Below are 72,089 nucleotides of genomic sequence, written 5' to 3' on the forward strand. Positions count from 1 at the left end.
ATGGATTGGTGAACTATTTCTATGCAGAAGAGAAATGAAAGATAAAAAATTTAACTGCATGGATAGCGGTGTATAAAGTGAACAGTGCCTCCTTTTGCCACCAGAGGTCTGCAAAGGACCTGGAATAGCTACTTGTGTCTAGCAACTGAGGAGGAAAAACCTAACAAAGAGGCTGACAAATTCTTTTCTTGTTTGTTTTTTGACTAAGAGAGAGGGACAGATAGGGACAGACAGACAGGAAGGGAGAGATGAGAAGCATCAATTTTTTTGTTGCAGGACCTTAGTTGTTCAGTGATTGCTTTCTCATATGTGCCTTGACTGGCGGCTTCCAGCAGAGTGAGTGACCCCTCACTCAAGCCAGTGACCTTGGGCTCAAGCCAGCAACCTTGGGCTTCAAGCCAGAGACCTTTGGGCTCAAGCCAGCGACCATGGTTTCATATCTATAATCCCATGCTCAAGACAGTGACCCTGCACTCAAGCTGGTGAGCCCGCACTCAAGCCAGATGAGCCCGCACTCAGGCCAGCGACTGTGGGGTTTCGGACTTGGGTCCTCTGTGTCCCAATCCAACACTCTATCCACTGCGCCACCACCTGGTCAGGTGACAAATTCTTAGCAGGTAATTTACTCCAGAACTTAAATAATTATTTGTGGTCTGTAGTGTTAAGGCTAAACATTTCTGCTAGATAGAATTCAGACCAAGGAAACAACAACAATAACCAAATCCACAAAGGCAAAACAGTTAAAATGTTATTGTTTTATATTTTAGAAAAGTTCATTGCCTAGTCATTTTACCTTCTGTTGAAGAGCTTCTGATAATAATTGCAATGATTAAAAATTTCTTATTAATATTACATAAAAGTTAAAATCCACTATCATTTATTTACATTTATTTGCATGTATTTATAAATATACTATGTGCATAGATTATATGTCAAAAGCCCAGTTTGCATTATAATTTAAAAATCAAGAGACAATGTGGGCTAATTGCTTGGACTTACTCTAAACATAGGGAAGCAGAAACAGGCACAGGTTTTATGTCAACTTAGAAAAACAACTTCCTGTTTGAATTTTTAAAAGAAAGAACATGAGTTTATACAAGCTAATGAATCCCACAATCTGCATAATAATTTAAGTAAGAATTGTCTGATTTTATTGATATTTTGTACTTTTATGTGAATCACTTATTCAATATTTATCTGGACCACTATACGCCTGCCGTTTCACTAAGTGGTGGCGCACATAAAAATTGCAGTCACCCATGATCACTGTTTTCAAGAAATTCCAGTTTAGGTACAGGAAAAAAGACAAAGAATTGCAATTCAACTTGACAAATTTTTTCATGTGAAAGATGGTGCTAACAATACGGGCAATGAGAACTCAGAGAGAGGTACCTAACTTAGGGAGAATCAGAGATGTCACCAACAAAGCATACACAGGAGTGTGGTGATGACAGACAAAAGGCACTCACATAGTGAATGGGGGGTGGGGGGTGGGAGAGGGGGAACAGTACTTCCAGGAGGAAAAGGAAGTAAACATGCAGAGCACAGCCCTGGGTCAGAGTGAACTCTAACGTAGTAGGAATGATGGGAAGTAGAAGGAGAAACACGCCAGGATGTACCCCAAGCTAAGACTTCTGTTTGCTATATGTGAAACAAAATTGAAAAATACACCTTTGATTGTTTTATACTGAGGGTGAGGGAAAGGCTAAGGTTGAAACAGTCTTGATTCTTATTTGTTATTTTAATCATTAACCATATGAAAATAGAATTTCCCAAATCAGGACTTCAACAAAGCTTAAAAAATAAACCCACACAATGGTCTGAAAATAATTTACAATTTTTTTATCCAGTCTCCCATTTTGTTTTCCCAATGAACTTTTCTGTCCCCCCCTTCCTACTTGCTTTAGGTTAGCATGTTTCATCTTTTGAATCTAATGAGAAGGGGGCAGTGGAGAACAGTGGTTAATAAGGGTATGTTCAATGGAATGTTTGTGTGTTTAATGGTTTGGAAGGTGGGAAACAAATGCATAAAACCATTCAAAATAGACAACAATACACTACATATGAATTATATTTTGTGGTTATAACAGAAATGCCCTGAGGGACTCATGGTTCTACCATATGTCCATAGACATTTTTAAAAATTGATTTTTAGAGAGAGAGAGGAAGGGAAAGAAACATCAATTTGTCATTCCACTCATTTATGCATTCACTGGTTGACTCTTGTATGTGTCCTGGTTGAGGATCGAACCCCCAACTTTGACGTATCAGGACAATGCTCTAACAAACTGAGCTACCCGGACAGGGCTGTTCATAGACATTTGTTGGTCTTCTATTAACACAGCTGCTCTTGACTTTGGTCTTGATGGTGTGCAAGTGCTGCAGAAAGAAAATTTTGGATGCTAGAGTTTGAAGCTTTATGTTCTTACACTTTGCAGGATTCAGTTTGAGGCTCTCTATGTAAGTTTGAATCGGAAATCAAAGTGGCTGGGAATGCCTCCCAGTCTCCTTCCTTCTCACCGAATTTCCTCCTCCTGAGGACCGGTGTTCTGCCACCTCCACCTCCCCATGGTCTAACTCCTGTGCAGGTTCTTGATGAGACCACCTGGTGTTCCTCTACCCACCTGGTGGTCCTCCACCCACCTGTTGGCCCTCCACCACCTGATGGTCCTCCACCCATCTCCCAGGCCCTTTTCTTTCCTTGCTCCTAAGCACTCTGTTCAGTTCTATCAGACTTCTGTCATTTTTCATAACTTAACATTTTAGAGAAATCTCCAGGCCTTTGTATATAAATTGTTCCCTAAGCATGGAGACCATATTTATTTTCCCATTACTTCCCTTGTCTGTCTGTACAGTAAGACAGTTATCACATCAAGAAATTACAGTTTTGTTAGGTTTTTTTGTATTTTTCCGAAGCTGGAAACGGGGAGGCAGTCAGACAGACTCCCGCATGCGCCCGACCGGGATCCACCTGGCATGCCCACCAGGGGGCGATGCTCTGCCCCTCTGGGGCATTGCTCTGTTGTAACCAGAGCCACTCTAGCACCTGAGGCAGAGGCCATGGAGCCATCCTCAGCGCCCGGGCAAACTTTGCTCCAATGGAGTCTTGGCTGCGGGAGGGGAAGAGAGAGACAGAGAGGAAGGAGAGGGGGAAGGGTGGAGAAGCAGATGAGTACTTCTCCTGTGTGCCCTGGCCAGGAATCAAACCCAGGACTCCTGCATGCCAGGCCGACGCCCTACCACTGAGCCAACCAGCCAGGGCCAAGAAATTACAGTTTAATTGGCCCATGTAATGTCATTATTTATCATTTGTGCTTTTGGATAATGCTATGACAAGTTATATGTTGCACATTAAACCTTTAAAATACATAAAAAAGCAAATAAAAATGGAGATAAAAATTTAAATGTGCATTGAATTTTAAAAATTAAGGTATATAAGAATTTTTTATAAGATCAAGTCAGAACTGATTTAAGATAAATGGAATAAAGACAATAATGAGCAAAATGAATATAAAATATCATTATAAATAACTCAATATGTCAAATAACTTGTTTTTAAGCTTTCTTTTTATGACATTATGTACTATCCCTTTCTCAGGGGAAAAAATCTTCTAATTAGAACTGTCAATACTACCTGTACAAACTGAATTACTTCTATTTTAAGACAGAGAAAATTCTACCAAGGTCAATTAAGGTAATTCCCCCCTTTTTCAGTGCTAACATTGTTATTGTGTCATTTGTAAGGCAGTTCCCAGTAATTAAAACAGCAGGTTACAGATGGATTATTTCAGCATGGACACACTCATTTTCTTGCCCTCAAGTTAGATGGGCATTGTCTCCTGTAGGCACTGCCCACTGTCCTTGGGCAAACTAGATTAGATTGCCCTTGGAAGAGGAAATTAGCCTAAATAGATATTTTACTTGCCTTGTAAGTTGTTGAAACCAACTGTGTTAGTGACTGCCTGCTGAGTAGTTGCTCCAAACAGAGAAAAGATACTCAATCATTTTACTCTTTGATGTCAGCCTGACATAGACTTAAAAAGAGAGATTCTGTTATTCAAGAGAAGATTTTAACAGTGCCTCTAAAGGGCATATTTATTTGTGAAGTAAACACTTTTTTTTAGGTTGACTGAAAGAAACCATATTCCTCAGAAAATCCTCTAGGTAATGTACTCCATAGCACTACCAGCCTAAAGAATACAAATTTGGACAAATTTAGGGGAGAAAGAGAAATGATGAGTAAGTTTCAAAACATTATGCTCATTTGTGTTTAGAACTGGAAAGCATGGTTTTGAAAGACTGTCGAATGCTTGTGTATCCACTTATTTAGGATTATATGGAATTTGTGAAAAGATCTTAACTCATATTGCACATGTCCCTTATATGATCCAATGTGTCTGCTCCTTCGCATAACCAGACAACCATTTCTTTTTCCCCAAAACAGCAGATAAAATTCTCAGATAAGAGTTCTCAGTGCAGGCCCTGGCTGGTTTGCTCAGTGGTAGAGCATCGGCCTGGTGTGTGGAAATCCCAGGTTCGATTCCCTGCCAGAGCACACAGGACAAGTGTCCATCTGCTTCTCCATCCTTCCCGCTCTTCTTTCTCTCTATCTCTCTCTCTTCCCCTCTGGCAGCCAAGGCTCCATTGGAGCAAAGTTGCCCTGGGCGCTGAGGATGGCTTCATGGCCTCTGCCTCAGGTGCTAGAATGGCTCCAGTTGCAATGGAGCAATGCCCCTGATGGGCAGAGCATCGCCCCCTGGTGGGCATGCTGGGTGGATCCCAGCCAGGCACATGCGGGAGTCTGTCTCTGCCTCCCTGCTTCTCACTTCAGAAAAATACACACAGACAAAAAGAGTTCTCAGTGCATGATGAAATTTTGTATTTTGGATGGAAAATTGTCTTACAATTCCAGGGTCAAAAATATGTTAAGTTTCAATTATATATCAGAACATTTGAATCATCACAAGTGGTTGGCACTGTCTAAAGTGTCTTTAGACAGGTCTCGATGTTGAAAACTCCAGATTTAAACTGCTGCCTAGGTTTTAGATGTCATTTTCCTTCATAATTGACTGTGCTCCGCACAGGCAGGAAATTCTTGTACCTATAAGGCTTGCTGCTTCCCCTCCTCGCTGTCTGTCAAAATTCTACCCATCATTTCAGATCAAGTTCAAGCCCCATCACATTCATGAAGACTGTTTTGATCCGACAGCTCGACAGGATCTCCTCTCATTTTTCAGAACACTCACCACTTACACTCTCAGCCTTCTATCAGACTGTCCTGTAGTAAATGTCTTGTGTGTCCTCTGTGATTATAAGCTCCCCAGACAGGGCCTGAGCTGTATGCATTTGTGCTCCCCTTCATGTCTTGAACATCCTGGCTACTCAGAAATGTCTGGAAGGACATTCTCTAAGATTAGATATTTTCAGTAAGTCACTTTTTAAGATTCAAGTTATACATGCATGTTTCTCTTTAATAACAGTTCGGATAGCTAGGAGTTGACCAACGTGTTTCCACATGTGAAACTAGAAGAATAATCACTTCCAAATCATGACTGGTTGCTCATGAGTTCAGTGCTCTATAGGTTTATACAATATCAAATCTAAGAGCAATTCTGTCTTTGTCTAAGACCTTTATGGGGCCATGCCACAGCCTTATCGGCCTGAAGCCACAATATTTAACTTAAAAAAATTAAATGTAGGGCCCTGGCTGGTGGTTCAGTGGACAGAGCATCAGCCCAGCGTATGGACATCCTGGGCTCAATCCCCAGTCAGGGCACACAGGAGAAGTGACCATCTGCTTCTCCACCCGTTCCCCTCCCCCTTCTCTCCCTCTTCCTCTTCAGCTCCGGGCACGTGCAGGAGCCTGTCTCACTATCTTCCTTACTCTCACTTAAAAATAAATAATATTTTTTAAAATATAATACTTTTTAAAATATTTTTTAAAATACAATACCTTTTTTAAAGTATTGGAATATACTCTTTCTTTGAAATAAACATCCAACTATGAGAAAAATCCTATTTGCGTCTAGAAAAGATGGGGAAATATCCGGATTAACCTACACGTATCTCCTACCAGCAGAAGCTTAATATCAGTGTGGTTATTAATATCTGGACATTCTAGGGCACTGTTTTAAGTAAAAAAAAAAGGGGGGGAGGGAAGGCAGTAGAACAGTCTTTATTGGCTTGTCGCTAAACTCATCAGTGTTTTGAAATTTTAACTTTTAAGATTATTTTTGAAGAACTTAAACTAGGCCTCATCTAAAGAAGAGTTATCACTGATTGAGAATGGAGCCTAACCCAGAATAGTAGCAAGCATGTTGGGCAGACATCACTGTGAATTAGTATTTATTGAGGGTCCACCCCTTTGACCGGTGTACGCTAGTGTATGATGTAGACCAGGGGTCCCCAAACTTTTTTCACAGGGGGCCAGTTCACTGTCCCTCAGACCGTTGGAGGGCCAAACTATAAAAAAACTATGAACAAATCCCTATGCACACTGCACATATCATATTTTAAAGTAAAAAAACAAAACGGGAACAAATACAATATTTAAAATAAAGAACAAGTAAATTTAAATCAACAAACTGACCAGTATTTCAATGGGAACTATGCTCCTCTCGCTGACCACCAATGAAAGAGGTGCCCCTTCTGGAAGTGCGGCGGGGGCCGGATAAATGGCCTCAGGGGGCCGCATGCAGCCCGCGGGCCGTAGTTTGGGGACCCCTGATGTAGACTGTCCCTTCACTACAGCTCCATGAATGGGTTTTAACATTTTCATTCCATTGTCACCTGTGAAGAAACTGAGTCCTGGAAGAGGGCTGTGGTGTTTGCCCAAGGCCAGGCACTTGCAAAGCCCTGAAGCCAGGATTCCAAGGCTAATGCCTTTTCTGATACCCCACATCGCCTTGCACAAGAATGTGTTATCAGCATTGAGCAATTTTGTTTATCAAAACCCCCCAGGGATTAGATGCTATATACTTATTGATAGCTCAATGAAAAGGGAAATGTGCAAATATACTTCAGATTACCTTCAAAGAACTCTCTATATGCAGCCTTAGGGAAAGTCAGGACTTGCCATTTAACAGAAATTGGTAACTTTTGATGGAGTATGGTGTTTCTTTCCAACTCACATTCACTGTGTTCTCTGTTTGATCTCAGAATCTTTGCCTGTTGTATTTTCACTTAACTCACCTTTCTCTTCTTTAGAAAAAACAATTTCCTTTTAATGGATTTTCTTTTCGTGTTGAAATTCAGTTCCATAGCAATCAGACTCTAGGATCTGCAAGAGAACTTAAGGCAAAATTGAACCTCAAACCAGCATTCTACTGATGATTAAAAAGCTGACATTCAATGAACCGACATGACTTATATAGTCTATGGGGAGAACCGAGGTCTGCTAATGCTCAACTCAGTGGAATTCTGTGATATGCTGAGTTTTAAGGAGACATTCAGAGATCGAGCAATTGTGAAGTTAATAAACACCCTTTTTTTTTTTTTTTGCAATTTAGTGACTTGTTTGATTGGAGCTGTCATTACTAATTAATTGTTTGATGCTATTTTTAATATAAACTCCAAGGAAAATTGAAAGATGTCATGTAATGTAGGAGAATGGATAGTAGATATTTCTAAATTTCACTACAGGCTTCAGGCTACCTTCCCAGCCTGACCTTTCTACCCCTGTCCCCTGGTTCATTCTAGAATTTTCCATATCCTTGACATCTCCATGGTTTAGTCCCTTGTCCTCCTTTTTCCGGAATTCCCTTCCACATCTTGCCTGTCTGGAAAGTGTCCTTATTCTCCCTTTCACACGACTTAACCTTCTCCGCACCCTCCCTTGACCTTGGTCGAATTAATTTCCCACTTCTCAGTGGTATCATGGCAATCTGTGCCTTTATTATAGTATTTCTTCTTATTTTATTGCCATTATTTCTTGACTTATCTCTCCTCCTCCAGACAAAACTTGGGGGCAAGTTTGGTCATAATCACCTTCATACCCCCCATGAGAGCATAACGCTAGGCGCATACCGGAAGCTGCAGATGCAGCCCTCTTGAACGAATTACTTACAAATCCTGATCTTTCTAAGACAATGCCCTAATAAATAAATAAATAAATAAATAAATAAAATTAAAGTCTGAAAATCAGGGCTATGAGTGAAATCAGATGACCTGACAATTCTGCTGTCATTTTTACTAAATGAATTTTGTCTAGTCACAAAGTTTGATGTTTAGTGGTCTGTGTTTTATGTTCCTTTTTCAGTAATATATTAATAAATTTATATGTCTGCAATCATAGTTTCTTGCCTAGATGTCATTATGGCTAACAACATTAATTTAGCCATCTGTTGTCTTAAGAATAATTCTCTGATTGCTCCCTCTAATTTGATATAGGCAATAAAGTCAATGACAAATTATAGGCCTTTATATCAATTTTGGTAGATCTGAGGGTACTACACACATACCTAGAACAGATGTATTAGAAATGTAACTGCCATAATTTTAGAACTGATTTACATGCAAATGCTTTTTATAAAGGTATATATATATATATATATCTTTTTTTTAATGCTCCCAATAAGAATGAAAGTAAGGCAAACTTTAGCTGTGGGATGTTAATTCAATATATTATTTATTGTTAGAACAATATATTATATATTATATTATATTTGTATATATTCATCAGTATACACCCAGACCTTAAGCATAATTAATAAGACACTGGGCTTCTAGAGATGATGTCTTCCAGCCCACAGATAGAGTTGCATCACGCACAGCTGTTGATGATTAATCACAGTTTTTAATGACTAGTGAGTTTGTTCTGTACTCCTTAGAAGAGCAAAGTGCAATGATTTTGTGTGTGTGTGTGTGAGATCTGAGAAAACAAGGTTTGAACACATGTAATGCTGATTTATCAGTTTCTAATTTATTAATGAGGAGCTTTTGCTTTCCCACTGACAAAAGTCAGCGAAACATCTGTAGCTGTGTTTATCCTGGCCTTGATAATGGACCTCACTTATGTAACAAACTGTAGTGGTACAGTCTGTGAGTGAAGCACTGCTGAGCTGGTGTAAATGAGCCATCCCCTCAGGGATTCCCAAACTGCACAAGGGCAGGTGCTCCAGTGTCCCAGAATCCAGGACTCTTTAAGTGGAGCTTCTAATAAATCTGCTACTTTTCTTTGTCACTACAGCAAGTACCAAAATGATCTATCCTTTCAGCAGCCTTAGTGGAGACCAGATTGTCATGAAGTGAACTTAGATTTAGTTTCACTCTTTATTTTTGCCTCTCTCCACTGCCCAAGCCCCAGGCTTATGTATCTGTGCATTTCCATACACCCAAGTTAGTTATCCCGCCATAAGTGTTTTCATTAATGTTCTATGTAGCGTATTTCTTCCCTCCCTCCCTTTCTCTAAGTGATGAGGTGTCTCTTTGACAAATTATCATCATTCACAGGAAAAGCATGTAGGGAATTAAATGCTACTACAAAATATTCACTGCCCTTATTTTCAGTTCTTCTAAGGTATTGCTACATTCCTTTAGTAGAAATGCCATCCTCTGTTTGGAGAAAACAAGTATCTGTGAATGCTTTTAAAACAAATCCCTGCTGACAGCTGCAAATGTGGCCAAATGGCCCCAGTGCACCAGATTATGGTGCCTGGATCATTCCGTTCTTTTCTTCTGGCTACTTCTGTTACCTGTGTAGCCCCTTCCATGGAGATCATGAGATGTGTATTGCTTCCACCAAAACATCACTTAAGTCAAGGGAAACTAGTGCCAAAGGACAGGTTCCTCAAGGAGCAGCCTCCAAGCCTATGAGATCTCCACATGCAAGAGGTTTGTTGGTGATGGTTCTTGGTGACAATTAGGAAAGGTGGTGGAAGCCATGTTGGACACACAAGAGGATGAGTTATGAGCAGCTGCGGCAGTTTCCTGAGACAGTCCTACAGGAAGCTCTCTATGTGGGGTGGCCCTTCAAATTTTTGTGTTTTGAGACAAGGAGTCAGGCTTTTGTGCTCCTGTGTCACCGGTCATTGAATACAAGCCGCCTTTGGGGAGGGGCTTAACCTTGGGCCAGTCTACTGTCTTTGGCTGAGGTTCTGGAAAGGGATAATCAGAGAGCTGTTGACCATCAGCATTCATAGCAACATAAGAAATGAGTGCTTCAGTCCAGAGGTGGTGTGAACAGCGCACCACAGTATCCACTGTGACAAGATGCCTGTTAGGACATTTTTAATGCCAGCTGTGAATGGTGATTAACTTGTGTGTCATATAGAGCCTTAAAACCACTGAGGTAAATCATCGCTTGTAAGGGGTGGCTAGCATCCAAATTATTCTAGAGCATGGCTATCTCTGTCTTTGGAGAACTTTAGAAATGTCTGCCTTTAATCCCACTGAGACCCTAGGGTAAATTGTAGTCAAGATTATCAGTAGCTCTAATGAGAGTAATTTGTACAAAATCCCATGTTTTAGTAAAAGAATAAAAACATTTTTTCATGTAAAGCTTTGAACAACCTTTTATTTCAGCCTTAGAGCTTTTATGGAAATAACATTAAAGAGTTTTCATAGTTTTGGTGTTTTATTCCTAAGAGATTTTCAACTGTATGAGTATCGAATTTGGGTATTTAAAAAATATTTCTATTATACTGTGTTAAGTGTATAAGTAAGAAAGAGTTACTCTGACTATTAAATATTATAATATGGCTAAGTTCTAAGGGTCAAATGGATCTATTTTGAAGGTGTGTTTAGAGTGAACAGGAAGACAGTAATTGAATGATGTAAAATGTGATGTTTATTCACATAATTACGGCAATGGTAAAAATAAATCGAGATGTGGTGAATATAAGAGAGAGGCAAAGTGGCAAAATTAACTCAAACACATGAAATTTACTAGTTGAATGAACAGGTCAATTTGCATTTAACAGGAGGAACAGCAGGCATTAGGAATGAGGGCTGGTGACAGATGGCATAGTATTGTGGTTGCAACTCATTAAATTAACAAGAAATTGACAGCCAAACTCATGGTACCGAGCAATTATTTGAATAAAAATGTTTAGCGTTGATTTTTAATTTTCAAGGTTTACCAAATATTGATGATAGTTAGTTATTTACATAAAATGCACTAAGTAAATATGGTTATTTCACTAATTTAAAATTCTAGTAATGTTTTAACTGTATAATTATTTATCATTATGGTTTATTTGCTTATTTAAAACAATCCATCTGATCTTAGTATATACTGAGGAGCCATGAGGAGCCACTGCGCCACCTCACCTGCAGGTGTTGTAAAGTACCAAATGCTACAGAATCGATATTAATATTTTAAGAGGCTTAAAGAACATTTTATTAATTTGGGTTAAGGTGTGCAGAGAGATTTTGTGAATAATTTCTGTACTGTGTGATTGGCATAAAATCAGGATGGCCCTTGGCATTGTATTGTAAATGCAAAGGGAAGGAAAACATGGATTCCCTGACATTCCACCACACCTGTGGGGAAGGGGGTGAATGGCTAGCCAGGTGCAGGAAGAGAAAAGCCAAAATAAACCTTTTCTTATAGTAATGAGCCACTTGCGGGCATTTGTCCCCATGGAAACTACCTCTCCCATATGAATACATATAGTTAATATGCGTGACTCTGGACAAAGAGATGGCAGATAAACATTAGAAAATATAGGAATGTCTCTTAATATGTAAAGAGACATTTTTCTATCATTGTGTTGACTTATAAATTTTGTTTTCTCCAAAATGATGTATGGCTTGCAAATTGAACATGGTCCTATCATGTTAAAGGACATATGACTATAACCAATAGTGGTAAAGGGCACCTAATTGCAATTTTTGCTTCTATACTTCCTGCTTGCAAAACTATTGATATAAAAACTAAGTAGAACAAAGGGCCTACACGCTCTCCCTCAGATTTCTTTCAGAGTTGCCACCACTTGGCCAAGCTAGACAATAAAGCTTGGGTGTGTAATCAATGGATTTTGTTCGTGTCTTCAATGTTTTGAGTCCTTCCGCATTAAGCTTAACATATACTAATATTGTTTTTTAGTACATCAAAATGGTGACTCTAAGAAAGTAAGGACTTCTATATGCCCTGGCTGGGTAGCTAAGGTTGACTCCTGGCCAGGACACATGTAAGAATCAACCAATGGCCTGACCAGGCGGTGGCGCAGTGGATAGAGCATGGGACTGGGATGTGGAAGGACCCAGGTTCGAGACCCCGAGCTCGCCAGCTTGAGCGCCGGTTCATCCAGTTTGAGCAAAAGCTCACCAGCTTGGACCCAAGGTCACTGGCTCGAGCAAGGGGTTACTCGGTCTGCTGAAGGCCCGTGGTCAAGGCACATATGAGAAAGCAGTCAATGAACAACTAAGGTGTTGCAACAAAAAACTAATGATTGATGCTTCTCATCTCTCTCCATTCCTGTCTGTCTGTCCCTATCTATCCCTCTCTCTGACTCTCTCTCTGTCTCTGAAAAAAACAAAACAAAACAAAACAAAAAAAGAATCAACCAATGAATGCATAAATAGGTAGAACAACAGGTCAACCTCTCTCTCTCTCTCTGTGTGTGTGTATGTGCATGTATCTATCTCCTTTTCTCTTTCTAATATCTATGCATAAGAATTAAAAAAATTTTAAATAGTTTAAAAATGTTGTTGATCATAGAATTTCTCATATTTTGGATTTAGGCCAAATAAATGGTTTTATGTAGAAAAAAATGCGTATTTTTGTTTCTTGAAAATAAACTCAAACTTATTTTTGATAAAAGTGAAAAGAGCCTGACCTGGTAGTGGAGTAATGGATAAAGCAGTGACCTGGGCCACTGAGGACCCAGGTTCGTAACCCTGAGGTTGCTGGCTTGAGTGAAGGCTTATCCGGCATGAACATGGGTTCACCAGCTTGAGCACAGGATCATAGACATGACCCCAGGGTAGGTGGCTTAAGCCCAAAGGTTGCTGGTTAGAAGCCCATGGTCACTGGCTTGAGCAAGGGGACACTGGCTCAGCTGGAGCCCCCTGGTCAAGGCACATATGAGTAAGCAATCAATGAACAACTAAAGTGCTGCAACTACAAGTTGATGCTTCTCATCTTTCTCCCTTCCTGTCTGCCTGTCCCTGACTCTCTCTCTCGCTTAAAAAAAAAGCAAAAAGACTTCTGTAAAGTTAGCATCAATTCTGTATAGTATAAGATATCCACCTAAATAACTTATTGGATAAGTAGAAATGACACAATAATTATACTCATCTTTAACCTTTGAGTGTAAGTGGACACTACCCTTCTGGGATTTTGCACTATCTTGGATAATTAATTTATTATTTAAGCTCAGGTTATTAAATTTTATTTGCTTAATTTTGTCTTAGATAAAAATGGATTCCAAGCCATATATTACATCCCTATACTCAGGTTAGGAGTCATGTAGCTGTATATATTGATAATGATATGTCCTTATGAGAAAATAAGGATGACTGACTGAGAAATAAAAATATATTAAAACCTTTATGTGGTAATTTTTGTGAAATTTAGCTGATGAAGACATCAGATTATGTCTCCATTGTTCCACTAACAAAATACATAAGAAAGTTAAATAAAATATAAGAACGTTAAGACAAACTCAAAAGAACCAAGTGGCAGAAATGTTGAGGGTACTTACACCTGAAGAACTAAGCTTTAGACAAACTGTTCCAGCCCACGGGGATCTTTAAAGTATTTATTCTTAAGTGATGGTTGGTATTTTAATGTGAATGAGCATTGATTGTTGTCAGGAGCACGAGTTGAAACTCTGAATTCTGTATAAAGAAAAGTGTGCAAAAAATAAAAGACAATTCTAGAAATCATATATGTTCCTACAACAAAATAAAAACTTCCTGTGGCTTAAACAGGATACAACTGAAGAAAACACTAGTAAGACAGATTTGAGGAAGTCACCTAGAAGAAAGGAATTATATACTGTATTATTCATTATTCATCAATTCAAACTCAGATAAGAGAATTGAGATGAGACACTCTAGTGATGAAAAATGTTACAGATTTGAAGAGATGTGAATTTTCGGATTAGAAGAAAACATATCAAGTCCCTGTAACTAGACACAGTGTTCTGAAATGATAGGATGTCAAAGATAAAAAAGATGTGAAGACTCTGGAAAGAAATGACAGATTATTGACAAAGAGACATAATTGGGTGGATATAACATTTCTCATTAGAAACAACAGGTGCATGAAGACAATGAGATAATCTTTCAAATAACTGAGGAATAAAATTTATGCCTAGATAAAGTATTGTTCTAAAGTAAAGATTAAAGACATAGATATTCATAAACATAAAAAAAATAATGTGTTTCTCGTAGACCATCACTGAAAGACACTAGAGTGAAAAGACACTTTAGCAAGAAAGAAACTGAGTTGATGAGAAAAGTTTGGAAACTGAGAAGAAATAGTGAATAAAGCAATTGACCTAACAAACTTATAAATATTAAAATTACTAAGATTCCTAATAAGAACTAATGTTGGATGGTTTTAAAATAAGGTGAAACTTAAACACTGAATTGTAATTAAAATAACTAAAGAGGACTAGCTGAAGGATATATTATTTGTTACATATCTTTGAATCTTTGAAAGAAGACAGTGATATTAATTAACTTTAGATTATTATGTAGAAATAAAGCTAAGTGTGTATGTTAAAAATGTAAACAGTAGCATTGCAACAATACAAATATTAATACAATGTGTTTCCAAACCAAGATGAAAATTTCCATTAAGTCAACAAGAGGCAGAAAGAGAAATAAACATAAGACATTAAGAAAAGGATAGTAAACTTTACAAAAATTCAGAATAAATGGTGGAAATAATTATAAATATATTATTAATCAGAATAAATGTAACAAATTAATCATCCTATTAGAAGACTGAGACTATCAGATTTGATTTAAAATAAATAAACACGTAGCTATGTACTGTTTGTAATTGATAATGCCTTACAAAAGAAAGTATGGAAATTAAGAAATAATAGAAGTTATTTTATGCAAATACTAACCAAGGGAAGCAAAAAATAGTTTTATCAGAAATATACAGAATGAATTCTACTTCCTTTCAACATGGATACTTTTTATTTCTTTTTTTGCTGAATTTTCTGTGACACTAGAATATACATAAATGTTATAGTTACATCTTGTATTTATTTAACATTGTCCAATTAGGAAACATTGTCCCATTAGTCATTGTGATATTCACTGGACATCTTCTACATGGCAGACCTTATGATAGTTTCTGGGAAGAGCAAAATTTGGCAGTCCCTGTTTTAAAAAGATCTATCTATCCAGTAGTACAGACACATAAATTAAAAAAAGAAAATCTACAGGTTGGAAGAACAATAGAAAGGAATAAAGTATTTTATCTAAGCTATTGTTATTTGTGGGCTCTTCTTTTATTAGCAACTGAAACTTAATCCTCTCATTTAATGTTCTTTTTATCATTTTTTAATCATCACAACTTGACAGGTTTAGAGGTCAGGAGTAAAAGGTTTACAGTTAGTAAGAGGAAGCTATAGAAACATGGAAGTAGTTGTGAAGAAATATTAATAAAACAAATCTCAGAAAGCAAAAGGACATAAAGATGATGTATCAGGATTGAAGTATTTTCAAGTATTTCCTGATCATTTCTTCTCGTAATTCTTATGTTGCCTAATGGTTCTACCCCATTCAGACTCTTTGTCCTTAAGAGTCATTGCCCTGAGGAAGTAGGAACCAGAGAACAAATATCTAACATTCTCAACTCTTAAGTTCAAAATCTCAGATGCAAATTTCAGATATGAAAATGCCCTTTTCTCTCTTCTCCCAGAAGATGGTCTGAGTCAGAGAAGAGAGGGGAGTACAAGGAAGAGGTTTCCCGGAAGAGGCTGTCTGCCTGGCGGAGCTCCATGGGAGGAGGGGCAAAGGAGGTTATAGAAGTCTCCAGATGAGTGGGTGATTCAGGAGTCAATGGAACTTGTGCTGTTTCTGATCTGGAACCCTGAAAGTTCAATGGCATTTACAACCATATTGTAAGAGCAAAAATTAAGTCTGGGAGAACTATATTCAATTTCAAGTATAACAATATTTAACAAGCATAAAATACACCAAAGAACAGAAGATGTCAGTTGTGTTTCCTCCTTAAGTTTCAATAGGGTTCATTTTGATGTTTTTGTTTCCTTCTGAAAGTCAGTGTAACCCAATTGTTTCTTTTCTCAGGATCATCACAAATATGAGGGTTTTTTTTTTCTTTTCAATTGCTTAAGTTTAGTTGCTTTGTTTTTTTCTATCTTGAGGCATCTGTTCAGATGTATTCTAAGAAAAAAAATATGTTCTGACATATTTTTATCTAGAGCAGAAGTAGTCTACTATATTTTGATAAATAAATATTTTTCCCTATAATATACTTACATGAAGAAAAAAGTTTCCTCAATCTAAACACCCATCTTAAGCAGATTGGAAATCTTCAAATTAAAAAGCCTCTCTTTTCTCAGAAGTTATTAAGAGAGATGATCCTACATTAATTAAAACTTACAGGACTGATATAATTTTTAACATAAACATTTTCTTTAACTTGGTAATACCGAAGGAGATCTCAAATTGAGTGTAAAGATTCATACGTGTTTCTGGATATTTGGTGGCATGGGGTGTGCCAGTCTAATGACATCCCAGTAAAACCATAAATCCTTGTCCCACACTGAGACCCCATCACATTGTGCCTGGCTTGTAGACATTGGTTTCTCCATGGCTATGAGTCGAATCAATAGGCTAATGGGAGGATGGATGGGTGGGTGGATTAGAGATACGGAGAGAACGTGTCATGAATGCCAGAAGAGAACAGAGATGACTGAAGAGTCCATTCCTGCGTGATCAGTAGTGGCACCACGCTAATGAGAAGGGGCTCTGTCCCAGGTGTCTGTTTCATGTTCCGACAGATTGTGTGGCCTTCACGGCCACATCCAGAGGATACTGGCAGAGCTGTGAGTGATGACCACCATAGCAGTTTCCTTAAACATCAGCAAGGCCTGAAACACAAGTGGCAGTTATTGGAGACGCTGCGGACAAAGTCCCTCTCGCCCACTTTACCATGGAGCACAGTGAAATGTTGAGGTTGTCCGTGCAGCTGTGACTTTCTTCTTTACCACTGGTAATACTTCTCCTGGGACGTGCAGCAGGGATTGAGGGACATTTGACATGTGCCTACAGCCTGCACTGACAGGTGTTGCAGATAATCACTGATCTCATTTGAAGTCTTCTGCTAATGTGCTTAATTATGGAGCCAGGCCAGGGCCCTGCACTGGAAGTAAGTGCCTCCTTACCTTCTGCACCCCACGCCCTTTCTTGCTCACCTGTGTCCAGGCCTTGCTTAACTCATACCCATCAGCAGATGATAACTGCAGAATCCCAGGTGCAGAAATTGTCACTGTTTTCCATTTCCATGGATGAAGCTTCTTAAGAAACGTGTGCAAAATGATGAAGCTGACAAAACTGACACTGACCGCAGGGAGTTGCAAAATGACTTAATGTATGTGAATGAACTCTACCTCCCTGGGCAAATGTAGATATTACTTTTTTTTTTTTTTACATTTTTTACATTTTTATCCAAATGAATGTTATCATGCATTGATTGAGGTCCTTCCCTGGGAGTAACTAGACAGACGAAGAACACTGATATTGCCCTTGGGAGCCTGACATTGTGCATTATAGTAAGATTCCTTCCCCCTAGCAATGGTAATAAATACACAACGATCAGTCTCAATTCTCTTTCCTTATTATCGCTAAACAGAAAAAAAATGTAAAAGTTTTAAAACCTTTTGAGAATTATAAAAGCCCTCAAGTGGTATGTGATGTGTTGTATACAGTCCCAACAGGCAAACGTGTGTGCTGTGAGTGTCTTTGGAAATGCTATCGTTTTATTTTTTCAGAGAAGGGTGTCAAATAGGTAGGACCAATTTTGGTAAATGCAGGCTGGTGTGAGACATAATTTTAAAAGTAGAAGTGTCCCGATGAATCGGTGATGTTGGCAGCATATCTAAACATGATAGACTGACCCTTGTGAGGAGCTAGAATGTGAAGACAAGCAAAGACAGCTTTGCCTTCACAGCGGTTAATATGAGGACTTTATTCAGGCAGCATTGCAAAGACGTGTAGGTTTTCACTTTTTCATATATAATTCACAAAGAGACTTGTCTCACTTCAAAAATAACCCTTCAGATATCAAAGAACAGAATAAATGTTTTCTACACTAGGAAAACAGTTGACATCTTTCAGCCCTCTGTGCTGAAAAAAAAAAAAAAGCAAAAATAAACTTCTCTAGAGTTTTCTTAACAGAATTCTTGCATTTGTTTCCGTGGAAACCGTCAAATGGTCCTGGACAGTTCTGCCAACCGTATGTTGTCAGAATGTAACTTTTTTTTTCTGGTTAGATTATATAGTTATTATTGATAGCTAATGATAGCTAGTTTCTTACAAAAATTGTTTTAATTGTTGGTGAGTTCACCGATCTGTTATAAAAACTGATGTCCTAAATAAAAGAAAGACCGTTGCCGGTAGTGATCCCAGTGATCTGACGCGCAGTGTGGGCGGGGTGTTACTAAGCAAGCAAAGGTGGACTCGTGCCGCTTCCACACAGTGCACGGGAAAGGGCATTTACATGGTCTGAGCAAGTTCAAGGTCACGTCTCTAAGGAGGAGAAGATCCCACTAGACAGAGAGCAGGAAGAAGAAGAGGAAGGGAGAGGGAATAAGAATGGAGAGGGCAGGAAGGGATGAGGGAAAAGAAGACACCTCCGTGAGTGCTTGCGTTTGGTATCTGGGCTTAGGTTTGAATCAGTCAATACAGCTGAGTGCTCCAGCTGGCTGATACCAGAGCAGAGCGTGTGTGTGGGTTTTCCCAGCTGTGTGCTCAACGATATCATAGAGGCAGCTTCCAAGAGAGCACAACGAAAGTATTTACATTGCACAAATAAGCAAATGCTGCATTCACACTGCCCCCTTCCCCCATCCCCGACACCACCCCTGCCCAACAGGAACAGAGCTGGTGGTTAAACATATACCAGTGTCCTCTGGTTGACTTAGAAACTGATGTAGAAACATTCATGGGCTGGGATGAGAGGATCAAGGGAGAAGGAAGGAGAGAGGATTGAGATGGTCAAAAGAATAAGTTAATATCCTAGGGTGATCATGCCTACTGGTATCACTTTCTCTCTCTCTCTCTCTCTCTCTCTCTCTCTCTCTGTGTGTGTGTGTGTGTGTGTGTGTGTGTGTGTGTGTATTTTTGAAGTTGGAAACTGGAAGGCAGTCAGACAGACTCCCGAATGCGCCAGACCGGGATCCACCCGGCATGCCCACCAGGGGGCGATGCTCTGCGCATCTGGGGCGTGGCTCTGCCGCAATCAGAGCCATTCTAGTGCCTGAGGCAGAGGCTACAGAGCCATCCTCAAACTTGAAGAAGTTGGGTATTATGAGCAGCACTGATAACAGATTAGGCCAAACTGATTTGAATCAAGAGATTACAAAGTTTGTTTCACTCGTAATAATCTTCCTCAATTTTTCATAGAAAATGGCCATATTTATTTCATGCTGTTCCCCATGTATATCACATTTTAATTATGTTAAATTGAACACACACCAGGTAGTGGAGCTCAGTTCCCACGATGCTGGGGAGAGAACAGGGCTGTGGGTCTGATGTACTATCACTAATGTGTGAACCAGGGAGACGCTAGAAAGAAATCAAGTAGTGTTTTCTGGGATTTCTTGGATTGCTGGGAAGCAGTTCATTTCTAGGGTGTTAATTAAGATTTGACAGTAAAACATAATTAAAATGTGATATACATGAGGAACAGAATGAAATAAATATGGCCATTTTCTATGAAAAATTGAGGAAGATTATTACAAGTGAAACAAACTTTGTAATCTCTTGATTCAAATCAGTTTGGCCTAATCTGTTATCAGTGCTGCTCATAATACCCAACTTCTTCAAGTTTCCTAAATGAGCCAGGAACGGATTACTGTATTTTTCGCTCCATAGGACTCACATTCCTCCCCCCCAAAAGTGGAGGGGGAAATGCTCATGCATCTTATGGAGCAAATGCTCACTTTTTTTGGCTGCTGTGGGGCGCTGCACGGGTAAACATATGTAGAATGAGCGCCAGCAGGAGCATAATCAGACCTGCCACTGCAGCGTGTGGAACCCGGCATCTGCTGAGTGATCTCCTGGTTCTGGTTTCCACAGTTGCATGCAGCACAGGAAGGAAGGCGAGCAATGTTGTGTGCATGCATTCATCTGGCATCATTGAGGGCAGACGTGAGAGGCGTGCTGCTGGAGCTCTGTGTGAAGTGCTGATGTCACTTGTTGCCAGCCTAATAGCATTTCATTGGCTGGCTGGCTGGCAGACAGGAGAGGGGCCAAGGGTGTGAGGCATGTGCAGTGAACCGAGAAGCCAGCGTGAGCACAGGCAAAGCCACGGCAGACGGAACAGGCTATACTGCTCATCTCTATCAGTTTATTCTAGCTGTAATCCAAGTAGTTTACCTATGGTAGTGACATTAGAGTAAAAAATAACTGGACTTTCCCTAGTGCAGCAGCAGGGGGATATACTGAATTAAAGAAGAACAACACCTGAATGGTTGGTCCTGGAGTCTAAAAGAAAGTGTTACGGCCCTGGCTGGTTGGCTCAGTAGTAGAGTGTTGGCCTGGCGTGCGGGAGTCCTGGGTTCGATTCCTGGCCAGGGCACACAGGAGAGCCGCCTGCCTGCTTTTCCACCCCTCCCCCTCTCCTTCCTCCCTGTCTCTCTCTTCCCCTCCTGCAGCCAAGGCTCCATTGGAGCAAAGCTGGCCCAGGCGCTGAGGATGGCTCTGTGGCCTCTGCCTCAGGCACTAGAATGGCTCTGATTGCGGCAAAGCAACGCCCCAGATGGGCAGAGCATCACCCCCTGTTGGGCATGCCTGGTGGATCCTGATCTGGCGCATGCGGGAGTCTGTCTGACTGTCTCTCAGTTTCCAACTTCAGAAAAATACACACACACACACACACACACACACACCAAAAAAAAAAAAAGTGATACCAGTGGTTGTGAGCAACTGAGCTTCTTAAATTCTGACACTAGTGATGATGAGTTCCTGGGGTTCCCAGACAACTGGAAGAGTATTTGAACATTAAAGTCTCTTCTCATTTGTTAATAACAGTGCTAATGGTTATTAATACTGCTGTTGAGTTTACATTGTTTAAATATTGTGGTATATTTTATTAAATATTTTAACACACCATTTGGTTAAGAATATATTTTTTTTCTTATTTTTCTCCTTAAAACCCTAGATGCATCTTATGGTCAGGTGTGTTTTATAAAGTGAAGAATATGGTAATTACTTTCTACTCATGGTGATCATATTAAATGCTATTATTATCCTCATTTTAAAAATAAATGAAATTAAGAGGTATGAGATCCCTTGTACTAAGTTTGGTCTAGATTCTTAACTACGTTAGTATATTTTACTGTGTCATTCCAGGGGTTGCTAATTCTATGTGAAGTAAAGAATTCTAGATTAAATGTATTAACTGAAGAATGATTCTCAAGTAACAGAAGGTTCCAGAGAGCTTGATTTTTCTGTTTTTATAATTGTGGTCTAAAATGATGCCTTTTTACAGTACCCCAAGCAGAGAATATATACTTACCATAAACATAGTTTACATATGAAACATTATTTTATTAATACAAAATTTGAAAAGGCCCAGTTAACTTTAAGCAGATCTAGAAACTTCAACAAGCTAAAGAAATACTTCTTCAATTTTTAATGAAAAATTTTGAAATATACTAATACATCAAAATGGTGTATGTCAAAGTGTAAATCTCAATGGATTTTCACAAAGTGCATAGAATAGTGTAAAATCTGCCTGAAGAAATAGGTCATATCCAGTAAACCAGGAGACCCTCCTATGGCCCCTTTGGTCACTCCCCCCTCCCCCGCCCACCCCATACACCACATGACTACTACTGTCCTGACTTGTATCACTCGAGATTAATTCTGCTTATTTCTGAATTTACAGAAATGGAACAAATATACAAGCTATATGGAATAAGCATACAGTATTATATTTATGAGGTCCATTCAGGTATTGTGTGTAGCTGTAGACCATTCTCATTGCTGCCAGAGGAGATTATTTATTTATTTATCCTGCTACTAATGGAAATTGAATTGAGACGCTATTAAAGCATATGCATTTCCTTCCTTTGCACTTCTATCTGATACTATGTTGTCTGCACTGCAGGCAAAAGACTTCAGAAACCTTGGCCTGCAGCTCAGAAGGAATCTTGGGATTCCTTAGAAGAACTTGCCTGGGAGTACACTAATATAAGTTTATCTTCCTCTTTGTTTAGCTTTAACTTTATCTAAGTTGTCTTATTTACCAAATTTCTATGTTTTATTCCTAAAGTACTTCAGATTCAGAAGACTTTCTTACTACCTATACCACTAGGAGATTTCAAAGGCTTTTGTAAATGTACACATTTGATCCAAAGTTTCCCACATACAACTGGTATGAGTATATAGGTCCTAGCGATCTTGCTAGTAACTTTGAGACTAAAACTCTGGCGAACAGTGCAAACCATCTGACAAACACTCTCGTCCTGAGATACCTCTTTAAGGCAGTGTTGTTTTCTTAAACACACTGTAGCCATTTTCAGTGTCAAAGCTCAGCAAAAGTTTAATGATTTGAATTGAATTTGGTTATTTAAAAAAAATAAAACTATTATGTAGAATACATTAATTCAGTTAATGGCTTTAAAACAAACCCAGTTTCATAGAAAATAAATAATTCTCTCCAGTATACAAATGCCCTTTTCCTATTGGTCTAAAACCAGTACTTCTTAATTTCTTTCTTGAGAATAGACTGAAAGCTATGGACCTTCTTTTTAGAATAAATCTTTAAGGAACCAAGGTTTTCTGTATCAGTTCAGCAGGGCCCACCGAGGATTCGAGGAGCTTTTTGTGGACATCCCATTAAGAAACTGTCTTCTAAACTTGTTTGACTTCAAACGTTTATTGTGTGACTATATGTCAGACAATGTGCTACTTGTCCCTCTGTAGCGGGCATTCCTAGTGGGGGCAATATCACCCAAGGAGGGAAAAATCTGTTCTTGGGAGGTTAAAAATCTTTGACTATTTTTATGTCTGATGCAAGATATACATTTAGTACATTAACTGATATATAGTGTACCTGTGGTATTAAACTTTTGTGGGGAGAGGCAATTAGAAAAATATGTGTCTAAAGCTTCTCCTTAGGAAGGTGATGGAATTCCACTGGAAATGGGAGGGACTGTGGGAGAAATAATGGGCAAGAGAGCTTTGACTTTTAGCCTTTTAAGTAATGCATACATTGTAACCCCGCCCCCCGGTTTCAATTAAACTTCTCCTTTTGAGCACCTCTGAATATATGTTATAAAGCCAAAATAAGATAGTAAGAACACATAATTCTGGAAGGCATAACTATGGATGTTTTCTATAGTAAGTAATAAAATAATATTTTATGATGACATACTGGCTACAAAAATATAAATGGTGACAGTCATTTGCCATTCAAAGGTCAATTTTAGTAACTGTTTCCATGTATTTAAAAACCATCTGAAGATAGTCTTACGTGTTTTAATGGTTCTGACACATGTAGATGTAATGGCCTCTAATTCCTTTAATGATAGATCTTGGAAAGTTACAAATTATATATAATCTTTTAGTTTTATAACTTGCCAATAATGTCATTTGAGGAGAATTGCTTATTCTTTCAAATAAAAATTATCATAGTATACTTTTTTGAGTAAATTTATGCTTTTAAAGTTTATAGGAAGACTCATTCAGAGTTGAAATTTCAGGACCCATTTAAAAAATATTCAGTAAATGATCTTATAGAAAAGATGAATGAATTGTTTTGTTCCCACAGAGCATTCCTGGAGGGCTGACTGTTCTTTAGGTGAGAAGAATATCTCACTGGTCAGTGGTGTATTTTCTTTAGCATTCTTTTGTCACTTGGGTTCTTCACCTACCCCTTCAATACACTCATAGTGAGTTTCATCATCTCTAAAGAGGCAAACATCAACTCCCTGGGAAAATACAGTGACTAGCCTTTGCATTTTAAAAGTGAATTGTAGATGTGATCAAGAAAATAAACATATCGCCTCTCTCTTTTCTTTTGAATCTGATGTAGAAAATGATTCATCCAAATAATAACTTTGCTCCCACGAAGGGAAAAATCAAAACAAACAACAGAGCCCAACAAAGCAACAAAAACCATAAATATGAGAGCCAACCCCTGTGTGTGTGTCACTCACAGATTTTATCAGTGTGGATCAACTTTGTCAGACGATCGTAGGATTTTGTTATGGACAGGAGGACCTGCGTCTAAGCATATGAAATTAAAGAGCCCAGTAAGCTTGATAGATTGGCTTTAGGCATGTTTGTTAAATACATTCATTCTGCTGTTTTTTAGTTAGGAAGCTGGAGGTAACATGAAGAAAATGTAATAACAATTTCTACTACAGAATTCTCAGTCTTTTTTATGTATGTTTTGCTGGGTGTTATGGGCTGAATTGCCCCTACTCTGCCCAAGTATTGAAGTCCTAACCCCAGTACCTTAGAATGTGACAGCATTTGGAGACAGGTTCTTTAAAGTAGTGATGAAGTCAGAGGGAAGTCATTAGTTTGGGCTCTAATCCAATATGACTAAGTGTCCTTATAATAGGAATTTTAGACGCCAACACGTAGAGAGGGAAAATGATGTGGAGATACAGAGAGAAGATGGCCATCAGTAAGTCACGCACAGAGACTTCAGGAAAGACTACTGATATCTGTATCTCAGTTCTACCCTCCAGAACTGAGGAAATGAGCTTCTGCTGTTTAAGCCACTCAGTATGGGATACTTTGCAATAGCAGCCCTGTAGACAACTAATACACTGGGTTAATATCTATGTAAAAAAAAAAGCCTTGATGGATTTTTGATATATTATTATCTGTGCTTTACATTATTTTCTATCCTTTTCCACCTGTATGGCATATGGTTGTCTCTTAGCTAGAATGGATATGAAGCAATAGGTAGAATTCTCCTATGGGATAAAAGAGGTTTCTTTTAAGAAGAGAAAAATAATACAATTAGAAAGATAAGAGGCTCCTACCTACCTGCATCTTTCATTGTACCATCTATGTAGTCATTTTTTCACTTTAAGAAGGTTAATTCTGCTTCTTTCAGCTTCATAATGATACTTACTGTCACATTGAGTATAGAGCTATGGGATTAAATATTCTATAAAACTGAAATAATACATGTAAAGCATCCAGCAAAGTGCTTGGGTAGAAAAGTGATAATAAGTGTTGGTCTTCCTCCCATCTTTGTTCCTGTTTTTCTAAACAGATGGCATACAAATAGGAAGGAATCAATGGCTTGAATTTGATAGATCAATTGCTATAACTAATATTAATAGTAATACATCATTTGTTTATTTAAAATTGATTATATCTACTAGATGCAGGGACTCTACTAATAAACATTCTTTGTGTGCCAGGGGGAGCATCCATATGGGGCTCATGTTAGGTTACAATAAAGTTAGAATAGTGAGGGTCACTGTTTGGTTTTATATTACATGAAATTAAGATAAACAATAGTTCAGTTATAATGTATATAGTTACTCCATGCTAAAAACTTCCTTATTTCATTCTAGCTGCCTGCCAACCCTGTCTATGATGGTCATGTAGGATATACTCATCCTAGCTGTTGATATATAGTAATGTTGGGGGGAGCCTTTTCCTCGGATTTTATGAAGATGTTGAAAATATCTGTTGAATGGTTGAGCTGAAAAAGACTTTTCTTCACCAAGAGTTATACTTATCTCTTGGTGAAGAAGAGTTTTTTTCTTCTTGAAATGCTGTATTGAAAGTAACCTCTGCCTGGGCACCACCAGTGGATGCCCTGGGTAACACCGGTGATCACTTGTCTAGCAGGAGCTCTCACAGGTATTTCTGTTTTAATCATTTCATGCCCACTGTTGTGCAGGCTACATCCTTTTCTTCACATTTAAATTCATTGGTGGAATTGAGGGGACATGGTTGGATTTATGTTTATTATCTCTCCACAGAGCAATCTTTAATTGGAGTGATAGATGCTATTTTGGAATGGATTTGGAGTAAACTAAAACCTAAGGTTAACTAACATTGAAAGTTATTTCTTATTTGAGTATTTAGAGTTTTTAAACTCCCAATGCAGTGTCCACTAAACTGCAGAGAGAATAGCCAAGAAACCTGGAAACATAGTAGATTATCAGTGTGTCTTATTCCCAGCTGTTAAACAGGCAGTTGCTCGTTCTGAAATAGTATTTTTGTGATTGCAGTCATAACTTTTCCTAGCTGAATTGTAGCTGCCTTTCCTGATGAACAAAATAATGGAAACAGTTGGAAATTGTTTTGTAGTTTAATTATAGTGATATTGAACTTCTCCTCACAACCGTAAATTCTACCTATTTGATTAACTAGTTGTCTTAAATTATCCACAGTGTGCTAATATAAATTACAACTTGCACTTTTTCCTTTATTTTTCTCTTTATACCCTGTCTCAATTCAGAACAGATTTGAAATAGCATAAAATAGTCTACAAAAATCAATGCTGTAAAGAATGAATTGTAGTCAAGTGCCTGTGAAAATGTAAATTAGAAGGGAAAATCAGGAATTCAGATGGACATACCCCAGAATTTCAGAAGTTTACTCAACTTGAGTAATGTATTTAGCTCTGAGATTTGTAGTCATTAAAGTTAAAGGGACAACATAACCACTTAATACAAACTTCACTGTTCAGGAGAAAACATACCATATTCTCAAAGAAAGCAATTTTTTCCAAGCATTTATTTTTTACATGGATTTTTTAAAATAGAATTCATCAAATGCTATTACAGTCAAATAGGAACAAACACCATAGCATATTTTATTAGAATGAATAGTTAGCTTCAGATAAAATAACTACTCTGAGTGATCTCTGTTTTCCTTTTCATGGCCAAAAAGGGGCATTTTGAGGGCCATTTTGGAACGTGTATTCCAAAGTCTAAAATTGTCAAATGTTTAGAAGTGCTAAAACGTTTTACACAATTCATTGATTATTCTTCATTATTAACCCACAACTACTCTTTGTTATTGTCATTCAGGGTGATGTATTCACCCTAATGAAATCTGAATTCTCTGTCTAAAATAAATTAAACCATCCATTGTTGGGACATTTGAGAACATTTTACCTAACAGAGGAAATTATGTATGTCATAAACTACATAGCTTTTTATTTGTCCAGCTGTCCCTGATACCTGGAATAAAATATGGTTTTATAAAATAAATTCCTAGTCTTTTTAGTCTTTTTATTCTACATCAAGCCACTCCATGATTCATCCTGCAAATCTGGAAGTGTTATCGTCCTGTCAGCCTGCCCGCCAAACACAGTGCGGTGAAGCGCTCTCTTTCTTGTGTCCTCTGTAGAAACCGTGGTCACATCCCACTGCTGCCTCTGTTCCTGCTCTCAGTGTGTGCTTCCTGCTCTCAGCCCTTCAAAAGCTTTGTGCAAATAGTGAGTTTGAGGCTGGACAATGGCCACATCTTTCATGGGGACTTTCAATCTTCAGGCACTGTCTTCCAGATTAACCCAGCTTCAGGGATGGATAGAGCAGTGCATCACTGCTGAGTGACGATGACATGAAACCCAGTGGCAAGGTGCTGAAGGAGAGATGCAAGCGAGCTCCTGAGGATAAACATAATCACCTCCTGGGGGGGGGGCAGTCCTTTGACAAATGTTTAATGAGCACCCACTACATACCAGGCACCACCCTAGGTCATATGTATTCAATGAGGCTCTCAAGCTTCAAAATCATAGACTCATTAGTGAAGATAAACACCACTTTACACTATGAAAATATGCACTGTACAGAGAAATCTATAGACCTTACTATGCATGGAGGTTGGGCAGTGTTATTTAAGTGAGATAAAGAGAAAAAAAATAAGAAAGGTAATTTGAGTATGGCAAAAATTTGTGACTATCAGTCATAAAGGAATTAATTGGGCCTGACCAGGTGGTGGCACAGTGGATAGAGCATAGACTTGAAATGCCAAGACCCAGTTTTGAAACCAGGAGGTCACTGGCTTGAGCGCAGGCTCAGCTGACTTGAGCGCAGGCTCACCAGCTTGAGCACCAGGTCACCAGCTTGTGTGTAGGATCATTGACATGACACCATGGTCACTGGCTTGAGCCCAAAGGTCTCTGGCTTGACAAGGGGGTCACTGGCTTGGCTGGAGCCCCTTGGTCAAGGTACATATGAGAAAGAAATCAATGAACAACTAAGGTGCTGGAATAAAGAATTGATGCTTCTCCTCTCTCTCCTTTCTTGTCTGTCTCTCTCTCAAAAAAAATAAATAAATAAAAGAAAAATTAGTTTGTGATTATACAATCACAAAACTGTTATAAACTATAGAAGTGACACAGAAACTTCAACAATCTGTGAATCTTTTGGAAGTTTATTCTGCATAAGCAAAACAACTGAAAAATTCTTGTCTGCTCTCACTGACTTTTTCATGCTCTGAAAGGTAAAGGAAGCGACTACAGGGACTAATATTTTTTCCCTAACTTGACCAGCAAGGAGAATTTGGTTCATGAGCTGCCAGTGACAGGGACTTTGGAAGAACTGACCATGCCGCTTTAGAATTTGGAGTACGTTAGGGATGATATTCCTTGGACAGGTATGTTCGACTTTCAGAAGAAAGAGTGCAAAAATTTCAGATGTAAAAAATGCAGAAGAAAGTTCAGAAAGGCTTTAAAGAGTGCTAACTGACAATGCAAATCTCAAATTATTTTCCTGAGGAGGAAAAGAAGGCTTCTAATGGAAGAAAATGACATAACTGTTCGGAAAACTTGAGTATGTGTTCAGATTGTAAAAATCCATGCACAGAGGATGGAAAGGAAGAAAGACAACCAAAAGGAAGACAAATATCTCCAAATATAGGCGTGGAGCACGGGTCGGTTGGAACAGTGCAGGAAGGTCAACACTTATAACGAGCTCAGCTCTGCGAAACTTGCTGGGAGTGAGGAGGTCTATTTTAGGTGTCAAGTCAGAACTGCTCCGGTTGATACATTTTCCCCATTGCTCTCTTCTCTTCTGCTCTTTCTCAATTAAACAGAGGTGTAAACAAATATTAAAATAGAATTCCTTTACCTTCCAATACTTTCAGTATTTTTCTTAAGCTTTTTTAGTCCACATGTAGAAATCATAGACTAAAAAAGTGATTTTCCAAACTACCAATGCTGGGACTGGAAGGGCCCGTGTCAAAGAGATCAAGCTGACCCTGGCTGGTTGGCTCAGCAGTAGAGCATCTGCCTGGCCTGTGGAGGTCCTAGGTTTGATTTCTGGCCAGCGCACACAGGAGAGGCACCCATTTGCTTCTCCACCCTTCCCCTCTCCTTTCTCTCTATCTATCTCTTCCCCTCCCGCAGCTAAGGCTCCATTGGAGCAAAGTTGGCCCAGGTGCTGAGGATGGCTCCATGGCCTTCACCTCAGGCACTAGAATGGCTCCAGTTGCAATGGAACAACGCCCCAGATGGGCAGAACATCACCCCCTGGGCATGCTGGGTGGACCCCAGTTGGGCGCATGTAGGAGTCTGTCTCTGTGCCTCCCTGCTCTCACTTCAGAAAAATACAAAAAAACAACAACAAAAAAAGTCAAGCTGAGTGTTAAGAAGCTGCACACTCACAAGGAGAGAGACTGACCCCAGGATACACACATCTTTCAGTGAAGGGCAAAGGGGAGTATTCACAAGAGGATGGTCCCACTTCTCATGGTGTTCCTCCAACAAGCTGTGATAGGTTATTATTAAGGTATCAGTGAGAGTGACAACTGGGGACAGAAATGGGAGATGAACTTTCTTGGGTTTGGTTCTAGAATGATGACCTGGGAATCGCGCGCCTCCCGGCGCGCTCTCCAGACACGCGGGAAGCCAGAGCTGGGTGCGACCAGGTTCCTGCGGGACCCCAGGGACTCCAAAGGTCAGTGGAAGATGCTATGGTATCACAGAAAAATAACAGAAAGAATTTAAAATTTATATTGCAGTTGGAAAAATATAGAATAGTTTAGGGAAAGTTGAAAATGATGATTTGTTAGATAGCTATTAGGATTTTTGTTTTATTTATTTATTTGTTTGTTTGTTTATTTATTTGGTTTTGGTCAGGGAAAATAACCTTCAGGAATATTACAAGATAAAATGATAATGGGCAGGAGAATAATTATGAGACCAGACGAGATTGGGTGAGTTCAGGGTGATATGACTATAGACAGGAGAAATCCAAGATATTTTATAAAAATAGTCACTCTCCTGCTGATAAAAACTTTATGGTATCTCATTGTACTGAGGGTAATTTTCTCTCTGACCAGCTCCTTCATCAAATTTTCTTTATTTTCTCTTGACAAAATTTATTATTTTCAAACTTCGTTTTGAGTTTGCTGTAGACCCACATGCAGATGGAAGAAATAATCCAAAAGGTCTCACATACAGATCAGCCAGTTTCCCCCAGTGCAGACATAATGCATAATTATATTCTAATATTACAACCAGGCACTTGACATTGATGTCATCCATAGACCTTCAGATATCACAGACAAGATGAAGGACAGGGTCTTCATAAAGGGCTTACTATGACGTTTGGTGAGCTGGCCCCTCCTACCACCTCATTATATTACCACCACCATCTCCTTTCCTTTTGTATTAATTTTCTATGGTTGCCTAACAACGGACCACAGACTTAGTAGTTTACAGCTGCCCATGTGGCTCCTCAGCTTTTGTGGGTTAGGAGAGCACAGTGTAGCTGGGTCCTCTGCTCAGGGTCTCACAGGCTGCATGCAGCCAGGGGGTCAGCCGGCCTCATTCTCTTCTGGGGGCGTGTCTGGGGGAAACCCGCTTCCCCATTCCCTTGTGTTAATGGCAGAGCTCACCTCTGTGTGGTTATAGAACTGAGTTTCCTGTTTTCTTGCTGGCTCTTGCCTGGGGCCACACTCAGCTCCCAGAGGGCTGCCCACCTGCCTTTTCCAGGTGGTCCTCCCACAACCTGGTACCCTACTTCTCCCTCTTCAGAAGGAGGGAGTCTCACTCTGGTCTACTCAGATGGACTCACACAATGCCGCTTAGTCAGGGGAAAGCTATCCCATCATCTTTGTCATATAATGTAACCTAATCAAGGAACGAATGTTCCTTGCCTTTGCTATATTTATGATAGAAGCAATCACAGGTTCTACCCGTACTCAATGGATGGGACAGTACCAGGTGTAACAGCTGGGGGCTGGTATTCTGGGAGCACTCTTAGAATTCTGCATTCCGTACTCCTAATACCCCCACCACTGACTGCTCCAGCCTCCGGACCTTCTTGTCCGCCAAGTGTGCCTCCATCTGAACGCCACCACATGTGTTGTGTCCGCTGATGGGACAGTCTTCCCCAGAAGGTCACAACACTCAATTTCTTCCTTCTTTCTGCCTCTTCTCAAAGGTAGCTGTTAGGAGGACATCCTTCCTTAAAGTAGCATTTCCTTATCATTTGGGTAGTTCTGTGGTATGTTTTTTTTCTTGGCATAATAACTTATTCAAATTTCTCCCTACACATCTGAAATTTTGTCTCTTTCTTTTACTCAAAATGTTGTGATTCAGAAGGGAATTCCCCTAATATTCATGAAGGAGAGATGATCTCTATTACAATTTAAGTTACAATAACACTTATGTAAACATACATTTAATCCAACTAGTTGACAATTAATTCAATCCTAATCATTTATAGTCTGCGTTCCACATCATGTGTCTGCATCTCCCAGTTTACGCATGATGGTAGGGCCTAACGTGGGGGGGGGGGTGACTTTCTCTGCATAGCCCAGCTACCTCTTGTTATAAAGGTAAGTTTATTTATTTATTTATTTATTCATTCATTCATTCATTCATTTTAGAGAGAAGGAGAGGGAGAGACAGAGAGAGAGAGAGAGAGGAGAGACAGAGAGAGAGAGAGAAGGGGGGAGGAGCTGGAAACATCAACACCCATATGTGCCTTAACCAGGCAAGCCCAGGGTTTCGAACTGGCGACCTCAGCATTTCCAGGTCAACGCTTTATCCACTGCGCCACCACAGGTCAGGCTTTTTTTTTTTTTAAGGTGAAGACATTTTTTTTAAATTTTTATTTATTCATTTTAGAGAGGAGGGAGGGGGAAAGAGAGAGAGAGAGAGAGAAAAGGGGGAGGAGCAAGAAGCATCAACTTCCATATATGCCTTGACCAGACAAGTACAGGGTTTTGAACCGGCAACCTCAGTGTTCCCAGGTCAGTGCTTTATTCTCTGCGCCACCAGAGGTCAATAAAGGTAAGTTTATTTTTTGTTGGATACAGCTGATCAGCTAACACAGATGGTCACCTCAATTACTAGGTGACTTTCGGGTGGAGTGGCAAATTGTTTACCTTGAGAACATGTGTAGCGAGCTGTATCTGCTGGTTATATATATAAAGGGTGAGATTTCTATTTGTCTTGTAGTCTCTGAGCAAATGCTTGTGATGAGCTTGCATTCTGGTTTAGTATTTATTTAATAACAAAACTGTTTTCTTTTTATTCTACCTTTGTAGATAGTTTTCCTGGGTTGGGAGGAGATTTTGGTTTTAATTATATTTTCTTAACAAAATATATATAGTTCATGAAAAACTGAGATTGATAATAAGAAGAAAACAATGTGTTAGAATATTTTTAAGTTACTTTTGCTTAATGAGGAATGTGATTGGATCATTCCCATGACAACTACAATAATGTCAGAGAGAGGCAGAGATTTAAAGAGCTGCACAGGCTTAACGTAGGATTCAGGAACGTAGGATTCTTCTTCTGGTTACTTTAATGTTTGTGTTTTCAAAGACCCCCTTCTTGCCTGACCAGGTGGTGGCGCAGTAGATAGAGTATCGGACTGGGATGCAGAAGACCCAGGTTCGAGACCCCGAGGTCGCCAGATTGAGCACGGGCTCATCTGGTTTGAGCAAAGCTCACCAGCTTGGACCCAAGGTCGCTGGCTCAAGCAAGGGGTTACTCGGTCTGCTGTATCCCCATGGTCAAGGCACATATGAGAAAGCAATCAATGAACAACTAAGGTGTTGCAACATGCAACGAAAAACTAATGATTGATGCTTCTCACCTCTCTCTGTTCCTGTTTGTCTGTCCCTATCTATCCCTCTCTCTGACTCTCTCTCTCTGTCTCTGTAAAAACAAACAAACAAACAAACAAAAAAAAACCCTTCTCTGTCATTTGTAAAATGAGGGTAAATGGAACTGGTGGCCTTTTGGCAGTATTCACCTTTGTTTATTATACATTTTTGCCTAAGGTACTTTCAAAATGAGATTTCACATAAAAGTTGAACTTTTGGATAATAACAAAAAGAAAAGCAAGGGGAAAGCGGTGAGGAAGAAGGAGAAAAATGATCAGGATGCTCTTACTATACTGGGCTCCTAATAGCGAGGGCTGAGAAGTGACAGACTCTTTCACAGGGACACATGTTCTTGAATTGCCTACAGTCTACACCATTCCTGCTGCATTTTAGTTGGCTTATCCACTCACTTTTATTTCCTGTATACATGTATACATGTATGCAAGGTGTAAGGTATTGAACAAATCACTTAGATTTGCATGATAAGAACAAGAAAGGAAAGACTATCTAAATAGTACTTTTCTTCTATCCTTTAGTAGTAAAGTAACACTCACATTCATGTATGTGCAAGGCAAACCATGAAAGGTTTTCAAGGTGTGCTCAAGAGGAGGATGTTGCTTTGTATCTTAACAAGAAGTCATTGGTAATGAAATCAAAGTCTGTCTTTACCACTGGTGCCTAAACTGGCCAGGGGCTTTCTACATAGAAGAGAAATACATATGAAAAATTAGCTAACAACTGATTCAAGATCTTACTAGAAGTGAATTTAAAATTGCCCCAAAGCTATTGGGTTAAGTGTATCCTTATGGATTAGATGACAATTTTTAATCCTTGTTATATATTTTATATGCAGATTTGAAACTTCTATCCCTTTAAACATCTCATTCACCATTTTTTTAAAAAAACAGAATTGTCCTTTTTCTTTTGTTCAAATCTAAGTGTATCTCCTTCCAATGACAGGCAGATGATCACTAATCAAGACATTGTCCTTCTTTGACCTTCTAGTGGACATTAGTTTTATATCTACTGCACCAAACTATGGCACCTCTGTGGGCTTCCACACTATAGTTTGAACAAATATCTCATTTACTTGTTTAACCTTTCACATAGTGCATGAACTATAAATATATCACATTTTTTAAAAATCAGAAAATTACATTTTATTTTAAAAAATAACTTCTCGCCTGAACAGGAGGTAGAACAATGGCAATGACTAGAGCATCAGCCTGGGACACTGAGGACCCAGGTTTTTTTGTTTTGTTTTGTTTTTTTTACAGAGACAGAGAGAGAATCAGAGAGAGGGATAGATAGGGACAGACAGACAGGAACAAAGAGAGATGAGAAGCATCAATTATTAGTTTTTCGTTGTGACACCTTAGTTGTTCATTGATTGCTTTCTCATGTTTTAGCCTTGACTGTGGGGCTACAGCAGACTGAGTGACCCCTTGCTCAAGCCAGTGACCTTGGGTCCAAGCTGGTGAGCTTTGCTCAAACCAGATGAGCCTGCACTCGAACTGGTGACCTTGGTGTCTTGAACCTGGGTCCTCCGCATACCAGTCCGACACTATCCACTGTGCCACTGCCTGGTCAGGCAGGACCCAGGTTTGAAACTCCAAGGTTGCCGGCTTGAGCATGGGGTTGCTGGCTTGAGCTTGGGATCATTAACATAACCCCATGGTCACTGGCTTGAGACCAAAAGTCTCTGGCTTGAGCCCAATGTAGCTGGCTTGAGCAAGGGGTCACTGGCTGGTCTGGAGGCCCCTGTCCAGGCACATATGAGAAAGCAGTCAACGAACAACTAAGGTACTGCAATGAAGAATTGATGCTTCTCATCTCTTTTCCTTCCTGTCTGTCTGCCCTCACCTTGCTAAAAAAAAAAATTAAAAAAAATTTAAAAATCTTCTTGACTTAAAATACTGTTTAATGATGTTATAATTAGTTTTCAAGTGCTTTATAATTAGCTTTTATTTCCAAGAATAATAAATGAAACATAATAATTATAAGCTACTTTTTTTTTGGTATTTTTCTTAAGTGAGAAGTGGGGAGGCAGAGAGACAGACTCCCTCATGCCCGTGACTGGATCCACCTGGCATGCTCTGCCCATCCGTTGCAACCAGAGCCATTCTAGTGCCTGAGGCAGAGGCCTTGGAGCCATCCTCAGTGCCTGGGCCAACTTTGCTCCAATTGAGCCTTGGCTGCAGGAGAGGAAGAGAGAGATAGAGAGAAAGGAGAGGGGGAAGGGTGGAGAAACAGATGGGTGCTTGTCCTGTGTGCCCTGGCCGGGAATCGAACCCGCAACTTCCACACACTGGGGCCGATGTTCTAAAGCTGAACTAGCTGGCCAGGGCTCAATACTTATTTTTAAAAGTTCCTATAATCAAACAAGTTGATATTTTTAATAATAAAAAATATCACAAATGTCAGCTAAAAATAAATCTGTCTAAAAAGAAAAGAGATTCAGAGAATGGTAAAATAATCTAACTTTGATATGTGTTAGAGGACTAATTGCTCATATAGTGAATGTCCTGTTCAGGCAAATTAAAATGGGAATGAAATTATCATGCTTGGAAATTGCCCGTTTCCCACATTCAGCCATTTGGATTTCAGAAATAATGATCTCAGCAATTCTCTTACTAAATCCACTGTCCTCACATTCTTTATTCATATTCTATTTTCAGTCTTTTACCCTGAATGGCTGGCTGAAAATATTTAGCCTCAGATCAGTGATTTTTCAACGAGTGCAGTATAAGAATTTTTCAAGTATGCACTACCTGATTATTTAGTCAGGGACACTGACTTCTTTTCCCTTAGACTGTCAAATAAAACAATGACAACAACCAACACAATAGCCATCCAGTGTGAACGAATAAAAATTGTAGCTCTTTTTTTTTTTGTCAAATCGGCAAAAAATATTTTTTTTGTGTGTGCCGCTGAATTTTAGTTACTAGTTTATGTTTGCACTGTGATGAGAAAGGCTGGAAATGGCTGCTTTGGACTGTTGGTGGACACCTCCCTCAGCCCCAAGATCATGTAAAAGGGCCAGAGACCAAGCAGATGCCAGTCCAGCTTCAAACACAAAACTTGTAACTGGACCTCATTTCATGACTCTAAAGTTATAATTTTAAATGATTTAATTTTTAATTCTCACACCCTGAGGCAATTTCTGTGGGTGATATTTGGACCGTTGGGAATTAGCCTCTTCTTTCATCTTAAGGAATGTTAAATAGTTGACATTTGGAATACACCAAACTATCCTGTTAGTCTCAATCTAACAGACAGTGGTAAGTGGATTGATGTGTTCCACTTTGAAAAGTAGCCCCTCCTTGAATTCTCATTTTAAATGGTCATAAGTAAGAATGCAACTGATTGTTTATGGAATCCAGGCTTCTACATGTGTCATAAAAATGCCTAAAATCTAAATTCCAGTACCCAAACTATTCAATATTATGAATAACACCATGTATATGGCGTTATCACCTGTACATTTAAAATGTATTCTGATTTATAAAATTGGAAATTTCTACCTCATTAACTCATGACTACTTTGATTTGAAAAATAACCACAACTTAGAGAACTGGAAAATAACATGTTACTAGTTTATAGCTTCTTCACTTCAATATTTTTATAACATGTCAGACACAGACTTTGTATCTCACTGAAACTGAGTTCAGAGCCTATATCATGCATTTTAGCAACACACAGCTCTTTTATTACCTACTGGAAAGATTTCAGAGTTTAAAGCCTTAACAGCTAGGGCTGTAGAAACATTAATGATTATATATTTTCACAATCAATACAAATTTATATTTAATAATTATTTAGTATCATTATGATTGATATTTAGTTTTAAGATTTAATTTACATTTTTAATTACAAAACCCAGAGACTCATAACCTAAAACATTCTATAGAAGAATCTGACACAAGGTAATAGTCTCAACTGTTCTACTTTTAAGAACTGTGTCAATGTCAGGTAGTGTACTTGTTACTAGCCATGAAATAGTGCTGCTGCTTACCTGTGTATATTCCTGAAGAATCCAGGGAACAGCTAGGGAATCAAAGAAACCAACAAGAGTATCAAATGTAGAGAACATTTTGCATTTCAAAAGCAATTAGTAATAATAGTCTTCCCTCAGGCAAACTGTTGCCAAATTTCATGAAGTTTTTGCTATGACTTCATTTCTTTCTGTCATCCTTGGCTAGCGTTGGGATGGAGTACTCTTAACTGATCTTATTCTGTTTATGTGTGACTATACAATAATGTTATTCTGGTAACTCCAGCTTTTATTATAAAACTACTGCAGGTTTTATGGATTTCAAGAGTTAGAATGCTTTAATAGGACAATAATTTTATAAGTTTCAAAGTTGTTGGGTAATACCAGATTTCAAAATTTTCCAGGCATGCACAGCAGTTTTGTTTTTGTTTTAAATAAAAAAAATAAACCCAGTGCACAGCCAAGTGTACAATATTGGAAATAATCATTTCTGAAGTACATCAGAAAAAAGTTAAAAGGTTGCAGAACTCAGAGCGTCAATATTTGACATTTGAATTCTTTTCCAGTCTAGCAAGCTGACTAGAGAACACTCTAGCTTCAGATGAACTAAAACAACTAGAAATACAAAAATTTTTCCTTCAATGTAATCAAGGCAAATTACTTAGAGGGCACTTAAAGTTGCAGGGCCAAATAAAACTCTGTATCCCAAAAAGGGGAACTAGTAACAATCAGGTTGACTATTTCAACAAAATAGTGATCTTAGTATTCTTTAGAAATAACTAAAGAAAAAGCAAAGATTTAAAGAAAGTTCTTTTATCTTTGTTTTGTTTTTTAATGAAAGCAACATGATGCTAACTATTTAGAAAACAAAAGGGAATGTGAAGCATCCACACTGATGAATTGATAGCTGAGTGGCACTGAAGTACCTGTGTACGGTGCTCAGCACTAGTAAGCAGTGACATCACCGTCCATCATCGCTGTGACAGGCTGCTGGCAGATTACAAGGAACATCGGTTCCTGCTGCCAGGGCCACTGACCATCTCTCTCTCCAGGGTCCTTCTTTCAGGAAGAAGTAAAGAAAGGGTGTTGGGCTCAGAAAGTCTTCCTAGATTTAAATCATGTTGCTGCTACTTATTAGCCATTTAAATTGGGGTATTTTATTTCACTTAGCTGAGTCGATTTCTTTTCTAGAGGATAATGCCAATAATTTCTATGTCACAAGTTAGGCTAACAGCATAGTCTCTGACACATAGTAGCTGCCGTGTTTCTATGTCTTATTCCCCTTCTCTTCTGTGCAACACAGTATTCAGTTGAGATGTTTTTCTGTGCATTTCCTAGTAGAAGGAGAATCCTAATAGCACATGTCTGTTCTTCCCTTGGTCCTTACAGTAACAGAACAGCTGATGGTTCACAGGGCAAGTTGCTCCCTCAGATATACTGTACTTCATGCCCCTGAGTTTTATGCAGCTAAGGATGGTGTACTGGTTCTGACCAATATGAAAGTGGAACTAGAATATTCAACTTCCTGAAATTGTGCTCAGTAGGTAGCTTGGCCCACTCCGTCCTTTGTGACTGGAATGTGGAAGCAATAACTGGAGCAACAGCAGCCATTTTGAGTCATGTGGAAGAGGGCTAACTAAATCCTGCTAAACTTCTGTGTTTCAGTATGTGTTCATCTTGTAATAAAGGGAAAACGCTACCTAAACTAGGGATTTGGGGTGAAAACTCCTGACCCAGAACAGGTAATTAGTAAATGCTCATTACTTTTTCCCAACCTGACCTCCCATTAGACTCAGTCACTTTTGTCTATAGTGGATTTGCAACTGTGAAATTTGATCTCTGATTCACTACAAAGGAAATTAGAGCATGACTCAAAAATCATCATTGGTTCAAAAGCTCTACATTTCTAAAAATAAACAAAATAGCTGACACATATTTATGTCAACTTTTATTATCACAAGAAATGCTATTTTGGGGTGCCATCCAAATAATTATTTCAGGGAGAAAAAAGAAGGTTCTAATCTGTAGGATTACACAGTTAGACAAACAAATTTATGTTTCTTACAGGCAGTTCCATAATTAAGTGGCTGTTTATAGCCACAATTGCAGACTCGACCCCTAACCCACCCTGAGCAGGAAGACTTGGCCATTCACAGCGTGCTCTCTCTCTCTCTCTCTCTCTCTCTCTCTCACCTGGGAACACCTGCCTTGCACCCCCGCTCATAAAAGCCAGTCATAAGGTGCTTCTCACATTCCCATCGTCGTTCCGATACACCTTTCTAGTAAAGGACCAAGGCCCTGAGCAGAGCTGCTGCCAGTGTGGCTTGTGCTGTTCTCTAGTCTAGAGCAGTTACAGGTAGTGGTGAATGGGATCATGCAGACAGGCCCCTAACCGGAGCATTTCACTCCATGCCGTCGGCCTTCTGCAAACTTGTGTCTAGAAAGACATCCACTTTCAGCTGGCCTAGGTAGGAGGCAGCTTTTGGCTGCAACGGTTAAAACACCTGCGTGTGATTTTAAATATAAGAATATTTATTTCACAGGACAAAAAGAAGTAGTACGAAGTTACAGGATTGGTCTAGCAAACTACAGATTCCAGAAAGCACCTGGCGGTTCCGCCCCTCTGTCCGCAGGCCACGCCTCCACGCTGCAGCCTTCCAGGGAGGTGTCCAGAGGTGGAGGAAGGAGCAGCTCTGCTTTCGACTTTTACCAGCTCTGGTTTTGGTGTCCCCAGAGCCCCCCCCCGTAGACTTCTTCCATGTCATTGGCCAGGGGACACACTGGCTGCAAAAGAGGCTGAAGGAGGAAATATTTGTCATTGTCACCGTCTATTAGGAGAGGCACACCCTGCTTCTGAGGAAACCTAGAGAAGGAATGGCTGAAGGCACAAAAGTGAGCTTGTCTGTCCTCCCTGATCACTGGCCATTGTTATAATGTTAAGACTAAGGAAATTAAAATGTTAGAAGAAAATGAAAATGAGAATAATCATGACACCAGAGGATGGCAGCTATAAGGGGCTTACCGTGTGCAGAGTGTGGTACTCAGTGATGTGCATTTATCATCTTATTGAACTTTTAATATCATCCTAGGAAGGTAATATTATTATATCCTTTTTATAAATGAGGAAACTCAAATGTAAAACATGAAGCTGTTGAGAGTCGGGTTGGTATCAGAAGGCAGCCACTCTGACCCTGGAGTGTATATTCCTGATAAAATGCAAAAGATAATTATTGTGCCCCTACTGTGGTCTAAGCAGTGTGCCTTAGTACATCAAGGGAGTCAACAATACACAAGACAACTTGTTTCTTTTGTCATTGAAACCATAGTCTTAAGGGGTGTGCACTAAAATCATTATGTATGTAAATATTTATCAAAGGGAATAAAAAAAGTATTTAGAGGTTGTAATAAGGGAATTTAATATATTTTAGAATGTGAGTGGGTGTGCATAATATGTATGTGTGTGTACACATACATATATGCAGAGAAAGATTGGGGTGAGAGAGAGAGAGGAAAGAGAGATTTTTAACTCTTAGCTGTAGGGAAGCTGGCAAGTTTAAAATCTTTGGGCAGGCTGGAAATTCCCACAGGAGTTGATATTGAGTCTTGAATTTGAAGGCAGTCTGGAAGTAGAATTCTTTCCTTTTTGGAGACCTCAGTCTTTTAGGGCCTTCAACTGATTGGATGAGGCCCACTCACATTGTGGAGGGTACTCTGCTTTATTAAAAGTTTACTTATTGTGACTAGTATATCAAGGGTTTGAGCAGCATACCAAGTTCTCACTTTCTCTCTCTTGTTTTTAGAATTCTGCAAGCCAAACTGAGCCACTAAGAAGGGCTTTGTAGCTTAGCCTTAGCTATCCAGTGGCTAAAAGGGTGGATTCTGAGTTTTGTTACTATTGGAGATATCAGTAGTCAAAGCTGAAGAAAGCTGAGGTAAAGACAGAGTTGTTAGAACACAACTGAAAACTGGAGGCAGACAACACCAAGCCTAGACTCAACCAACTCTACAAATAAAACACCCAAAAACAGACAATGAGAAGACAAAGAAGTGCAATCCAAATGAAACCACAAGAGACACCTTCAGGAGATGAACTGAGTGATATGGAAATAATCAAACTTTCAGATGCAGAGTTCAAAATAATAATTGTAAGGATGCTTAGGGGTCTTAGAACAACAATGGATGGTCATTCTGAACACCTAAAAAAAGAAATAACAAGCATAAAAAAGAATCAGTCGGAGATGACAAATACAATATCAGAAATAAAGACCACAATGGAAGGAATTAAAAACAGGATAGATAGAGCTGAGGATTGAATCAGCGAGGTGGAGGACAACTGGAATGAAGGCATGAAATCAGAGAATAAAAGAGAAAAGAGACTCAAAAAGTCAGAGGAAACTCTTAGAGAGCTCTGTGACAACATGAAGAGAAATAACATCCGCATCATAGGGGTTCCTGAAGAAGAAGAAAAAGAACAAGGGATAGAGACTTTGTTCAATCATGTCTTAGCTGAAAACTTCCCTAAGTTAATGCAAGAGAAACTCTCACAAGTCCAAGAAGCACAGAGGACTCCATTAAAGAGAAACCCAAAGAAACCTACAGTAAGACACATCATAATTAAAATACCAAAGTTAAGCGATAAAGAGAAAATATTAAAAGCTGCAAGAGAAAAAAAAAGTTATCACCTACAAAGGAGCCCCCATAAGGATGACATCCAACTTCTCAACAGAAGCACATGAAGCCAGAAAGGAATGGCAAGAAATATTCAAAGTGATGCAGAACAAGAACCTACAACCAAGACTACTTTATCTAGCAAGGCTATCATTTTAAATTGAAGGAGAAATAAAAAGCTTCCCAGACAAAAAACAACTCAAGGAATTCATTACAACCAAACCAATGCTGCAGGAAATGTTAAGGAGCCTGTTGTAAACAGATCAAGGTGGGAAAAGAATATAGCAAAAAAGGAATACACCTTTAAAGAAGAAAATGGCAATAAACAACTACATATCAATAATAACCTTAAATGTAAATAGATTAAGTGATCCAATCAAAAGACATAGGGTAGCTGCGTGGATAAGAAAACAGGACCCATACATATGCTGTCTACAAGAGACACACCTTAGAACAAAAGACACACATAGATTGAAGGTAAAAGGATGGAAAAAAACATTTCATGCAAATGGAAATGAAAAAAAAGCTGGGGTCAAGAAGGAAACAGAACACCGAGTTTTCTTAACCCCAACAAACCTACTCTAAGGCATATGATAATGAAATTGACACAAACCAACAGCAAAGAAAAAATTCTCAAGGCAGCCAGGGTAAAGAAGAATACAACATATAAAGGAAGGCCCATTAGATTATCATCAGATTTCTCAGCAGAAACTCTACAAGCTAGAAGAGAGTGGACCCCAATATTTAAAGTCCTGAAAGAGAGAAACTTTCAGCCACGAATACTATACCCATCAAAGCTATCCTTCAAATATGAAGGAGAAATAAAAACATTCAGAGATACAGAAAAGATGAGGGAATTTATCATCAGAAAACCCCCACTCCAGGAATTACTAAAGGGGGTTCTCCAATCAGATACAAAGAACAAAAAAAAAAACAGAGCCACAAGTAAAAGCTCCAAGAAGAACACAATAAAACCAAATTTAAACTGTGACAACAACAAAAAGAAAGAGGGGTAGAAAATGGAGATTAACAGTAGCAAAGGACGATGGAGTGCAAAAGTACTCACAAAATAGTTTGCTACAATGAACAGGGTAGGGACCCTTTTCATTACTCAAAGGTAACCACCATTAAAAAAACCACCACAGAAGCACATGAGATAAAAAAGATAGCAACAGAGGAAAGATGTATGGAATACAACCAAATAAAAACAAAAGATAGAAAAACGAAAGAGAAGGATCAAACAAGACACAAAACTAACAGAAAGCAAGATATAAAATGGCAATAGGGAACTCACAAGTATCAATAATTACACTAAATGTAAACAGATTAAACTCACCAATAAAAAGGCACAGAGTAGCAGAATGGATTAAAAAAGAAAATCCAACCATATGCTGCCTACAGGAAACTCATCTAAGTAACAAGGATAAAAACAAATTCAAAGTGAAAGGCTGGAAAACAATACTCCAAGCAAATAACATCCAAAAAAAAAGCAGGTATAGCAATACTCATATTGGATAATGCTGACTACAAGACAGGAAAAGTACTCAGAGATAAAAATGGCCATTTCATAATGGCTAAGGGGACACTGAATCAAGAAGACATAACAATTCTTAATATATATGCACCAAACCAAGGAGCACCAAAATATATAAGACAGCTACTTATTGACCTTAAAACAAAAACTGACAAAAATACAATCATACTTGGAGACCTCAATACACCGCTGACGGCTCTAGATCGGTCATCCAAACAGAGAATCAACAAAGACATAGTGGCCTTAAACAAAACACTAGAGCACCTGGATATGATAGACATCTACAGGACATTTCATCCCAAAGTGACTGAGTATACATTTTTCTCCAGTGTACATGGATCATTCTCAAGAATTGACCATATGTTGGGCCACAAAAACAACATCAGCAAATTCAGAAAAATTGAAGTTGTACCAAGCATATTTTCTGATCATAAAGCCTTGAAACTAGAATTCAACTGCAAAAAAGAGGAAAAAAATCCCACAAAAATGTGGAAACTAAACAACATATTTTTAAAAAATGAATGGGTCAAAGAAGAAATAAGTGCAGAGATCAAACGATTTATACAGACTAATGAAAATGACAATACGACATATCAGAATCTATGGGATGCAGCAAAAGCAGTGATAAGAGGGAAGTTCATATCACTTCAGGCATATATGAACAAACAAGAGAGAGCCCAAGTGAACCACTTAACTTCCCACCTTAAGGAACTAGAAAAAGAAGAACAAAGACAACCCAAAACCAGCCGAAGAAAGGAGATAATAAAAATCAGAGCAGAAATAAATGAATTAGAGAACAGAAAAACTATAGAAAAAATTAATAGAACAAGGAGCTGGTTCTTTGAAAAGATCAATAAAATTGACAAACCCTTGGCAAGACTTACCAAGGAAAAAAGAGAAAGAACTCATATAAACAAAATCCAAAATGAAAGAGGAGAAATCACCACGGACACCGTAGATATACAAAGAATTATTGTAGAATACTATGAAAAACTTTATGCCACTAAATTCAACAACCTAGAAGAAATGGATAAATTCCTAGAACAATACAACCTTCCTAGACTGAGTCAAGAAGAAGCAGAAAGCCTAAACAGACCTATCAGTAGAGAAGAAATAGAAAAAACCATTAAAAACCTCCCCAAAAATAAAAGTCCAGGCCCTGACGGCTATACCAGCGAATTTTATCAAACATTCAAAGAAGACTTGGTTCCTATTCTACTCAAAGTCTTCCAAAAAATTGAAGAAGAAGCAATACTTCCAAACACATTTTATGAGGACAACATAACCCTCATACCAAAACCAGGCAAGGATGGCACAAAAAAAGAAAACTACAGACCAATATCTCTAATGAATACAGATGCTAAAATACTAAACAAAATACTAGCAAATCGAATACAACAACATATTAAAAAAATAATACATCATGATCAAGTGGGATTCATCCCAGAATCTCAAGGATGGTTCAACATACGTAAAACGGTTAACGTTACACCATATCAACAAAGCAAAGAACAAAAACCACATGATCTTATCATAGACGCAGAAAAGGCTTTCGATAAAATACAACACAATTTTATGTTTAAGACTCTCAACAAAATGGGTATAGAAGGAAAATATCTCAACATGATAAAGGCCATATATGATAAACCATCAGCTAACATCATATTAAATGGCACTAAACTGAAGGCTTTCCCCCTTAAATCAGGAACAAGACAGGGCTGTCCACTCTCTCCACTCTTATTTAATGTGGTACTAGAGGTTCTCGCCACAGCAATCAGACAAGACAAAGAAATAAAAGGCATCCATATCGGAAAAGAAGAAGTAAAGGTATCACTTTTTGCAGATGATATGATCCTATACATCGAAAACCCCAAAGAATCCACAAAAAGACTACTAGAAACAATAAGCCAATACAGTAAGGTCGCAGGATACAAAATTAACATACAGAAGTCAATAGCTTTTCTATATGCCAACAATGAAACAACTGAGAACGAACTCAAAAGAATAATCCCCTTCACGATTGCAACAAAAAAAATAAAATACTTAGGAATAAACATAACAAAGAATGTAAAGGACTTATATAATGAAAACTATAAACCATTGTTAAGGGAAATTGAAAAAGATATAATGAGATGGAAGAATATACCTTGTTCTTGGCTAGGAAGCATAAATATAATCAAGATGGCTATATTACCCAAAGCAATATACAAATTCAATGCAATTCCCATCAAACTTCCAATGACGTTTTTTAAAGAAATAGAGCAAAAAATCATCAGATTTATATGGAACTATAAAAAACCCCGAATAGCCAAAGCAATCCTAAAGAAAAAGAATGAAGCTGGGGGCATTACAATACCTGACTTCAAACTCTATTATAGGGCCACGACAATCAAAACAGCATGGTATTGGCAGAAAAATAGACACTCAGACCAATGGAACAGAATAGAAAGTCCAGAAATAAAACCACATATATATAGTCAAATAATTTTTGATAAAGGGGCCAACAACACACAATGGAGAAAAGAAAGCCTCTTCAATAAATGGTGCTGGGAAAACTGGAAAGCCACATGCAAAAGAATGAAACTGGACTACAGTTTGTCCCCCTGTACTAAAATTAACTCAAAATGGATCAAAGATCTAAACATAAGACCTGAAACAATTAAGTACATAGAAGAAGACATAGGTACTCAACTCATGGACCTGGGTTTTAAAGAGCATTTTATGAATTTGACTCCAATGGCAAGAGAAGTAAAGGCAAAAATTAATGAATGGGACTACATCAGACTAAGAAGTTTTTGCTCAGCAAGAGAAACTGATAACAAAATAAACAGAAAGCCAACTAAATGGGAAATGATATTTTCAAACAACAGCTCAGATAAGGGCCTAATATCCAAAATATACAAAGAACTCATAAAACTCAACAACAAACAAACAAACAATCCCATAAAAAAATTGGAAGAGGATATGAACAGACACTTCTCCCAGGAAGAAATACAAATGGCCAACAGATATATGAAAAGATGCTCATCTTCGTTAACTATTAGAGAAATGCAAATCAAAACAGCAATGAGATACCACCTCACACCTGTTCGATTAACTATTATTAGCAAGACAGGTAATAGCAAATGTTGGAGAGGCTGTGGAGAAAAAGGAACCCTCATACACTGTTGGTGGGAATGTAAAGTAGTACAACCATTATGGAAGAAAGTATGCTGGTTCCTCAAAAAACTGAAAATAGAACTACCTTATGACCCAACAATCCCTCTCCTGGGTATATACCCCAAAAACTCAGAAACATTGATACGTAAAGACACATGCAGCCCCATGTTTATTGCAGCATTGTTCACAGTGGCCAGGACATGGAAACAACCAAAAAGCCCGTCAATAGATGACTGGATAAAGAAGATGTGGCACATATACACTATGGAATACTACTCAGCCATAATAAATGATGACATCGGAACATTTACAGCAAAATGGTGGGATCTAGATAACATGATACGAAGCGAAATAAGTAAATCAGAAAAAACCAGGAACTGCATTATTCCATACGTAGGTGGGACATAAAAGTGAAACTAAGAGACATTGATAAGAGTGTGGTGGTTACCGGGGGGAGGGGGAAATGGGAGAGGGAAAGGGGGAGGGGGAGGGGCACAAAGAAAACAAGATAGAAGGTGACAGAGGACAATCTGACTTTGGGTGACGGGTATGCATCATAATTGAACGACAAGATACCCTGGTCTTGTTATCTTTGAATATATGTATCCTGATTTATTGATGTCACCCCATTAAAAAAATAAAATTATTTAAAAAAAAAAAAAGCTGGGGTATCAATACTTATATCAGACAAACTGGACTTTAAAACAAAGGATATAGTAAGAGATAAAGAATGCCACTACATAATGATAAAGGGAGTAATCCAACAGGAAGATATAACTATTATAAATATCTATGCACCTAATATAGGAGCACCCAAATATATAAAGCAGACTTTGATAGATTTAAATGGCGAGATAAACAGCAATACTATAATAGTAGGGGATTTCAATACCGCACTAACATCACTAGATAGATCCTCAAGAGAGAAAATTAACAAAGAAACAGCAGACTTATTGGAAACACTAGATCAACTCAATTTAATAGATATCTTCAGAACCTTTCACCCTAAAGCAGCAGAATATACATTCTTTTCAAGTGCTCATGGTACATTCTCTAGGATAGACCACATGTTAGGGCACAAAAGTGGTCTCAACAAATTTAAGAAGACTGAAATCATATCAAGCACTTTCTCCTATCACAACAGCATGAAACTGGAAATGAACCACAACAGAAAAGCTCAAAAATTCTCAAACACATGGAAACTAAATAGCAGGTTGTTAAATAACAAATGGATTAAGAATGAGATTAAAGAAGAAATAAAAAAATTCCTAGAAACGAATGACAATGAGCATACAACAACTCAAAATTTATGGGACACAGCGAAACCAGTACTGAGAGGGAAGTTCATAGCACTACAGGCACACTTTCAGAAGCTAGAAAAAGCTCAAATAAACAACTTAACCCTGCATCTAAAAGAATTAGAAAAAGAACAGCAAGTAAAGCCCAAATGTAGTAGAAGGAAGGAAATAATAAAGATCAGAGCAGAAATAAATGACATAGAGGCTAAAGAAACAATACAGAGGATCAATAAAACTAGGAGCTGGTTCTTTGAAAAGGTAAACAAGATTGATGAACCTTTAACTAGACTCACCAAGAAAAAGAGAGAGAGGACTCAAATAAATAAAATTAGAAATGAGAGAGGAGAAATAACAACTGACACAACAGAAATACAAAATATTATAAGAAAATACTATGAAGAACTGTACGCCAAAAAACTAGACAACCTAGATGAAATGGACAAATTTCTTAAAACATAAAATCTTCCAAAAATCAATCTGGAAGAATCAGAAAACCTAAACAGACCGATTACACCAAATGAGATCGAAACAGATATCAAAAAAACTCCCAGCAAAGAAAAGTCCGGGGCCCGATGGCTTCACAACGGAATTCTACCAAATATTCAAAGAAGAACTAACTCCTATCCTTCTCAAACTATTTCAAAAAATTCAAGAGGAAGGAAGACTTCCAAGCTCCTTTTATGAGGCAAGCATAATTCTGATTCCAAAACCAGGCAAAGACAACACAAGGAAAGAAAATTATAGCCTATATCTCTGATGAATATAGATGCTAAAATCCTCAACAAAATATTAGCAAACCGGATCCAACAATATATGGAAAAAATCATACACCATGATTAAGTGTGATTTATTCTGTGGAGGCAAGGCTGGTACAATATTCGTAAATCAATCAATGTGATTCATCACATAAACAAAAAGAAGGAGAAAAACCTTATGATAATTTCAATAGATGCAGAAAAAGCATTTGATAAAATCCAGCACCCATTCATGATCAAAACTCTCAGCAAGGTGGGAATACAGGGAACATACCTCAACATGATAAAAGCCATCTATGAGAAACCCACAACCAACGTCATACTCAATGGGCAAAAATTAAAAGCAATACCCTTAAGATCAGGAACAAGGCAGGGGTGCCCCTTTTCACCACTCTTATTTAACATGGTCCTGGAAGTCCTAGCCACAGCAATCAGACAAGAAGAAGAAATAAAAGGCATTCAAGTTGGAAAAGAAGAAGTAAAACTATCATTATTCGCAGATGATATGATATTGTATATAGAATATCCTAAAGTCTCAGTCAGAAAACTACTGGACCTGATAAATGAATTCAGCAAAGTGGCAGGATATAAAATCAATACTCAGAAATCAGAGGCATTTTTATACACCAACAATGAACAGTCAGAAAGAGAAATTAAGGAAACAATCCCCTTCACAATTACAACCAAAAAAATAAAGTACGTAGGAGTAAACTTAACCAAGGAGACTAAGGACTTGTACTCGGAAAATTACAAAGCATTGATAAAAGAAATCAAGGAAGATACAAACAAGTGGAAGCATATACCGTGCTCATGGTTAGGAAGAATAAACATTATTAAAATGTCTATATTACCCAAAGCAATCTATAAATTCAATGCAATACCAATTAAAATACCAATGACATACTTCAAAGATATAGAGCACATATTCCAAAAGTTTATATGGTACCAAAAAAGAACACAAATAGCCTCAGCAATCTTAAAAAAGAAGAATAAAGTGGGAGGTATCACACTTCCTGATATCAAGTTATACTACAAGGCTGTTGTACTCAAAACAGCCTGGTACTGGCATAAGAACAGGCATATAGTTCAATGGAACAGAACAGAGAACCCAGAAATAAGCCCACAGTTCTATGGACAACTGATATTTGACAAAGGAGGTAAGGAAATACAATGGAGTAAAGACAGCCTCTTCAACAAATGGTGTTGGGAAAATTGGACAGCTACCTGCAAAAAAATGAAACTAGATCACCAGCTTACACCACTCACAAAAATAAACTCAAAATGGATAAAAGACTTAAATGTAGGCCGTGAAACCATAAGCATCTTAGAAGAAAACATAGGCAGTAAGCTCTCTGACATCTCTCGGAGCAATATATTTGATGATTTATCTCCACAGGCAAGTGAAATAAGACAGGATAAACAAATGGGACTATATCAAACTAAAAAGCTTTTGCACAGCTAAAGACAACAAGAACAGAATAAAAAGACAAACTACACAATGGGAGAACATATTTGACAATACATCTGATAAGGGGTTAATAACCAAAATTTATAAAGAACTTGTAAATCTCAACACCAGGACGACAAACAATCCAATCCAAAAATGGGAAAAAAAAATGAATAGACACTTCTCCAAAGAGGACATACAGATGGCCAATAGGCATATGAAAAAATGCTCAACATCACTAATCATTAGAGAAATGCAAATTAAAACCACAATGAGATATCATCTCACACCAGCCAGAATGGCGCTCATCAACAAAACTACACAGAGTAAGTGCTGGGGAGGATGTGGAGAAAAGGGAACCCTCCTGCACTGCTGGTGGGAATGCAGACTGGTGCAGCCACTGTGGAAAACAGTATGGAGATTCCTCAAAAAACTGAAAATCGAACTGCCTTTTGACCCAGCTATCCCACTTTTAGGAATATACCCCAAGGACACCATAGAACGGCTCCAAAAGGAGAAATGCACCCCCATGTTTGTGGCAGCATTGTTCACAATAGCGAAGATCTGGAAATAGCCCAAGTGTCCGTCAGAGGACGAGTGGATTAAAAAGCAGTGGTACATATATACTATGGAATACTACTCAGCCATAAGAAATGATGACATTGGATCATTTACAATAACATGGATGGACCTTGATAATATTATACGGAGTGAAATAAGTAAATCAGAAAAAAAACTAAGAACTATATGAAACCATACATAGAAGGGACATAAAAATGAGACTCAGAGACATGAACAAGAATGTGATGGCAACAGGGGTGGGGGTTTGGGGGAGGGGGCGAAGAAGGAGAGAGGAGTTAGGGGAGGGGAGGGGCACAAAGAAAACCAGATAGAAGGTGACAGAAGACAATTTAACTTTGGGGGAGGGGTATATAGCACAATCAAATGTCAAAATAATCTAGAGATGTTTTCTCTCAACATATGTACCCTGATTTATCAATGTCACTGAATTAAATTTAATAAATAAATTTAAAAAAAGTTTACTTATTGTAATGCAAATCACATCTAAAAAAATACCTTCACAACAACATCTAGACTGGTGTGCGGCAAATATCTGGGTACCAGAATCAGTAAGTTGACAGAAGTATTTAGTCTAAAACTTCAAGAATCGGTAGAAATTATTCAGGTAAATATAATTCTAAATAAAAAAAATTGACTATTTAAAGACATGAGTCAGGGTACAGTATGGGACATTTGAGGAAACGAGAGAAATTCATCAGGGCTGCATCTCAGAAACAAGAGAAGGGATGGCTGGAGACAAGGAGAGGTCCTATAAGGTGGGCAGCCTTTGGGATGGGCACCTAAGAACTTTTGAACACTCTCTCATCTCAGCATTTCAGGGCATTGTGAGTTTCATTTTTCCAAGATAGAATCCAGAAGCTTACAATTTCTATTCTCCCTTGCACTTAAGATGCACACATGTCACTTATGTCAGTCAATCAATTGTGAAACTCTCACGAGAGCACGGTGAGAAAAAGAGCTGGTTGCTAGGCATCCACTATGTTCAGGTGAGTGGTTGGAATGGCAGCCGGGCCTGGGGGTGGGGGTAGGTTCCTGGTTGAATTCCATGGCTTGAAGGGCAATTTATGAGATGAAATCAGAAAGACTTGATGACTAACTGAGTGTTGGAGATGAGAATGAGGAAAGAAAGATTTAGCCCCTACCCATTTTCCAAAGCTGTCTCCAGTCTGTTTTTACAAAAGTTTGTATTCTACTCATATATTTATATATATGTGGTATCATATACATTAATATTTACCTCTTTTTATTTATTGTGTTTATTGGGGTAAGGGGTTCAAGTGCACAACTCAATCAAACAGTATCTGTTTTGTTCTTTTATCTAAGACTGCAGTCAAGACATTGCCTTTGTATTGTCTATCTTTCATAAAGCCACGCACAGCACAGCATAATCAATAACTTTGCGCATTTCCGCATGGACCCTCTATCCCAAGAACACCAAATACTGTAACAGAAAATGGAAGGGTTGAATCCAGGTGTGTGTCTCAGCCAAACACCTGGTCCTGTGTGACATGAGCAAACTGCCTGCACAGGAAATTAAATGTGAAATGTTGATCTCCGTCCCCTGCCTCTAAGAAGCAGTTTAATAAGAGAAAGTCTGGTTTTCACAAAAATCAAGCCTACATTTTAGGTTCACAGCTCTCTACCTTTTTCTCATAGACCTTCTCTCCAACTTTCTCACCTAACTTGTCTCACTCACCTATTAGTCACTTTAGATTGGAAACGATTTTATCACATGAATTTGTTCAGCATGAAAAGAATTCTATATGTTAAAAATGAAATTAAATTATTTTAAGTAAATACATTTAAAATGTCATCACTTAATCTCTCAAACATTAATTTGGTTATTTTGAACAAGTATATGTAAACACTGTTGGAATATCTCAGTGAAATACTTTAATAAAAAGTTTTGAAAATATGGCTTTTGGGTGAATGCATAAGTGTGGTGAAATCAGAACACAATTTAAAGCAATTTTTTGACATTAACTTTTTTGTTTTTTTAATTAAAATTTTATTGAGATAAATCACATGTAGTTGTAAGAAGTAATATAGAGAGATACCTTGTACATTCGAACTAGTTTTTCCCAAGGGTCATATCTTACAAAATTCAAATACAGTATCATAACCAGGATATTGAGATTGATGCAGAACACCGACTTCTGAAGTCTTGTCCCACTTTGCTTATATTTTTCTGTGCGTATTTAGTCCTATGCAATTGTATCATGTTTAGGTGTGCACATCCACAGTCACAGTCAAGACGCGTACTAGTTCTTTTTTTTTTTTTTCTTTTTTTTTTAGGGACAGAGTGAAAGTCAGACAGAGGGATAAATAGGGACAGACAGACAGGAACGGAGAGAAATGAGACATGTCAATCATCAGTTTTTCGTTGCGACATCTTAGTTGTTCATTGATTGCTTTCTCATATGTGCCTCGATCGTGGGGCTACAGCAGACCGAGTAACCCCTTGCTTGAGCCAGTGACCTTGGCTCCAAGCTGGTGAGCTTTTTGCCCAAGCCAGTTGAGCCCGCGCTCAAGCTGGCGAGCTCGGGGTCTTGAACCTGGGTCCTCGGCATCCCAGTCTGATGCTCTATCCACTGCGCCACCGCCTGGTCAAGCTGCATACTAGTTCTTTTAACAAGGATCCTTCATGTTACTCCCCATGTGTTTGTTTTCTTTACCATAGTGAGTATGACTACCTCTGTCATATATTTTTTATCAATTCAACTATATTATTTGAATGGAACCTTATTTGTATGTAACCATATTATTTGTATGTAACCCTTTGTGATTGGTTTTTATCCCTTCAGATCATTCTACAGTGAGGCATACAGGTTGTTGGGTGTTGTGTGTCGGAAAAACTCCAACATCCTGATTAACAGAGAATATCAGAACCTTTATTTTTATATCAACTGACTTATTTTTTATAATTAGCAATGCCTATGCCTTAATAAGATATTATATCTGATTTACATTCAACAATTTAAGAGAGTTAGAAACAACTTGGGAATTTGTTTTTAATTATTAATTATTTAAAGTGAAACCTCTGTTGGCTATCATTAGTTGGCACCTAATATCTATTTCTTACCCCTTCCCTGGAGACCTTCATGAGTGGCCCGGAAAGCTAAACTCTCCATTTCTTTGTCATTAGCGTTCTAGATAGAAACGATTTTCTGCCTATTAAATGCACTGTGTGAGATTCAAAAGATAGAAATGAGATAAACATTGTTTATCTTCTTCCACTGTCTATTTCCTGCTGCAACCAATGAAGTAGAGAAATACTTGCTTCGTTTTTTGTGTTCTTGTAGTAGAATTTCCTGTCTAACCACCAGCATTGCTGTTGAGAAGGGGGTAGTGGAGGTGAGGCAGCTCCCCAACCATTGTCTCTTGATCACCGATGTGCTGTAGAAAAGTGTGTTCTTTTCTAAAGAAAAAAAAACTTTTTATTTTTCAGTTACAGTGGACAGACAATATTATATTACTTTCAGGTACATGATGTAGTGCTTAGACATTTATACAACTTATGAAGTAATCACCCTGATACATCCAGGTGATTTTTCATGCTGGCATTTGGGTTTTGTTTCTCCTGTGTTCCCTAACTCCTGTGTTCTCCTGACCCTTCCCTAACTCTGCCTCACCTCATCAGATAGTCTTGGTTTTTAATGTCCTCTTATATTAACCCAACTTCTTAACCATTTGCCAGATTCTCACGGACTTCCAGAATGGAAAAACAAAACAAAACAAAAAAAAACACCACACTGTGAAAATAGTCTTAACAATGTGCAAGTTTTCTCATGTATTTTACTGAAGTATGTGTGGACTACTTACAGTATTGCTTAATAAGAAAAAAACTGAAAGTGCTCAGAAGTTTAAGCTCGGGTTGCTGTCATTATTTTCATTCTTGTGAACTTAAATTACTTCGGTTTAGGACAAAAGGAAATAGATTTGGGCACAAAATAACTCTATTAGATACTTACAAAAAAGACTTCAAAATCAACCGAAATAACAGAAGTAATAATAATAAATATACTTTCCACTTAGGAAGTAGTTTATACTTAATACTTGAAACTTCAAAAATCATATGGAGAACTAATTATCCATAATTCTACAACCTAATAACCACTATTAGAATTTGATGCATATCTTTATAAGTAGGTATTTGGTGTGTGTATGTCTCTGTTTTCCTTTATAGAAATATAAACCCAAAATAGCATTCAATAAATGCATATCTTGAGGAAGTTTTTCCTTATAAATATTTCATTAAGTTTTTTCTATGTCCATAAATATAGTTTTCATGATATAGATTTATTGGCTGCATAGTAATCTAATAGCATCATAATTGTGGATTAAAGTAACAGTCTTAGAACTGAATCTATTTTGGCCCATCTAAAAATTGTTATTTACATCTTATGCTTCAAAAATTGAATACTGTGCAAAGTAAGCATTTTAACTTATAATAGTTGTGGCAAACTGAGAAAATAATGCATCTTGATTACCAAATAGATTATGCCTTTGAGGCCTTAGAAACAATTAACCAGCAAAGATGCATTTATTTATAAATTGTATACATATCTGAGTCTACAAAATCATTGGCTTCACCATTTTCTATAAAGACATGGTCAGTGTGCAGATCTCTGCATGGTTATTACAAAGCAAGTTGACTGAGTTCACTTGTCAACATTCTAAAACAGAATCTGAGTGGATTATCTGCATGTTTAAAAGTGACACTGGTAAATATTCTTGGTCCAAGTTAGAAGACATCTTGGACCCTAGCAACATGTTTGAAGGGAAGAAATCCTTGGAAGCCATTGTTGAATGATTTGATTGCAGAATTCTGAAACAGACAAGAGAGTATGCTAGAAGAGCTAGCCTTGCACAGCTGCAAGATAAAGCTCCCACTTCTTTTATGGAGTATTGATTACTAAATTATTTGTTGTTATTTAATTATTCAAAGTCTTAAATAGAGCCTCATTGGAGGATTGTGAGCAGGAACTTGGATATATAGGTATTTTATTAAATAATCTTAAATTAGAGTAACTGTTTACCTAGTAAGGACGATGGGTCAAAGGAAGCAGAGGGGGTGAAGGATACAATCAAGGGGATTCATTACAGGAAAAGTAAAAGAAGAAAAACCATGCCCAACCAGGTTATGGGCATGTAAAGCATGAGAGAGAGAATGTGGGGTGCCGAGTGGGGCCAGGGTCTGGGTGAGGGTGCGGTGACCATTCATACTAAGTTGTTAAGGAGAATCTTGGTTCAGAATTGTCCTAGGTTTTTTGTTGTCTTCTTCTTTTGAAGCAAAATAACATAGGCTAGGATGAATTTGGTGGGCCTTTGTACTTTCAGATTCTGCCATGGTTTTGTTTAACAAGTGGAACATGTACGTAGTGAAGAGAGTTCTTGCTCTGCCATGCAGTAAAGTCTGCAAGATAATTAAGAAACCCTTTTCTCTTTTACTCATCCTTTTCAGAAACAGTTGGAGGCACGTCAGTGCATAGTGTTCACTACGCAAAATTAAAAATTTCTATGAAAGCCTTGATTCAAATTAAAGCTTCATCACATGTCAGACATTTGACATTATTGTCAATGCTGTTACAGATTCATTTAAAAAGTTCAGTTTAACAACTGTTAGGGGTTGAATTTGTTCCCCCTTCCTTCTCAAATATTGGAGTCCTAACTTCTTGTACCAGTAATTGGGAACCTATTTAAGAAATAAGGTCTTTCTGAATGAACTCATTAGGCTGGATCTAATTTTAATGCAATCCCACTGGTGTTCTGATAAGAAAAGACCAGGCACAAATTGGAGAGCTCCATGCTGAGATGGAGGCAGGAATTGCATTAAGGCTAACCTAATAAGAATGCCTGGGACTATCAAAATTTGTAAGAGACAGAAAGGAAAAGGCTTCACAGGGAGCATGGACTTATGAACACCTTGATTTTGGACTTCAAGCCCAAAGACTGTGAGAGAATCAGTATCTGTAGTTTTCACCCATCCTGATTGTGGCACTTCATGGCAGCTTTAACGAAACTAGTGCAGCGATTTTCTTCCTGTCCCAACTCAGTAATGTCCTATATCTAGGATTTTCTTCAGACATTATTCATATTTTAAGTCTTACCCATTTAGAAAGGGCTTAATGGAGTCTGTAATAATTCTGCTATTTTTTTAATAGAGATAGAGAGAGAGACAGAGAGGGGGACAGAGAGAGGGACAGACAGGGGCACATAGGTAGGAAGGGAGAGAGATGAGAAGCATCAATTCTTCATTGCGGCATCATAGTTGTTCATTGATTGCTTTCACATATGTGCCTTGACCGGGGGGCTACAGTAGAGTGAGTGACTCCTTGCTCAAGCCAACAACCTTATTATCAAGCCTGCAACCTTGGGCTTCAATCCAGCGACCTTATGGCTCAAGTCAGTGACCTTGGTCTCAAGCTGGTGAGCCTCCATTCAAGCCACTTGAGCCCTTGCTCAAGCTGGCGACCTTGGATTTTCAAACCTGGGTCCCCCGCGTCCCAGTCTGACACTCTATCTACTGTGCCACTGCCTGGTCAGGCTAATTCTGCTATTTTTAACAAGTCCAACAGGTTTGCGTCTAAAGTTACCCATCAGCATGTAAGACTAGTAATTACCCAATAGTCTCAGTATTAGAGCTTAAGACAAAACCGTGATACAAGAGAAACATTCTCATTCAACCTTCTATTACATGTACACAGATTTGTTTAATCAATTTTTATGTTGGGATATTCATGCAAAATTTTAGGAATTTTTGGATATAAGAGAACTTGCAGTTGTTTAATTGATGCAAGTCAATGGAAAATGGCTTCAGTCTTTGGTCTGTCATTAGGGAAAAATGCTTTTAAAATACTGGAATGCAAAGTGCAAGGGCCGAGGGAACACTGAAGTGTTCATCATTTCCACTGGGACAGCATTTCGTGTCTAGCACAAAGGACACTGAGCAAATGTACAAGTAACTGACTGAGAAATACACATTTTCCTTAGTAGCCCACGATTACCTGTCTCAAGCACTTTCCCTATGAAGCTTCCCTAGAACCCTTTAGTACCATCCACCGGTCATGATGATACTTCCTTTTTCTCCAAGACTATTATTGTGACACTTCCCCTATCACAGTCTGCTGTACTCACAGGCCTGTCTGCTAATTAACTTATCTGCCCCTCAAAGGCAGAGACTATGTCTAATTAATTTTGCCTTTTATTGACTTGGCACATCTTAGACACATAAGAATTTTAATGGATAAATATGCAACTAATCTTTTCCTCTTTCCGGCTCACTGTCTTCAATTGAGAATATCGCAATAAAGGGTTTATGAGTTCACTTTAAAGCCCTAATATTGGATACTTCAATGGCTGTTACCTTTTCAGGGTCAAACGGTGTCTATTTTGCTGCAATGTATAGACTCATCCCCCCTTTATATTAGAAAGTGAACCCTGGCCGGTTGGCTCAGTGGTAGAGCGTCGGCCTGGCATGCGGGGGACCCTGGTTCGATTCCCGGCTAGGGCACATAGGAGAAGCGCCCATTTGCTTCTCCACCCACCACCCCCTCCTTCCTCTCTGTCTCTCTCTTCCCCTCCCGCAGCCAAGGCTCCATTGGAGCAAAGATGACCTGGGCGCTGGGGATGGCTCCTTGGCCTCTGCCCCAGGCGCTAGAGTGGCTCTGGTTGTGGCAGAGCTACACTCCGGAGGGGCAGAGCATCGCCCCCTGGTGGGCAGAGCATCGTGCCCGGTGGATCTCGGTCCGGCGCATGCGGGAGTCTGTCTGACTGTTTCTCCCCGTTTCCAGCTTCAGAAAAATACAAAAAAAGAAAAAGTGGCCTTCTGCTCAGATCCCTTGAACACCAAATCAGATTGTGTTGAATACTTGAAAATTATAGTAAGATCACATACCTCCATTGAATGTATTTCAGAAGTTAGATTTCTGGTTGTGATTTCAAAGTCAGAACTTCCAAAATAAAGTGACCTGGGGACATACATATTTTATGCAGTATGTTTTAGTTGTTTCTATGTTTTTAATATCACTTCTTGTTTTTCGGATGTTTGTTAGCAACCCAAAGTGCCTCTTGATTTTTCTTCCTCTTTTATTGATTTTGGAAGTTAATCATCTTTAACCTAATCAAGAAAGCTTTTTGCAAGAGTTTTAAAAGCAGGAAAACTATTTTTATAATTTAAAAGGTATTCTTGTAACCAAACACCACTGGCTTTTAAGAAGACATGGAAATACTGATATTTCTTCATTAGTTTTTAGGAATATTGTCATTAAAATAAAAATGATGTTGGTGCCACTGATGAGGAGGAGGAGAAGGAAGCAGAGAAAGAGGAGAAGGGAGAGGAGGAGAGAAAGGAGGGAGAGGGAGAGGAGGAAAAGGGAGAGAAGAAGAGAGAGGAGGAGAGAAAGGAGGAAGAGGAGAGAGAGGAGGAGGGAGAGCAGGAGAGGAGGCGGAGGGAGAAGGAGAAAGAAGATGAGGAAGAGGATGAAAGAAGGAGATAGATGAGGAGGGAGAGGAGGAGGGAGGAGGGAGAAGAGGAAAGAGATGGGGAGGGAAGAGGCAGAGGAGGAGAGAGAGGAGGAAGGAGGAGGGGGAGAAGGAGGAAGAGGAGGGAGGAAGTGGAGGAGGAGGGAGGGGAAGGCACCAGTGAAGTAGCACAACACATCCCCAAAGGAACTTAATATTAGAACATCATATTATTTGAAAGCATAGTAACAAAACCATACACAACTGTTTTTTTAGACATTATGTTTGCTATCTCAACTCAGAATTAATAAGAAATTTCATGTGTCGCCTGACCAGGCAGTGGCGCAGTAGATAGAGCGTCAGACTGGGATGCGGAGGATCCAGGTTCAAGACCCCGAGGTCGCCAGTTTGAGTGTGCGCTCATCTGGTTTGAGCAAAGCTCAGCAGCTTGGACCCAGGTCGCTGGTGTAGCCCCACGGTCAAGGCACATATGAGAAAGCAATCAATGAACAACTAAGGTGTCGCAACAAAAAACTGATGATTGATGCTTTTCATCTCTCTCAGTTTCTGTCTGTCCCTATCTATCCCTCTCTCTGACTCTCTCTCTGTCCCTGTAAAACAAAAATAAATAAATAAATAAATAAAAGAATTTTATGTGTCATACTTTGTAAACCAAAGTAATTTACAGAGGTAAAATATTCTTGTTTTTATCACTGTTATTGGTATTGTTACGATACTTGTTTGAGCAATGAATATTCATATTACTGCTTGTCATTATGTTCCCATGTTGATGTGTGTGAGCTGAATATTCTGGTGAAAAGCATCCTGCCCAAGGCCAAGTTAGGGAATGAGTGATTCCAGGATAAAGCAAATATTTGGTTTATGACTGGATGTCTGGGCTTCAAGTTCATGACATGTGACTCCCTTGGCACATGACTCATAAATGACTTTGATGTTGTCATTATCCTGTTGGAAACAATCATAGCATAAAAGCTTATCTGAAATTGGAATCTTTTGGGCAGACTAGGCTTCTGATTGCATCTGACTCTTGCTTCTACTGTGTATTTGCCTCTGTGGATATTTCACTTAGTTGAAAAAGAAAAAGGAAGAGCAGGAAAAATGTATTCTGCCTAAAAAGATCCTTGGTAATCTGCAATGCTTCTTGATGACTCATTTTCTATTTTTTAGTCTTCAGCAGGTGAAATTCAGAACACTGTGAAGCAAACTTCCCTAGTGAGTAGCTACTGGGATAGTAAATCTCACCTGAAGCATTCATTGTCGCATGTTGTCCCATATCCAGTGCACCTGTGTTCTCATAAAGACACATAAAGTATAGCACATTCACAGATGGTGTGAACTTATACAGACGTTATATAAGTTACAATTTTCTGACTGATCATATTATGTAGTCTTGCACTCTCTAATGAATAGCTACCAGTGATGTATGTATGGTTATATAAATTTAGTTGAAATATTATAAAATAAAAATTCAAATTTTCAGTCCCGTTGGACACTTCAAGTTATCCATCTACATTCAAATACAGAACCCTTCCATCGTTACAGAAATTGCTAGTGGACAGTGGTGGCAGAAGCACTTGCTATTCAAGGTCTGGTCCAGGAAGGGGACAAGCAGCACTAACGGAGACAGCACCTCAGCAGACAGAGCCTCAGCCCACCAGGTACCTACTGAGGGAGAATCTACATTTCGGAAGACTCCCTCTCAGTGACTCAGGCATATTCAATGGAGAACTTAAGTTAGTCAAATAAGATCATTTAGTATGCTTCAGAATAGAAATAGTACTTTCATTTAAAATAATTCAATGAACTTTATAAATTTGGTAGTTCTGTAGGCATATTTTTATATTGGCATAAAAACTTAATTAAACTTTTTCCTTACACATCTGAAATTTTGTCTGGTTCTTTTTTTCACCCAAAATGTTGTTATACAGAAAGAAATTCTTTTCATATTCATGAAGGAGAGTTGATGTTAATTACGATTTAAGCTATAATAATACTTTTTGAGCATGCATTTCATCCAACTAGTTGACAGTTGGTACAATTCTAATCATTTATAGCCTGCATTCCACATAATGTGATAAGAAGAAGACATAAAATTCTACTAACTTTATTTTATTTTTGCACGTGTGTGAGGTTTTTATTTAAAACTGGCTGTTTTTCCTTTTATTGTCATATTAGTTCATTTTTGTTTCATTTCCATTTTTTAAAATTATAACTCTTTGTATAAGTATTTATAATGTACTAAAGTCCATTCTCGTGAAAAGATTGCCTTACTTATAGACAAGTTTCTAATAATATACAAAGAAATATTGTGTGTATACTCTTGATAAACAATGGTCAACTAATTAATTTATTTATTCCAGTTCCAAAGCTGCCTTTTGATCCTTTGCTGCTCAGTATTTATTTGCTAACATGAACAGTGACACATTTATCCAAAGCACCCACACTCCCCCACACACACACACCACACGTACATTGAACTGTTTTTCAATGTTTTAATGTAGCTTATAAATTATTTCATAACACGTAGGTCGTAATAAAAAGTATCCCTCAACTTTATAGTTCCGGTAGGACATGGCAAATAGAATCCAACGAAGCGTCAGATTTTGGTGACATGGCAACAAAAATGAAAATGTTCATTCATGCTTTTTCCTTTCTCCTGTCCCCTGCCCCCCCCCCCCCACAAAGAGCTATTTGAACCACATTTCTATCCTTCCCTACATTCTGAGGGAAAGAAAGTCATCTTTTTGATTCTCAGTGTTGAGTAAGACAGATGGGCTGGAGAGACAGAAGGCCTTGGCGTGGGCTAGGAGTGCAATTGCCCAGAGCTTGTCCACTAAAATGGCATAGTAGGGGCCAGAGAGCAGACAGAAAATGTTGCTGTTTCCATTGTGAGAGATTACCCCAGCTACTGCTAGGTGTGGAGAAGTAGGCAGTGAAGAAAGGGGATCTTGAAGGTGTTCATGTGGGTTTCAGTTGGCTGTGGAGGACTTTAAGAGATAAAATTTCTGTCCTGACCCAGTAACTCAGTTGCTTAGAGTGTCCTCCTGACATGCCAAGGTGGTGGGTTTGATCCCTGGTCAGGGTACATACAACCAATGAATGCATAAATGAGTGGAATAACAAATTCATGTTTCTCTCTCTCTCTCTCTCTCTCTCTCTCTCTCTTTAAATATTAATGAATAAAAGAGAAGATAAATTTTGTTCTTATTTATGGTCCTGAACTGTGCGTGTTTCTTAAATTTGATTTCATAGAGAGAATGATTCACAGGGCACTCTTGAATATTAGCATTACATGTATGTATTTAAAATGTGAACTGGTTGCATGATCTATATCTTACCTTCATATTAACTAGGCTGGGATTAATTAATGTCCAAGATTTTATGAAAATTAATTAGTAAATATGCAATGTCCTTAATGCAACAAAATTAATCCTATCATGTGACCAGTCAAGAGTGACTAAATGTAGTTATTCCTTGATCTGTGAGAATCACAACTCTTTATTCTACCTTCTGTAGCTTTGAAGTTATTTTCACAGTGAATTATATATTGTATTTAAAATAGTACAAATAATATCTCCAGGGATTCAGATTTATTTTCTCTAACTTCCAGATTTATTCAACAATCAATATATATTTCTTTACAGTCCAAAATGTAATTAAAATGACATACCAGTTTACCCTTACTACTGTTTGATCATTTCTACGCTCAAACGGCGTATATTGGAAATCCCTGTGGAGATAGTTACTGTGGGTCAGCCTTCAGAACAACTGCCCTTTCACCTGGAGATTCAATGGGGGGAGGGTTGCCATGCCTCCCCTCGAGCTACACCATGCCTTGTTCCAGCTCTCAGTCTTTATCTAGGACTTGGTTAAACTCACTAACCAATGCAGCTGAACATTTGAGAAAAGACAGAAGAAACAACCTTCTGGTTACTTAATCTATTGCGATCCTGGAACTCCTGAGAGTTCAACTGCCCCATGAGTTTCTCTGCTTACCAGATAGATGCCTTGCCCGTGTATAGTAGAACTCCTCAGTGATGGAAGACAAAGCTGTTTAATAAATCAACCAGCCTGACTGTGCTTAAGAAATGCTATCCAAAAAGGACCACACTTGCGTGGAACTGGAATTGAACTAGGTCATACTCAGTGTGAGTCACCACCCTCAGCCCCTCCTTCTCTCTCATAGATGCCACACAGAGACCCATCATAAAGCTCCTCAGTCCCTCAAACCCCCGACGTGAGGCCCAGCCTGGCTGCTCATGTCTAGGAGCCTTGGGGGCCATGGGCTGAAGGCAGAGGTTGGAAGAAAGCCCGTGTGACACCTTGGCTTCCTCCAGAGACCTGAAATATTCCTGATGCTCAAGGCATCTGCTTGCTGCCGTAATGCTGAGTTTCTTCAGCACAATAGCTTTATTATTAGACGCCTTTGACTTAATTAAGATTCCTTTGACTGGACATGCTACTGCACAACGCTAATGAGAAGGGGTGAAGGTAAGCAGGCAAACTCCACACAACCCTTGTCTTAGACACAAGCCCCACAGAAATGAACCGTGCAGGCTTATGAAGGGACTCACTCAATGATTTTACTAAAAGATGCTCACTCCTCCCCAAATCACAGATCATTGCTGCTGGGAAGGCCTTCAGAAGTGCAGTGTGACTTCACAAACACACTAATTTTTGAGACTGTTTGCTTCAAGTACGTTTGCACAGATTACTAGTGAAAAAAAAACTCACACCAAAATTTTCCTGCAAATGACATGGGGCAGAACACATTGATCTTTTTTCTTTTTCCTTAAGATTTTATTTATTGACTTTAGAGAGAGGAGAGAGAGAGAGAGAGGCAGGGGGTGGGTGTGGAACAGAAATCATCAACTTATAGTTGTTTCTCATACGTGCCTTGACTGGGCAAGCCTGAGGTCTCAAACCCACAACCTCAGTGCTCCAGGCTGACACTTGATTCATTGTGCCACCACAGGTCAGGCAATAGATTGACCTTTATAAACAATTTTGTGTTTATAGTTCTTCTCTTTAATTATGTAGCATTTGGTAAAAAAAAATAAAAACTGGCCCTGGGTAGTTGGCTCAGTGGTAGAGCATTGGCTGGGCGTGTGGAAGTCCCAGGCCAGGGCACACAGGAAAAGTGCCCATCTGCTTCTCCACCCCCTCCCCCTCTCCTTCCTCTCTGTCTCTCTCTTCCCCTCCTGCAGCCAAGGATCCATTGGAGCAAAAGTAGCCTGGGTGCTGAGGATGGCTCCGTGGCCTCTGCCTCAGGCGCTGGGGATGGCTCCAGTTGCAGCAGAGCAACGCCCCAGAGGGGCAGAGCATTGCCCCCTGGTGGGCATACCGGGTGAATCCTGGTCAGGCGCAGGCAAGAGTCTGTCTCTCTGCCTCCCTGCTTCTCACTTTAGAAAAATACAAATACAAAAACAAACAAACAAATAAGAACTAAATGAAAACCAGATGAATGTGTGAGCTGAAGATACAATGACCTACACGAACCCAAGCTTTCCAGGTGTTGGCTCTCACAAGCTGTTGTGGAAGTGGCTGGAAACTTGTCACTTTGTTTTAAAAATATCAGCTGGATCTTTGGTTTCTCTAGCTGTCTTGTGGAGCAGAGAAATACTCAGATGCATTTTCCTCCCTAAGTTTTGACAATTGCTAAACCCTGCAAGTTCTAATAATAACAATTATAACTAAGTCTGACTTAGCAACGTCTGTCATAGAAATCTCTTCATTTCCAGGCTGTTACCAAATTTAGGCCCTAACAAACCATGGACTCTCGGAAAGTTGGTAAGTCTTTTGGATCCTCTGTCTTCATCGGGAATGGGGCGGCATGGGCACCTTTGTAGGGTTTTATGCCCACGGTGGTACTATATGCCAGGTATTGCTCTAGGGCTAGGCACTTTACAAGTAATGAATTCAGGAATCCTCAGATTAAACCCCGTGAAGTGCATACTGTTAATACATCAGCATTTTGCAGATGTGCAAACTGAGTCACAGAAAGTTAAGTAGCTTGTTCAATGCCACACAGCTCCTGATACGGACAAACCAGAATTAAACATGGTTCATCTGGTCCAGGTGTCCCTGCTTTAACCACCACAAGACTTGGTGGGCAGTTCAGTGGGATTTATGCCAAAGATTCAGCACAGTGTGCACTCAGGGTTTCTCAGAGACCTTTGCTATCATTTGTAGCTTTTGCTAGCCCGTGACACAAAGACCTGCTCTTGGTGTGCTGTTCAATCAAGAAGAACAAAAGCCAACAGTTGTTTTGCGGACTCTTATCATCTTTGATGTTAAAGACTAAAAAAAAAAAAAACAGCCATAGCCACATATGAGATTTGACATACTGTGTAGACACTGTGGCGTGGAGAGAATTCTGAATTCCCAAAAGCAAAAGGGTCATTTTATGTATTTCTGTGTATGAATGATAAGACAGTTGTTCAATAATTACATTAGTGTAGAAATTTGAGGGGAGCGAACCATCTCATTAAAATTACTTTTAAAGTTACCCTCCAGCCCCTCCACATGATTTTTAGAATCAATCACCTTAAGTATCTACATGTCTTTCTACACATCTATTATTATATTTTATGCATCTAATGGATTTTTCTTTTAATAAAGGGAAGTAATGACAAATGCCTGTGCAGACTTCACCCCTCAGCTCTCTCCCATTCACAGTCCTTAGTGGAAAAACTGCAGAAACTCCCTTGGGCTGCGTGTAGCTGATGAAAGATGTGATCTTAATATTCCGCTGTAGGGACATGATGGACTTGAACTGGCTCCAGGTCTGTGTTTTTTTCTACAAGTAAAGTCACTAGGATTGAACTCCATCTCAAAGGATTAATAAGTAAGGAAGTTATACACAGCATCTGGCCAAAGCATGATAGGGCATTAGCTCTCTTTTAACATTTCTTCCATTTGTTTTGATACGTAGCAGAGGAGTGGGCATCCTACTGGGCCCTCCCCTCCCAGACGGTTACCCAGGAAGTAAGAACATACTTCTCTCATAGGCTCCTTTTCTCCTAACACAATGAAATAAATAAAAGTACTTCATAGAAGCTCAACGGCTTTGTTCTACAAGAGAACAAAGTTTAATTCTCAAGGATTAAAATTATTTTGAGTCTGGATAGACTAAGGCAATTTATTTCTTATCTGTAGTGAATTTGAAGTCAAAACTCACTTTCCAAATAAATCTGCACGTGTGACTCGCTTTTTTCTCATCATGGTAACATAATCACAACACAATACAGTTCAAAACATTTTTCCTGAACAGGCTGACACTAGTTCATTTTACTCACCTTATTGTGAAATAATTGCAGGCAGGAGTTAGAGGAATTTCCCTTAAAGCTGTAAAGTAATCAAATGATTAGCCATGGGCTATGACATTTGTTTCAATATTTCTGGTCTACCTCACAGCACTGCCCAATTTCACAAGAAACACAACAGTCATTAACATTTAGTAATTGAAATGGGAGAAAGTTGTTTTATAGAAGTAAATTTAAAAGAAGTACTCTTGTACTTACAGAAAAATTTTGTAACACTTCTGTTCACACTCAGTTTTCAAAGACAACAAAAATCAATATATACTTTCTTTTTCCTAAGCAAAAATGAAACCAGAATAATTGGGAGAGTAGTTTTGTCAGTATGGGAATCCTGCCAGACTCCAAAGTGACCACCCCATTAAATGGCATGCTACACATGTAAGTCTTCTGTTTTCCATAAATAATTAAAACATGGCAAACATAAAAATACAACTGAAAACATAATTTATCAAAGTGATATAATGATTTTCATAATTTAACAGTTATGTGATTCAATTTCTTGATGTGAAATTTCTGTCTTCATAAAAAACAATAACATCAAAACTTTTTATTTGGTTTGTATAATTTTTAAAATGGGAATATTGGTGCTACTGACTGATGACAGATGATTGTAATCACGGGGAAAGAAGGAAAGAGAAGGAAAAGAATGGGAGAGAAATCATAAGTATAATAATAAATACAGAAGTAGTTCAAAGCAACAGTGTTCAGGAGGTTAGAGAAAGCAACTGGACATCAATCAATGCTTTCGTAGTAGATAAAAATAGAGTTGAAGATTGAAGAGCTCAGAGGTCCTTAAGGAGGGAGTAGGAAGCAACAAATAGCTATTAGTATTAGTCCTAAAAGGTTAATGAATTGGTTCATATAGTTTTTAAGTCTTGGCTTCTGGATTAACTTGATTGAGTTGGATACGACTCTATCATTTATGAGCTAGCCACCTTTGGGTAAATTAAGCCATTATGTGTCCCTTTCCCCATTTTCTCAAGTGAGGCTTGCTATGGTACTGACTTCATTAGATTACTTGAGAAGTACCACCCTTAGATCCTGGCAGAAGGTCTCCTGCACTGTGTCATAAATGATAAAGGGATCCGCATATTACAAAGAAAAGTAAAGTGAGTTTATTAAGAGTCCACATGGGCGCATGGTTCAAACACAGGCCCCTCAAGTGTGTATATCTGCTCCCATGACAACTTGTAGACAAGAGGAACACACTTTTCAAAATCTTTTGCCCTCTGTCCTCCAAAGAAAAGGCAGCTGGGTCTGACTCCAGGCTTCGAGGGTTGCTCCATTTCCCATTTTCCAAGGAGTGCATGGCTTCAAAGCCCTGGGAACACTGGTTTGGAAGCTCTTGTCAAATGTCATCAGTACCTACAGCAAAAGTTTCTGACAAAACACTGAACACTTTCCAACAATGTTGAGCTTCCTTCTTGTTTCTTTTCCTGCAGCAATTCCTGTTTCCAGAAATACTCACAGATTTGTGAATTGGCATGCTATTTACAACAGTTGCATTTGGTGAAGGGAACGTTTAATATTAAACTTATTATTTTTTAAGGAGTAAGCATATAGATCTTTTCTTTTTTATCTTGGCAATTAGATGGACACAATGTTGAAATTGATAAAACTAATTTAATTAATAATTTAGTTCTATTTCAGTTTTACTTAAATAATTTTAACTTGAAATTTTGATAGTTAATAATTATATTTGGCATTCTATATTATTATTAGTAATTTTGAATATTTTACACAAAATAACTTCAAAATAAAATTATTTTATTGTATTTTAATGTTATTTTAATACACATATTTTGATGCATATATATTTCTACTTTGTGTACTTTCAAACTAATTAAATTTTATCTTTTTAAAAAGATATTTGAGTTAGAATGTGTAGAACACAAATTATGGGAAAATTGATTACATCAACATAATAGAGATTTTGCTGAATTGAAAGCAAGAAAACAAATGTTATGTAATAGATTATTAATATATTTGTATTTCTTTATTTTATTTTTCATTCAAATAAGCTTAGTGCGTCAATGGAACATTTCTCGGATTTGACAATTTTGTCATTTGATCAGCATGTTTATAAGATACCCATGTTACATAATAGTTTTGTTACTGGATACATAACTTGGGTCAGAAGATCAAATGAGACAGTACATGACCTTAAAATAATTCAATTAATTTTACCACGGTACTTTCGTGGGCACTGAGAAGCAACAGTAAACAAAACGGACAAAAATGTGCCCCCACTGGGCTTATGTTCTTGTGCAGCGGTCCACAAATGGTTTCCGTTAAGGGCCCAATCATTTCATTTTAGGTTTTGCAAACTGCATATGATCTCTGTTGCATATTTTTCTTTGTTTATTTTTTCAAACTTTTAAAAATGTAAAACTTATCCTTTATGTGCAATCCCCACACAAGCAGACCTTGGCGGAACTTGGCCCTTGGACCTCAGTTTGCCGACCTCTGTTCCCTGCAGGCTTTTGCTGCTGTGCATCTGAAAGGAACACGCCGAAGATCTAATCAAGCCCTGCACCCTCACTAGCTTCTAGGTTCCTCACTGAAGTCACCCGACTTCCTCCAAACGCCAGTGTGTGTACCCAGGTCAAGCAATCTGGAGAAAATAGCATTGATGTGGTGCAATGGGCAGTGGCGTAGCGAACATAACTGGCGCCGGGGCATGACACTTTATTGGCGCTCCCCTCCCCCCTAACTATGCTTCTACTTTGTTTTTCTTGTTTGTCTTGGAGACCATTTGGCGCCCCTCTGTGAGGGGTGCCCGGGGCATTATAGACCCCGTTGCCCCTCGCTATGCCACTGGCAGTGGGCGTGAGGCCTTTTCAAGGTCAAGAAAACTAGACACAGCCAGGTACTGTCTGCACAAATTAACTGCTCCGTACTGGTCGTTGTCTGGAACTCCGCTGAGCGTAAGGGATAGCTCTAAGTAGCCAGTGCCGGGTTCTGTAGTAAGGTATCAAGCCCAGACCCAAATGACAGGGACATCTTTGATCCCTGGCTGCAATTGCCTGAGCAGAAGGCCGAGACAGGAGAAAGCACCGAGTGCCCCTGGGACCGTCTCACCCGTGGAATGGGGCACAGGTCGAGGGTCCGGTGGCTCAGCCCAGCCATGCGGGCCATCTCACTGTGGAGGGAGCCGCACACAAAAGGCTCTTGCAGGTTTACGGACCTGGGAGCCTTGGGAGGGAGAGCCAGGAGGACCAGAAAGAAGGGAAAAGGACTGGGTACTGAGTCAGAGTGGGGAAAAGCGTCTTCAAGTCTCCCAGTGAGGAGATGCCCAAACAGATGCTCCTGGTCTAGGAATGCTGATGTGCAGATGAGTTTAGCTGGCTGGGGTGGGGGAAAGGCGTGGGTTAAGGAAGGGCGGGCAGAGTCCTGGCTGAGATGCCAGTCTGTGCACCAGGTCGGCCAGGGCAGGTTCCCCCTTGACACCTGCCAGGTAGCAGAATCCTCGTAACTGTTTATGGTGAGGCCCAAAATATTGCAAAAACATTTTTGACAAGAGGCCAGATTCCTCAGTGGCTCTGCAATACATAAGCCCTCAGTCTGATGAAATTACCTTATTACTTATTCAATAAATGGTTATCGAGCACCTGCTCTGGCCAGATTCTGGGCTCAGCGTTCATGCTTCTCTCTGGCACAAAGCAAAAATTTGAGAGGTAGACTGCATACACAGTGGTTGATAAATTTTTTGAAATATGCAAGTGACACTTGGCTTTAGATAGTTCAATATAATCATATTATTGCGGAAAATATATTGCTTTTAAAGTGATTTACTTTAAAATAATTTGTTTCTGGGTATGATTAAATCATGGTTTCTAAATGCATGCTAGCAAATGTTTTGGCAAAGATTAAAGTTTCCCCCAACAAATTATCCTCAGTTTAAGAAATTACTTCTTACAGGAACTGATGATTTGGGTTCCCCCATAATGGATTGGTTTGTTATAAAATAATATTGATCTAGAGCATTTAGTATAAAGAGTGGGAGGACTGCTCCAAGGAAACTTCTTAATTTTTGATAAAAAATATTTTGTTTTTAAATAAAAACATTTTTTGTGTGTGTGACAGAGACAGAGAGAGTCAGAAAGAGGGAAGACAGAAAGCAAGAGAGATGAGAAGCATCAATTTTTCATTGGGGCACCTTAGTTGTTCATTGATTACTTTCTCATATGTGCTTTGACTGGGGGGGCTACAGCAGACAGAATGAACCCTTGCTGGAGCCAGTAACCTTGGGCTCAAGCTGGTGAGGTTTGCTCAAACCAGATGAGCCCACGCTCAAGCTGGCAACCTTGGGGTCTCGAACCTGGATCCTTCACATCTTAGTCCGACACTATCCACTACGCCACCGTCTGGTCAGGCAAAAAAACTTAATATAAGAATATCATGCACATGACTCTAAGCTTAGTATTAAAAAGTGTCAGTAAATACATATCAGTAGGTGTGTGTGTGTGTGTGCACGCGCGCGTGCGCACGCGATGATCTTTTTGTCTTCCAATAATTATTCCTCATTATTTTAACCTTGTAGAACAGAATTGTCTTTGGCATACAATGTCACAAGGAAGCTGTTCTCCTCAACCCGGGGCATACAGGATTTCACTCTTCTCATCTCAACAAAGATGCACATTATAATGTTTTTTAAACTTTGAATTCTATTCTGTATCAAATATCAAGGAGAAACTGGAAGTCAACAGTCACTTGATGTCTGTCTTCCCAGGTATCATCCTGTTCTGATGATTAATGTGTTGGAGTTTAAAGAAATCACAAAGGAAATGAGAATATCAACAGTAAATAAAAAATATATTTTGCAGAAAATCAGGGTATAAACCTCTAGAGAGGACAGAGCTGTGTTTCCAGTATTTTAGTTTATAGAAAAGAGGGAAATGATTAAAAAGCAAGAAAAACTGGCATGGCATTTTGTAATCCTGCATAATGTTATCCCATAGAGCTTGGACCTAGGCATTCCTTTCCCCATACGTCTAAAGCTGTGGCTAGATCTATAACACATGATTAAAATCATTTTAATACCACTTATTAAAGTTTCAGAGAACAGAACCTTACTGGTAGCTCAGTGGCTAGAGCATCGACCTGGCATGCAACATCCCAGGTTTGATTCCCAGTCATAAGAAGTGACCATCTGCTTCTCCTCCCCCCTCCCTCTTTCCCTTCTCCCCTTCTTCCTCTCCTGCATCCAGTGGCTTGGTTGATTCCAGTATTGGTCCCAGGTGCAGGGTTGTAGGGTAGATCCCGGTTGGGGTATGTATGGGAGTCTGTCTCACTATCTCCCCTCTTCTCACTTTAAAAAAAAAGTTACAGAGAACTAATTAGTTCAAAATAGTGGTTCTATCTCTTTGTAAAGAGGGGGAGAGAGAGAGATTGATAAAGGGATATATTTCTCATCAGAATGTATATCTTGAATACATCAGCAAGCAAAACTGCTTAAAACTAGATATTTTCTAATGATTAATTATCCTTAGTCACAAGCCATTTATTATACATATACAATATAAATGTACACAAATATATCTATACATGTATGTATGTGTGTATATACACACACATATGTACATATAGTATATATGTACTACATTCATATATCTCTAAAGCGCTTCAGAGG

The sequence above is a fragment of the Saccopteryx bilineata genome, chromosome 1, assembly GCF_036850765.1.
Source record: "Saccopteryx bilineata isolate mSacBil1 chromosome 1, mSacBil1_pri_phased_curated, whole genome shotgun sequence".
In the NCBI taxonomy this organism is placed as follows: Eukaryota; Metazoa; Chordata; class Mammalia; order Chiroptera; family Emballonuridae; genus Saccopteryx; species Saccopteryx bilineata.